Genomic DNA, 72,089 nt, shown 5'->3' on the forward strand with positions numbered 1-72,089 from the left:
TCAATGCCTGACCATATACTCATGCTGAAATATATCACCATTGCTAGAAAGATGATCATAGACATATGCATTACTTTGACAACCAACAATCTTCCTAGGAAAGTAAGTAAGGTCCTTTCTGGCTATCTAGCTTACCTTTAGTCTATTGTGGCAACCGGCCAGCTCTTTGTATCATTATAACTCCAACCCCAATATTGCAATCAAGATATCAAAATATTTACCTATGCTAAATTTGTTTAAAACTGAAGTCTTGAATCCACTTAGCTGGCCAATTGAAACCTCAGTAAACTAGCTTTGTCTTGGAAGTGCTTCCCATTAATCTTAATAGTCTACAAAACTCTTCATATACATTCAATATCCCTTTCATAGGTTGTGGTTCAACCTCCACAATGTTGGAATTATCATCCGTAAAGAGCTAATAAATAAATTGTTTATCTTTCGCTAGTTGTAGACCTCTAATGACTCCCTATTAATACCCTTTTGTCAAGATTCCTTAGTAGAGGATTAGTGATGATAACAAATAGAGAGGTGCTATCAGACACACTTATTGTACAAATGTTTTGACTTCAAAGGGGAGAGAGTAGATACCATTAACATAAACCACAACATAGGCATTGGAGAAGAGTGTTTTGGTCATGCCACAAAAGCCCAAACTAAATCCCATGGAATTCATGACCTCCAAAATAAATGACCAGCTTATTCTATCATATGCCTTTGGAAAATCCATGTTAATAAGGACAAAGTCTTTTGCATGGATAAGGCATGATCCAGAGAGAAAATTAAGTTCATGATTGAATCTTGGATTCTCCTCCCATGAATAAACCCATGTTGCTAGGGATGAATAACTCTTCCCAATAAAAACTTGATCCTATATGCCGAAACTTTGGCCATAATTACCCCACATTCAATAATGTCAAAGGCCTCCAATTATTTAGTTTGGACCTATCAAGAGTTTTTGGGATTAATTTTATAAGGACTTTATTGAGCTCCTTGGGGAACTCACCTATGATTCTAATCTTATTCAATAGTCTATAGAGATCTCCTAAGTATACAATCTAGATAGATTGAAACACATAAATAGGAATGCCATTTGTACCATGTGATTTTCCTCTTTTCATATTTTTAACGACATACACTAGCTCCTCAACTAAAAAGGCCTTGTCGAGGGACAATATATCTTTCAGTTTGATGTAGCCTCCTTCTACAAACGAGAATTCATCTAGTCTTTGTCTATAATAATTAGGTGGTTGCTCCATTTTAGTGCCAACATATGGTAGAGAGGCACTTTGTGCAAACTTTGGCAACATCCTACTCTTCCTTGAGCACCCTACCATTCTTATCTTCAATCATTAAAATTGTCTCCCTCATCTTCTTGATTTGCAATGCTTTTAAAAAGTAAGAATTGGAAGCATCATCTACTAGATATGAGTGACCCTTTAATTGTACCTTTCTAGCTTCAACTCAAAGGTTCAGCAAATCATCAATTCAATACTCCCCCTCCCCTAAATTGAGGATTTTATGTTCTTTGCCCTTGTTGGTGCATTGGATTTTTTTCTCCAATTGGTTGTTTGGCACTCTTTAGTGCTATCTTGCAATTGGCCAATCCATTTTCTTTTCTTTGTTCCTTTCTCTCTTTTCCTCCACCACCTATTAAGGACAATCTATAGTGTGATGTCCTCCATCTTTGCACACAAAATAAGTGTCAAGGAATGCAGAGAACTTGACATCCAATAGAAGCTCTAGAACATTAGAATCGAACAACTCCACATTTTCAGGTATTTGTTTCTTTCTATCCCATAACATGCAAACTTGTTTCGTTGCTTTGATGATAGCATTAGTTGTGGATGGGTTTGGCTAGTGGTGATTATGGAGTGGCAAGACAAGAAGCTGGATGGGTTAATGTTTATGACTACAATGATCATGGGTCAAGGGAGAGGATGTGGGCCACTCTAATCGAATGTAGCCTGGACAGGGTGCTGTTAGGGGGATACTACAACATGGTCGTGGACAAACAAGATGCCAGCACACTTGTTGCTCTCATGGAGAGGGGAAGCTGGGAGGAGTTGGCGGACTCCCTACAACTGGTTGACATATGAGAGTACTTGTGGATGGAGGAAAGACAACTGGTTGACATATGAGAGTACTTGTAGATGGAGGAAAGACTTAGAACCTACAATGCACTTAAACAGTCCATGCTACTGGGCCCATTTAGATAGATGGTATTTAACCCAAGGTGGGGAATGGCTCCCTGCATTTGTGGACCTCTTTATGGAGTACAGGAACGTCCTCTCCGATCACATGCCACTCAGAATCTCCTTCTGCTCAGCTAAGCCATGCAGGATAGCCGGGCCAAGACGCCGGTTTGTTGCCAATAGTAGGCACTTCATGCAGACCAGATTCGAATATATGATAAAGTGGTTCCATACAGATGCTGAAGGAGAAGACCGCAGAACAAGTGAGCCACGCTTGGGATCAATTCATTGATACCGTGCAGCAGTGTATTCAACTTCAAGGAATATGGATGACCTGAAAAGAAAAACAGAAGCTATAATGGGCGAAAAGGCTGATGTAGAAGGCTGCCAACAGGCAGGTTGGCACCCCCATGCCAGAGACACAGATTTATAGGATCAAAAAGGCGCAATTGATTAAGCATGCCTCTCTAGCCAAAGCCCAGGTCTCTATAAATGGCACACTATTGGAACCCTTTGTGGTAAGTAGAGGAGTGCGGCAAGGGTGCCTGGTAAGCCCGCTGCTATCTGACGTTGCTTCACACCCACTGTTCTGGATGTTGGAAAAGTCAGTGATTTAGGGACAGGTGGAGGGGTTCAAGTATAAGGGAAAGCAACTCCCAAGGCAGGGCTATGCAGATGACTTGTTTATGATGGTGGAGGCAAGCGAAGACAACCTGGAGAGAACCATGCAGGCACTCAATGTATACGAGAGAGCAACAAGGCTCAGAATCAACTTCCAAAAGTCACACTGATCTTCCAAAAGTCACAACTGATCAGTGTGACAGAAGACGATGTCATGGTTCATGGATGGCCAAGGAAGATAGTCAATAGAGGAACCATCTATAGGTATCTTGGATACCCAATGGGGGTCGACACAGGGCAGCAGAGCATGAAAATCAGCTGGGTTCTGGAGAAGGTGAGGAGCAAGCTAGACAGTTGGAGCTCCATGGCTTGGCCACTCCACGTTCGCTTGAAAATTCTCAAGCTCTTCGTCCTTCCCATGATAAGATTTTACCTCTAGTAGTACTACAATGGACTAGAACCAAATGCAAAGTATGGGATTCCATGGTGGCAAAATTCTTATGGGGCAAACAAGGTAAAAGTCGGTACATGGCACCAATTAGCATAGACTCAATGAAAGGAAGCATGGAAGATGGGGTCTAGCGCTGCCCTGGCTCGAGTTTGAAAGAAATGCGCTAAAGGGAAAACTCTTGAGGAAATGCTGGGAATAGGAGATCCGAGACACCCTGGCCGGAATTTCTACCTACCATTCTTGAACAAGAGAATATGTACTTATGTAGACAATGGAATATTGATGGTAGAGATATGATAACTTCACATGCACTACTAGTGGCCAGAGTCAAAGGGATAATAGCTGACATAATAGGGAGCTGGAATATAATTTTGATGAAGGGAAATCCGGATAACTTCACATGCACTACTAGTGGAATATTGATGGTAGAGACATGATAACTTCACATGCACTACTAGTGGCCAAAGTCAAAGGGATAATTGCTGACATAATAGCGAGCTGGAACATAATTTTGATGAAGGGAAATCCGGATGTGGAAAGACGAGAGCTCGATAAGGAGGCAAATATATTTTGGGCCTGGGAGCTCAAACCGCCTCTTGATCTAGAAGTGGGACGTCGTGCAAGGCTCTGACAGTTGAAGGGTTGAGTAGAGCTAAGCACTGGATCGAGGCGGATAACAGGGTTATCAATGGTGAAGAAGGGGCAACATGGAACCTATTCTTGAATAGCCTATTGATGTGTAGGAACAATGAAGTGGAGAGGGTATACGGGCTCTGGAAAGTCAAGCTGGACTCTAGCAGATTTGAGACATTCATGAGGAACCTTTGGGGACTTAGAACCCCACTTCAGGACAGAATCTTCGGATGGAGGATCATAATGGGCGCCATGATCACTGCGAGCAAGATGCACCAAAGAGGTTTCGGGGATGGTACATGCATGTGCGGAGGGGAGAAAGATATGCTACACCTATTCTGGAATGGCTGTAAGGCACAACAGATTTGGAATGAGGTACTCCCACACATCGGAGATGCCCTGGAGCTGGGTTTCGAGTTGCAAGCATGTATCTTCGGAGAAAGCAATAAGCTGGATAAGGAAGGAAGGGTAATGCTAAACCTGATTAGGATCTCTACTCTTAAGGCAATCTGGGATACCAGGAACAAAGCTATATTTGTGGGGACCACTGTTACAATTAATTGGCCAACGATAGCATCAAAAGTTTGGTGGCAAAATTGAGCGCGAGGATCTGTCTAGGTTCACCAAATGGCTGAACTAACAGGGCTTTTGTATGTGAAGTCTCTCTGTTACTCTATATCAATAGAAATTATCTTTTAGCGTCTAAAAAGTTCCAAAAGGTACTGGCCCCTGGGTGTGACGAGTTAACGATTCCCAAAAAGGTCAAAAGTTTTGTCTGTCGAAAAAGAAAAAAAACTCGAAGACATTGGGGTTTACCGACGTTTGTAGCTTTTAAATTTGCGCCGTTCATCTGTCAGCCCCGACAGGATTTTCCTGCATGGCGGAGGCGGAGCCCCTCCTCGGCGAGAATCCACACCGCTTCTGTATGTTTCCAATTCAATACCCTGCCATCTGGGAAATGTATAAGAAGGCGCAAGCAAGCTTCTGGACAGGTCCGCCCAAGTATTTCCTCTCATCAATTCTGAACAAATGCGGGTGTGCGCGTATCCAACAAAGAAAATAAAAAACAATGTTTTTGTGTTCTGCTATTGCTTGAACGTTGAATTAACAATAGCACGAGGCACCACTGGCAGACGCGCACACTTTGTTTCTGTTAGGTTGTTGATTACTTGTTTCATGGAAAACTCTTATTGTATATAGAGAGATGTCTTACTTGTTTCATGGAAAACTCTTATTGTATATAGAGAGATGTCTTACCTATTCTATAGACTAATGCAACAGCGAGACTGTTCTAGGACACATGATATACACAGACCACGTTGAACTGAGAAAGAATGGCTTGAATCATTGCCATAACACACAGTGAAGAATATCAACCTTGCTGCTTTGTTGGTGGTCCTGCTGATCTCTTGCTGCAGTTTGGAAGTGTTAAAATGTCCTGAATTTTGTTTGAGGATATAAGGTGAACAAGGGCTACACATTGGTGCCAGTAGAGCTTGACCAGCCATGTTGTTAGTATTGCCTGTTAGGGCATATGCTTTTACAATGGTACAATGGCATGGCGAATAGTTATCCAAAAATTACTCAGTTATGAGCTCATCTAGTTGAGCTTAAGATTATTGTTTGGCCTAAACTTTCTCTTTCTTTTTGAAGCTAAGTCGTTAAAAGGTGGGAATGAAAGGGTGATGCTCCAGCACACTAGTACGCACTTGTTATGGATCGAGTGTATAAGTTTTTGGATACATGGAACTTAAAAAACGGGGCTTCACCTATTTAGGTAGCATATATTCAAGTAGACACAAATTCATCGGACTTATCATCTCCTTTCTCCAATTCTATGAACAATTGATGGATGTATAGACCTTCCGTAAGTGATAAACTTTTCTAGCCCTTTTTAAACCATCATAAACGAGTCATAAAATTGGTATTGGGCCTTTGGCTCTGGCTCAGCTCACTAGCTCTCACATTGGCATTGGTTCTCTCATCATTGTCATGAGAGCCATATCAATCCATCATGTGTTGTAGGCAATGCTCAATAGAGGTACATCTTGCCACATCTATAAGACCACTCCTTTGTAAACTCTCCCAATCAGTATCCTTGTATTCACCTTTGTACCTAAATTGCGTCTATGGACTCTTCACAAGCGCCACAAATTGGAACCTCCAATTAGCGAACAGCTTAGGGTAGGTACAAACTCGAGTTGTGTGAGGACAGGCTGTTAGTGGATATAGTCAGTTCATTGTGAGTCTGTGCATGTCCTAGTGGGCTAGGCATAGTTTGTTTATCAGTGATGTAGTCACCTAATTTCTGGTCGCTTGGTCATTTATTGTTGGCTGACCTGATGTATTTATGGCTCCATCAGCTGGCCGAATTTTCCTGATTGTTGGCCTATTTATAGGCTTGGACTCTCTCCTCCAGTTTGTATTTGTTTCTGTAGTGTCTCATGTCTTGGTATATGGATTCCATTTCTCGAGCATCTCTTTTCTTCTAAGTTCTTTGTGTAGTGTTCTTCTTTCCTTTGCAATGTTTCTTTTTTCTCTTCTTTCTTGTGTTGTGCAGCCTATTACAGCAGATTTACATGCTTCCATCGCTGCACCCAGTTCTGACATGGTATCAGATGTCTGTGTTAGGTCATGTGGTGCAGATTTCTTTTGTGCCAGATCTGTGTTTTACACTGTCTGCTGCTGCTGATTGGACCTGTCCTGACTTGCTGCAACTTTTCTACAGCCTGGGTGACCATCTGTTGCAGTTTTTCGGCCTGTTTCCAACCTCTGATCCTTGTGTTTTCTGCACAGATGCTTGCATTTTGACTGTTTAACATCTGTAGGCAGGTGACGACCTGTTTTCTCCAGTTTTACTGCATTCATTGCTTAATCAGCTTCTGTTTTTATTTGCTAACCCTGTGTTTTCAGTGTTCAATTTGTTTGCAGGCTACATGATTGTCTTTTTAAGTTGATCTTCTTGTTTGTTGGTTGAGTCATCATTTTCTTGCTGTGTTTGATCAGATTGTGTCCTTTGCAGTTGTCTTGTCTCTTGATGAACTTTTGTGATTCATTGTTGAGCTTTAGAGAGGGTTCTTGTGTATTTGGTTGTCATGTTTTTCAAACACCACACTCTGTGTACTGTTGATCCATTCTCTACTTTCATTATTGCTTGAACTCTTGAAAATCTTGTGAGTGTGTATTCTTGGCACACCTTTATCCCTCACGATCCCTTGTCCCAACTCATCTTCTCTATGTATCCCTCATCATGGTTCCAAGGGCTTCTCCCTTTGATGCTCAGCATGTAGACATTCTTTACTCATTTATGAGTGTTCTTGTTGTGTTCAGATTAAGGTTTTGGTGAGGATGCTGTCTCCAAGTATTTTAGATGTTTGAGCTTCAAAGAGGGATAATATATGAAAGAAGAAGAAGAAGTCTCAGTCCTATTATTGTGACAAAAAGGGGGACATCACTAGAAGGATGGCATGATATTAACTGCTTTACAAAAGGAGAAGGTGCAGACAATGACAAAGGGTGATGAATCTATCGACGAGTCTTCATAATCTCTAGGTCTAGGTTTAGGCTCTACCAGTTCAAGTTCACATGAGGGGACACTTTAGTGGTTTGGCCAAAGGCGGGGAATCCGTAGTCATTTTTGCACTGCGGCATTGGTGATAGGATGGTCATGTGTACTACTTCAGAGGCATTGTTGATAGACATAAAAGAGCTGCTATGATTCTTTTTTATTTTTAAGTTGTTATTGACATCGGGTTCTTTCTGAGACACCTTTGGTGGTGGCTGGTACACTCATAGCTTGGGTATCCACGGTCTTAATTGGTGATCATTGTTGTATGGTTTATGATGACTCATCATTGTATATTGTATTGTACTAGCGAAATTAGTCTTCTTTCTGTGGATGGATGGTAATTCCTTGATTACAACCTAGTCATAGTAGCAACATTTATTATAAAATGGAGAAATCCAAATCAACTTATAATCTTGGACAATGGACATCCTGTTGGCCCCAAAACTGGTGCCCCTTTTGGTATTTCTCTAACTTAGTTGAAGAAGAAGTTGATGTACATGGGATTTTTCCAATCCCTTTTGGTATTCCAACCCCCCTTGTTGTCCAAAATGACCAGCAAGTCTTCAACTTGATTTGCCCCTTGATTCGGGCAATCAATTGGCCTTCACCTGCTTTGATGGAGATGGAAAATGCCATAAATTCATTGATTTTCTGGTCCCTCCACTTGAATTTGATTGAAAATAACTTCAGCCTTGTTGAATCCAAGTCTTGAAGCTTCCAATTTCTAGTACGCTTCCCAAAACTACTCCTAAGCCCTAATTTCTACTTTGTAGATTAGGGTTTACAGTAGAGAAACCTGAAATTTCTCAGCCTTTGGTGATCTCAATGCTGTAATCTTCGGAGCAAGGCTATAGAAAGGCTGGGAGATGAGAGAGAATGCTGAGGAGAGAGAAAATTCAGACTTTCTCTGTGAAGAATTGAAGAAAATCAGTCATATACTATTGTTGCCTTGTCTCAACAGCCTATAGATGTTGTTACTTGTTGTTGATTGTTCTTCTCCTGCCCTTGGTTGCCTCCAAAGTCCTCCAATGGTTGCAGATCAGACCAATAGCATCTTGTCCCTTTCTCTTGTAGGCTGAATATACTAAAAATGCCTCTTTTCAGCCTCTAAAGATGTTTTTCAATCTTATATGGGCATTTTTTAATCAAATGGTAGTATTTTCAAATGGTTTTTTAATCATTATCCATAATTAAATATTAATTGAAAGTCTTAAATTACTAAAAATTAATCTAATAATTATTTCGGTGTCTAGAAAAATAAATTGACTGGCCAATAATTAAATTGGCTAGGCAACTTCCATTCCTGAGTGCCTTTGCGCCATCTTTGACTATCAGATTGGCGTTAGGTATCGTTAAACACACTTCTCTAGTGTCAACAACTGACACTTATGGCCAAGTGAATGACCTAGGCCAACAACTGGCACCAAATACCACCAAGTACTTGTGCGGTATAACTTATAATAACTTTTGCATTTGATATCCCATGATTTTCTCGAGTGTCGGGCTTATAAATGTACTCTAACCTCAGCTACACCTCACATGTGCAACATGTTGGGTGTAAAGGCCCTTTATGCTCTCCCGTGTATCTCCCATGTATATATAACTTCACACATGTGAACTCACTCTAGTGCGTGTAAGTGTATCGTACCCTACGTATAAATATATTCTTTTATTCTTTGTGTGTACCACATTGATACACACCTATCGGTCGACTCTTACTCTCACTCTCACTGTTTAGTACCTCGATTAATATGCGTGCTCTCTCTACTTCCGCTAGCTCTCATCAAATTGGTATCAAAGTTACCTCCTACTTAAAGGTCCTAAGCGAACCTTTAACCGACTTCCACAAGTCTAATGCAATGCTCATGTTGAGCCTTTGCAAGACTTTTAGTGAGAACGTTTGCAGGGTTATCCTGTGATTTGATTTTAGTCAGTGTGACTAGACCATCATCCAGAACTTGTCTGATAAAATGATACTGAACATCAATATGTTTGATACGTGCATGAAATATGGCATTCTTAGCCAGGCATACAACACACTGGCTATCATCTCAAAGTACCGGTGTTTTGGTGGGTAGCCCAAAATCCTTGACCAAACGACCAAGCCAAACTGCTTCTTTGAAGCTTCAGTGGCTGAAATATATTCAGCCTCAGTGGTAGAGAGTGCTACTATCTTTTGCAATCTAAGCACCAAGAAATTGTCCCACCAGTCAAGGTAAAGATGTACCCTCCAGTAGACTAGCGAGTATCCAAGTCACCTGCCATGTTTGCATCACAATACCCTTGTAGATCTAACGTACCCTTTCCATAGCAAATACATTTTCTTTGTGTGCCCTTAAGGTACTGTAAGATACATTTCACTGCTTCCCAATGTGCTTTGCCAGGATTTGATATAAACTTGCTCATAACTTCCACTACATGAGCAATGTTAGATCTAGGGGTAACCATAGCATACATGAGTGAGCCACAAGCTAAAGTATAAGGAACACCCTTCATAGAGCTGATTGCCTTATCATCTTTTGGCCAATCTACCTTGCTAAGCTTAAGATATGGTGGTAAAGGTACACACCAAGAGGCTTAGCATCTGCCATAGAAAAACGATCAAGTACCTTGCTGATGTACCTTTCTTGTGAGAGAAATAAGAGCTGTGGCTCTCTATCTTGTGTCACATGCATGCCCAAAATGTGTTCAACAATACCCAAATCCTTCATGCAAAAGGCTGGATTCAATTGTCTTTTCAATGCATTAATCTGGCTTTTATGCTTACTAGCAATAAGCATATCATCCACATAAAGCATAAATATAATAAGGCTTCCATCATCAGCCTTTTGAATATATAAGTAGTGATCCGGACTACTTTTAAATCCATGTGAGAGCATGAAGGCATCAAAATTTTTATACCATTGTCTAGGAGCGTGTTTCAAACCATACAAGCTTCTCTTAAGCTTACATACCAAATGCTCCTTTCCTTATATAACAAAATCTTAAGGCTGTTTCATGTATAGCTCTTCTTCTAGATCACCATGCAGGAATGCAGTTCTAACATCCATTTGATCATGTTCAAGATCCATAGATGCTACAATGGCAAATAACACTCGAAGAGTAGTCATTTTGACAACAGGAGAAAACACTTCTTGAAAATCAATGCCCTCCTTTTGTGTATAGCCCTTAGCCACAAGTTTGGCTTTGTATTTGGGTTTGCCATCCACACATTTAATGTTATAGACCCATTTGTTAGGAATGGCTTTCCTATCCTTGGGCAATGTAACCAAATCCCAAGTATCATTCTGATAAAATGACTTTATTTCTTCTTGCATAGCTAGCTCCCACTTTTTCTTCAATTCACATGATAAAGCCTCTTTATACGTAAGAGGCTCACCTTTATCTGTGAGCAAAATGCAGTCCAAAGAAGGATCAAATCTTTGTATAGGTCTTTTGACACGTGTAGACCTTCTTACCCAATGATCTGTGTTATTAGGTAATGGATCCACATCCGAGGGAATGTCAATGACCTCATTGTTTGGTTGCTGAACTGCATGTTCAGGTTGCTGTACTACAATTTTAGGCTGCTGTAATTCATTCTCAGCATGCTGATTTTCGTGCCCTAGTTGATGTTCAACATCCCCTTTGTCATGCGGCTCAGAAGATGAAGAAGACTAGAGGAAAGCAGTCCGATACTAAATGAGCACGAGATTCATTTCACCTCCCAGCCTTGCCTAGTTCATTGTTGGCCACACTCATCGTGATCCGATTGCCAGCTGTCAAACCTTGGTGAGTCCTACTATTCTTGGACTCTCTTTAATTCTAGGCTCCCCTAAAACCCGTTCGGGCGCCCAAGACCCCGGACGGTCATGCCTCGTGCATGTTTCCCTTAATTTACCTTATAAATATAACATTTCCTTCCCCTTAGGAATCGGTTTCGTCCTCGAAAACGATACTTGGAAGGTCTAACTGTAAATTGGGAAACCTTTTCTTTAAAGTACTTACTCGCTCCCATGTTGAGCTTTCTTTTGAACAATCTTGCCACTTAACCAAACATTCTTGATAAATAGTATTCCTTGTTCGTCTATTACGAACATTTAATATTCTTTCTGGTTCATGTGGATTAGATTGGTCATTTAATAGCTCCTTAATATTATCATTTAAAACTAAATTATCCAAATTACCCAGCTTCTTCCTTAAGTTACTTACATGAAAAACTGGATGTATTTTACTACCAGCAGGTAGTTGGAGCTTGTAAGCCAGTTCTCCCACCTTTTTAAGTATTATGAAAGGACCACAATACCTGGGTGAAAGCTTTGGACATTGTTCCGTTTTCATGGTTTTAGTTTGTTCAGGCACCTTAAGATAAACCAATTCTCCTTCTTTAAAGGAGATGTCTCTTCGGTGAGGATCTGCATATGCTCTAGCTCGATGTTGAGCTTTTTTAATATTTTCTTTAGCCAATTTTAACATACTATTCATATCCTCCAAAAAATCCTCAGCTGCCTGAACCTTTTCCTTATGCAGTCCTACTGCAAAAGGAGCTCTGGGCTGAAACCCATACATTAACATAAATGGACTATATCCAGTGGAAGAGTGCTTGGCACTATTATATGCAAACTCTGCTATCGGTAGATACTCTTCCCAATTAGTTTGCCTTTTACTTACATATGCCCTAAGTATATCTTCAAGGATTTGGTTAACCCTTTCAGTTTGCCCATGAGTTTGCGGGTGATCCGCGTACTCATGCTAAGTTTAGTATCCAACTTCCTAAATACCGCACGCCAAAATTGACTATCAAATTTTCTATCCCGATCAGAAACTATATTTGCCGGAAGGCCATACAATCGGTATATGTTCTCTACGAACAATCTAGCCAATTCTGGTGTTTTAACATCAGTTGAAGTTGGAATGAATCTAGCCATTTTGGTTAACCTATCCACAATCACCCACACAGAGTCGTGCCCCCTGTGTGTTCTGGGTAAAGCAACAATAAAATCCATGGAGATACTTTCCCATTTTCCTGAAGGAATCTCTAGTGGATGGAGAAGTCCTCCCATTTTCAATCTTTCAGCTTTATTAACCTGGGATTTATTACATTTGACCACATAGTCAAGGACGTCCTTATTCATTCCAGGCCAATAGAACTGCCTTTTAATAAGTCTATAAGTCTTATTAACTCCTGGATGTCCCGCGCTAGGGGTATCATGACACTCAAAGAGTATCTGGCGCCTTATTTCTGTATCTTTCGGGACACATACCCTACCTTTGTAGAGTAAATAACCATTATCAATGGTAAAATTCTTCCACTTGAATCCGGTTTGAGCAACCCCTAATGCTCCATTTCCTTGTTGAACGTCCTCAGATATTCCTTCCTCAGTACAAGTACTTTCATTTGGATCCCCATTTTTTATTGCTTCCCATATGTTGGAATATGCCGGATCAACCTGGCATTTCCCTTTTAAAGATTCAAGCAAGTTGGAAGTGAACTGAGTAAAACTCAATTCATTAATGATGGGCATTCTGCTAAGTGCATCAACTATTATATTATACTTTCCTTTTCTATATCTTATCTCATAGTTGAACTCTTGGAGGAGTTCGGCCCATCTGGCTTTACGCCCGTGTAGATCCGGTTGATCATTAAGCCACTTAATGCTCTCATGATCCGATAAAATCAAAAGTTTGGCACCGTACAGATAGTGCCTCCATTTCTTCATTGCATGTACTATTGCATACAGCTCCCTCTCATAAACAGAATAATTCTGTTTTGCACGGTCTAATTTTTTGCTTTCAAAAGCAACTGGTCGACCTTCTTGTAATAAGACCGTGCCTATCGCCTTATCACTGACATCAGTTTCAACCACAAATGGTTTATTGGGATCCACTATTAATAATATTGGAGCTATAGCAATAGCTACCTTAATTTTTTGAAAACTTTCATTTTGGTCTGTTCCCCAATTAAAGCTCTGTTCCCCAATTAAAGCTCTTTCCTTTCCCTTTAAGTTGGTCTGTCATTGGAACAGCTATTTTGGCATAATCTCGAATGAATCTATGATAAAATCCAGATAAACCTAGGAAGATCTGCAGCTCTTCCAGGTTCCTTGGAGATGGCCATTCAATAATTGCCCTAACTTTTTCTGGATCCATCTTGATTCCCTCTTTCGAGATAATATGCCCCAAATATTTGACCTCTTGTGCAAAGAATTCACATTTAGTTTTCTTCGCATAAAGGGAATGTGTTCTTAACAGTTGGAATACTAATTGTAAATGTTCCAAATGTTCTTCTCTTGATTTACTAAAGATCAAGATATCATCCAAGAAGACTACTACAAAATGTCCTAGATAGGGCCGTAAAACACTATTCATCAGCTTCATAAAGGTAGCTGGTGCATTAGTGAGGCCAAAAGGCATCACCAAAAAATCGTAATGCCCGTATCTAGTACGAAATGCTGTCTTGGGAACATCTTGTGCCTTAATTCTTACTTGGTGATAGCCTGATCTTAAATCTATCTTTGTGAAGAATTTTGCCCCTTGTAATTGATCAAAAAGATCTTCCATTCTGGGCATAGGAAATTTATTCTTCACCGTTATTTTATTAAGTGCTCTATAGTCAACACAAAGTCGCATAGAACCATCTTTTTTCTTTACTAATAAAATTGGCGAAGCCCAAGGTGAATTACTGGGTTGAATAAACCCTTTATCAATGTAATCCTTAATTTGTCTTTCAACTTCTTGGTGCTGTGTTTCACTTAACTTATAAGGTGGTTTAGAAATAGGGTGAGTATCCTTATTTGTGTCAATTGGGTGATTTATATCACCCCTATCTGGTGGAAGGCCGCTTGGTAAATCAGAAGGAAACACATCTTTAAATTCATCTAACAAACTACTTAATTCATTATTTACATTCAACTCACAAACATAAGAAAATTGTTGCTTTATATTACAGAAAGTAAAAGTGTTTTGTACAGGAAGAGACCATAACATGTATACCTCACAAACTTCCTTCTTTATCAGCTTCTGAACCTCAGTAGAACACAGCAAAGGATTATCAGATACTTCATGCACCTTGAATAACAAAAGTCTTACCATCTCTTTCAAATTCCAGTGTATTATGATGGTAACTACGTTTTAAGGATGGTTCCAATCCCCATAGCCACTCCCTCCCTAGAGCAATATCAGCTCTTTCCATGTTCATAATTTGGAAATCAAGTTTATATTTATATCCTTGAATCTCAATTTTCAAATTGGATACCATTGTATTCCATATTTTATTATCTTGACCTTGCATCATACGAACAACATATTGATGCCCACTCTTTTGTTGGGGAAGTTGCAATTTTTTGATAAGTGCATAATTTATAAAATTATGTGTAGTAGAGTCATCAATCATGACTCTAACCCTCTTTCCAGCTATCAATCCATGCACTCTAACTAAATCATGTGGGCCAAAGGTAGGCTGCCACATAGAAGTTGACATACAACACTTGTGTTGTACATCCATGTGCAAGACCTTTAAAGATTTATACCTTTCACGCCCCGTTAATTCTAAGGTCTGTACTACATGGATTTGTTTTTCTTTTCCCTTGCCCTTGTCCTTATCCTTTCCTTTGTCTTCCCCCTTTTTCTTTTGAGGGAAATTCCAAGCAGCATGGTTAGGGGATAGGCAATTGAAACACAACTTTTCTTTTTTGGCCTTATCAAAGTCATCAGGACTTAACTTTGGCCTCACATATTGTTTCTTTTCAAAAGGTTATTTTTTACCCTTAAAAAATTGCATTTTTCTTTTAAATTTGCCCACAAATTTTGAGGTTTCCAATTCCTTAGACTTGGGCTCCGTATTAGTGAGACTAGTGAGTGTACCTGGACGCATACTATCTTCATTGATTAATGCAAATTTAATTGCCTCTTCTAGTGTCTTAGGTGAACTCCTTTTTACTTCCTTTTTACAGGCTTTATCTAGTCCCCTAATGAATCCTCGTCTTTTGAAATTCATCTATTCTTTCCAATTTGAGGATTATCTCACGATATTCCTCCGGATATGTCAGCAGGGGTCTTCCCTTTTGTCTGACATAATCCCAATCTTCCCAATTTCTTTCCATTTCATTTTCAGGAAGGAATTCTTTCAAAAAGACGGATTCAAATTGAGCCCAAGTTTCAGGTATTTTATTTGCCTCCTTTAAAGTTCGCCACCATTTATACGCTTTGGGCCCCAAAGTTAAACTAGCCTCCAGTGCTTGGAGATGTGGTGGAGTATTTTTAAGTTTATGTAAATCTTCCCATTTTTGGAGAAAATTAAAGATTGTATCTTTATTTCTATCTTTTTCCTCCCCGTGAAACTGAGGGGGTTTCATATCTTTTAGAACTGGATTATCCCTCAACTTGTGGTGGGGTTCCTTAGGATCTCGCATAGTCACATCTAAATCTTTCGATGAAGATGGGACATCCGAGGTTTCTATCTTATTTTTATCCCTTTCTAACAATAAAGTTAATTGAGATTTTATTTCAGTGAGTGTTTGAGTTAAAAATTCCATTTGAACCCCCTGAGCCTGCACACGAGCAGTAAGATCATCAAATTGTTCTCGTGTAGCAAAGAATTCTTCCCACTGTTCTTCTTGCATCTCCGATTCATGGGGATCTACCATAGGGTGGTCCCCAGAACTAGAACCTTCCATTACTCCCTCTTTCCCTTTTTCTGGCATTAATACACTGGAATTGGAAAGCAAAGATAAGAAATTTGCATACAAAGTAAAGTACTTCCCTGGTTTTAATGGCAGGGCTACTGTTGCTGGTTTTATTAATAAGCCCGAAGAGTAAGGAACAATTTTTGTCTTCTTGGACTAGACCAGTCATGCTGGAAATGAAGTTCTTCGGCAGAAAACGGGACTATCACGTAAACCACGAATCTTATATGTATGATGAATCTGACTGATTTCAGTCAGCTGGTGGCGATTTAAGTGCTGGCTTCAATCGGGAGGAGACGATGCTACTGCAAAACTGCTCCTTGAAGACAGCTATGTGACGTGTATGACCTGAATACTGTTTGGCGCTTTTCGTCACGACTACAGCAGTTGTCTCACGTTTCGCCTCACGCCTCTGACGCTTTTCGTCACGGCTACAACAGTCGTCTCATGCTTCGCCTCACGCCTTTCATCTGCCTGCTACGTGTCACACTTACGTGATGTGGCACAACCACGAGTTACAATTTCGTGTGGTGATTTTCAACGATTGACGGACGATGGGTGACGACCTTAAACGACTGATAGATAACGTGTCATGTCAGTCGAATCGTGTGGCCCTTGCACCAATGTCAGGCGAATCGTGTGGCCCTTGCGCCTGTAATCGCCAGAAAGAAAAACTTCACAAATAACTAGCAAGATGAGAACCCAACGGCTCCAACAAGATGCGATGGCGGCTCTGATACCAATGTCATGCGGCTCAGAAGATGAAGAAGACTAGAGGAAAGTAGTCCAATACTAAATGAGCACGAGATTCATTTCACCTCCCAGCCTTGCCTAGTTCATTGCTGGCCACACTCATCGTGATCCGATTGCCAGCCGTCAAACCTTGGTGAGTCCTACTATTCTTGGACTCTCTTTAATTCTAGGCTCCCCTAAACCCCGTTCGGGCGCCCAAGACCCCGGACGGTCATGCCTCGTGCATGTTTCCCTTAATTTACCTTATAAATATAACACCCTTGTTGCCCATTTCCATCTGGCTCAATAATGATTCACTGATTGCCATAATCAGCATCAAAAGGAGCTGAATTTTCAGTGGCTGGTGGCTGCTCAAGTAATTGATCATATTGAAATTTAACTTTCTTTTTGTCTGAGTCATTTATTTCTGGCCAACTTGATGTATATATGGCTTCATCAGCTGTTTGACTTTTCTTGATTGTTGGCCTATTTATAGGTTCGGTCTCTCTCCTTGAGTTTGTATCTCTATGCATACTTCCACAGCAGGTTTTGTTGGAGAGGGGGAGCCGGTGCCAGTGTCCACATAGCTAGTGGCTCACGTTGTTTCTATGAGAATACACAATAGAAGTGGAACACGAACATGGAGAGAAAAATGAGAGGAGAAAGCTAGCAGGAATGGAAGGGAAATTGCTGAAACCAGCCTTCCTCCTTGGAAAGGGGGATAAAACCTCATTAATTATTAATAATTACAAGTAAATAAATCACATAAACTGAAATACACACTTTATCACTTTAGTCTTGGACAATGGATAGTCTATTGGCTCCAAAAGTGGTGCCCCTCGTGGTATTTCTTTACCTTTGATTGCAAATTGATGGAGTACAATTGAGATTTTGTAATCTCCTCTACTAGTCTAAGTGTCTCTTGCTGTCATACATGACTAGCAAGCCTTCAAATCAATTCGCCCCTTCGTTTGCTTGGGGATTGGCCTTTACCCTTCTCCTTGCGAGACAAACTTAACCCCAAATGAATCTCCTTGAAATTCTTTAATTTCAGCTGTTGGATTTGAAGTCCTCGGCCCTCAATTTTGAATATCTTCTTGAGGCAGTTGTCAAATCCTAATTTTGGTTGTAAATTGGGGTTTACAATAGAGATTGATCATTGTTAAAAAAATAACAAAGAGACCAGAGAGACAGTAGGGTTTTTGGGGAGAAACACTGAGTGTGTATGGCAAACACAGAGAGAAGAGAAACTCAGAAACATAGAAAGAACATGATGATTCATCGAATCAAGCTATGAGAAGAAAAGCTGATATAGTGGAGTTGAAGCTTAGAAGATGATTGCACTGTCTTGTTTGAATTAGGCGGGAGTGCCTATGGCAATCTGCACAGTGAAGCGAGCAAAACACAATCCTTCAGGTAGTGGGCTATCAAAGTAATCGTTGGAAGGAGAAGTACAACTATTGAGGGAGCGAAGCGTAGACCTTTGATGATGTCAAAGATGTGAAAGATGATCACTAGCTGTCGAGGGAGCAAATTGCAATCCTTAGATGTGGGGGAGATGAGCTAGGCTGCAAAATGTCATATGAATGATGACGCATGAGACCTGGGAGCTGCAAATGTAGATGTTTGGAGTGATCGGCTGCAAAATGCAGATTTGGAACAACCCAGAAGTTAACAATTGTTGCTAAGGAAGGTTGTGAGGTGGTAGGAAGTTGTCGCAAAGTGATGTGTACTAATGCTAGGCAATGTGAAGGCCTCCAGATGCCCAGATGCAGATTTGAGCAAGTCGCTAGGTGTAAGGAGTTGACGCCAACTAATACAGAGCCTTCAGATGTAGCAAACGTAGGAAAAAGGATGATGCCAATTGATAGAGACTAATACCAAGGATGTGGGGAATCCTCCAGGTAGCCAAATGCAGATGGTAGGCTAGCCTAAGATGATGCCAGGATGAGAGAGGTGGTCACCGTGTTGGAGGAGAGAGATAGATGCCCACCATGAATCGCAATATTTGCTTAAAGTAGTGTGAGGGTAGTGGAGAGGCAAGAGGGAGAAGGGAAGAGTGTTGGAATGACAAAGGAAGAGGGGTAAAGAATGATTGAAGTGTATGTAGAATGAATGAAGTGAGAGTCTATTTATTTGCATAAGTTGTCGAGGGTGGCGCACCACTATGTGGGTGCCCATTGACAAAGTGGCCAAAATATGGAAACCAGTTCTTTTTGGGGTTGTCAGTGTGAAACCCTAAAATGGAGTGTGTGAACTCAAGAAGTGGTTTCTCAACACCCCCTCTCAGGTCCAAAAAGGGATGAAGAAAGAGGAGCAAAGAGAGATACGATGAAGAGGTAGAGGATCTTGGAGATCCAAGATTTCCACTTGAAAGGTAACCTGTAGTAAGGAATAGTAGATGGGATGAACTGTAGAACCCGACTCCACCTCGGAAGAGAAGCCATTAGCTCCGTAACTCCATGCTGGAAGGAATTCAAAAGCCTCGTCACCAAGTTGCGGTTGAACCTCCAAGGCCTTGATCTAAGTGGTACCTGAAGATCCTGTAAAAAATAATAAGTATGCTCTCATACCATGTCAAAAATAACATATATGCTCTGATACTATGTCAAAATAAGCAACAGTACAGAGAGACAATAAGGTTTGTGGGGAGTAACATAGAGTGTGTACGACAAATATTGAAAGAGGAGAGAAACTCAGAAACACAAGAACATAGTGATGATGCACTAAATTATGCTATGAGAAGAAAAGCAGAGCCGACTTTCAAAAGATAACTACATTGTCTTGTTTGAATTAGGCGGTAGCACTTGTGGGAAATTTCCACAATGAAGGGAGCGAAATACAATCCTTCGGGCAGTGGGCTATCGAAGTAATCACTCGAAGGTGAAAGATAGCTGTTGAGGGAGCAGACCATAGTCCTCTGATGCCGTTGAAGATATGGAAGATGATCACCACCTATTAAGGGAGTGAATCACAGTTCTTTGATGTTGGGGAGTGAGCTGGGTAGCAAAATGCAAATCCTTGAGAGTGCTGGAGCTATCAAACGCAGGGAGAGGAGCCAAGATGCTGACCTCAGGTGGATAATGATGGCGGTAGATGATGGAGGATGAGCTGGGCTGCAAAAACATAGGTCCCAACAGCCTCAGTGACAAACACATGATGCTAGGTGATGGAGGAGAAGCCAGGCTGCAAAAACGTATGTCCCAATAGTCCTTGGGATAGATGAGTGACACCAGGTGATGGAGGAGGAGCCAAACTGCAGAAATGCAGATCCTAGCAGCCCATGTGCAGCTCTGCTACCTGGCAGGTATGGCTGCTTCTTGGCAGATACTGCTCAACTCGGCTAGGACCTCTGCAACCTCCTTTGCGATCCAGTCCCTCCTGCCCCACTCCCTAGTCCAGATTTGTTCATTCTGTCTCGTCACCTGCTCCCTCCTATAGATCGAGTCTGGGATCCGATAGGATTGTGCGTCAAGGGCAAATGATGGAGGATCAAGTGTCAGGAGAACCGGACAGTAATCGAATAGCGTGGTGCCCGCCAACCACCCAATTTGGCCTCCGCGAGAGCATCCCCACTCTCCCACATAAAACCTGTCCAACCGCTCTAGCAAGGCACCACCTAGCCGCCTGTATCCCCAAGAGAAATCCAACGACCTCTCCCTCCTGTGGAAGGCAGGATCTCTCCAAGCATCGCGTGCTCCTATTGCGAGTAGGAAGATCTCCCATGCCTCCTGCTCCTCCCCAGTCATGCCCTGGTAGTTTCTGCCTCTGCCTTGCTGGTCCTCTAAAGCCTCCAGGTTGTTGAAGTCTCCTCCAACGATCCAAGAGTCCACCTTTGGGAGTCCATCCATGATCTCCACCTAGAACCTGCTACGTGCCCTCACCTTAGTAGGGGCATAGACATTGAGGACTCCAAGGCAAGAGTTCCCAATATCCAATTTGATTCATAGAACCCTCCCTGCCACTATCGTTCCGTGGTCTCGTACATAGGTGGTAAGACTCGGGCCAACAGAGGTGCATACGCCTTCGCTCCTGCTCTGGGCATCGATGGCGTGCTCCTAGTAAGTGTGCGAGCTGCCCGGGAGTACCTTCCCTACCCTCTAAGCTTGGGTGGGAGTGAGCTTGTGCTCTTGTAGAAGTAAGATGTCGATCCGATCGGCAAGGGCAGGTTGCAGCTCCTGCCAAACAATCAACTTCCTGCAACCACGTGCCCCACTATCGTGGAGGCTATTCACGTTCCAAGATGCAAGGTGTAAACTCATGGGGAAATCTGTGACTGACCGAACAAGCATTTGTTCGGCGTGGAAGCTGCAAACGAAGAAGAGGAGCTATGAGGCATGTGGATGTGCTTTGTTGCTGGCATGGATGGTAAACTCCATTCCCCCATGGTAGCCCTCGGACGTACCATGGGGGTGATGGATACGCTTGGTGGTACCACCAAGGCATCAATCAACCAAGTTGAGAGATGAGACTCCGTACACTGGTAGAAACGGGCCGCCTGTGCTAGGGGCTACTCAATTACATCTACTGGCGCTCTACATTGCGGGGGGCTCGAAAGATAGTGCTCAAATGAGGAACCTTGGTCCCTGCCCATCAGTTGATGTCCATCATGCAGCCCGGCTACTGCTAGGAGAAAAGTGTCAAACCCCCTTTTCCCATCCACTGGGAGATGTGGTCTGCCACCTGGCTCTTCACCTCCTCCTCTACCTGAGTGGTCGTCCATCCTCCTATATGAGAGGTTTGACAAAAGAAGGCATAATTTGGTCCATCCAGTGGTGCTAGTAGATGGACCTTGTCGCTCCTAGCCTTGCGTGTACCACGAAGATTCCCATCTCTAGGGATAGTGGGAAAACTCCGCGCTCCGCAACTCTCAAATAAGACCACGGCTCATTGCGAAAAAACTCCTGCAGTAGCAGCTGCGCCTGTCTCGGGTAAGTGTGGCGTGCAGTATGGGCAGATTGAAACCGGCCTGTTCACTGGGAAGGGCAGTAGTGTACAACCAAAATATATAAATGCTTTCACCCAATTAACAGTCGCCCACTTTACCTGAACTTAAAGACACAGAATCAAGAAGAAATACAGGAAGCTAGAATGCTCCTGTTGCCACACCGACACCCTGTTGGCCCCTAAGTTAGGCGCCCCTTGTGGTATTTCTTTATTTTTAAAAAGAGAGAGAGTACAATGGGCTGTCTTTCACCTATTCTTGGTGAAATTTGGCAGCATAACAGTACAATTACTGACCCAAAACAAGTTGACCAGGAGGGGAAACTCTGCCCAAGTCTGAAACTTCTGGTTGGAGTGCAGAATTGACCATTTCAGTCTGCTATAATCACTGGTTCAGACCTGTTCTGAAACCTGTTTTCAACTCATACTGTTCCCTGTATTGTTCAGCCCACTGTAATTACTGGTTCAGACCTGTTCTGAAACCTGTTTTCAGCTCATATTGTTCCCTGCACTGTCCTGCATCATTTGGGCCAAGTGCCCCTTGATTCTGACATCAATTGGGCTCTGAAATAACCTCTGAACAGTCCAGAATCGGAACTGATTTAGTGCTGTTTCAGACACTTGCTTGGTGAGGTTACCACCCTCACCTGTTCCTGCTTGTGGGCAGCAAACAACTGCTCCTGTTCCTGGAGAAAAGAGGCTCTTGCCTCATGCAAAAACAGCATATTCCACACAGCTGTACCTGAATTAGAAGAAAGGCCCTTGATTCTGCAGCATAACCATACTGTCAGGGAGAGAGAGAGAGAGTAGGAAGCAAGCTCAGCCCTCTGTGCATCATAGACAGGGTAGACCAGCTCTCAAGAGCTCTCCATCTGCAGCTGTTTTTCACAAATGAGCCCCTATCCATAAAAAAAAAACTGCACGCCAGCCCTCTTTAAAGAGGTAAGTGCACAACTTTGTGCCAAGTGGCAGCACTGGAAGATATTTTCCATTCCAGCCTTCCGGTCTAAAATTCTCCATCCTCGGTGCAGAATTTGACCTCGGCACAGACCAGAGAATTGATCCTCGTGCAAAAATAAAGATAATGACGCGAACAGATTCTGGGATCCAAAAATAGTAACTCCCTAAATTTTAGGAGTTGCTTCCATTGCATCCCCACTAGTCTTCTGACCATCTTTGCAGACTATGGCTACATTCAAATTTGCAATGTAGCTCAATTGAAAGTGAATTTCCACTGATGACCCCACATGGACTAATCTCTTGCAGATTTGTACATCTTCACTTTGAACTAGTCTCTTCCAGGCTAGTTCTTCAACACACTTGTCCATATACACTTTCACAAGTCTCTTCCAGGCTTGTCAATCTACAGCGCGATCAGTCTCTTCCAGACTTGTACTGGACCTTGACTGTCCAGTCTTGACTCATTAGACATTCCTGTCCGTTTCACATACTGGCCATGCAACTCAGACGTTTAGATTTCAAGAGGGATCCTTCCAAAAAGAAAAACCAAATAAAATATGTAATAAAGAAATCAACAAAAAGGTAATAGTTGTCACAATCTTGTGGCATACCTCCCTCTCGAAATCGCAAACGTCCTCGTTTGCATGAATGTCATACATACTTCCAACTAACCTAGTGAACTTACACTTGGCAGCACATGTACAACACATACATGCTATCAGTCAACATTGTGTACTGAACACAGTGTTAACACATGTATGTTCTAACTGTGAAACATGGCAGACTATCATCATGTGACTCCACATCACTGTTTCCAGATATAGTGGCCGGTAGACCACAATGATATCCCCATAGTGGCAGATTCTCATTTGATGACTCCACATCACCCTGACTAGGGATCTAGTGGCCGGTACATCAAAATGATATCCCCACTGAGTCAATTCACAAAATACATGCCTGATCGAGTAACCATTGTTACAACATGTATTGAATCCAGTAGAAGTAAAAACTGTATTCTTGCAAACAATACTTACTTCTTTAGCATTGAGAAAACCATATGGACACAATAAGTGTCAACCTGTACAAAATCTGTTTCTGTACATAATTTCTTTCTTAAGCAATTGTCACTTTGACAATCTATTTCAGCGAGATACAAGGGGTCAAGGTAGGTTGCAAGCGAAATGCTTCAAGGTAAAGTTTCAACACATTAGGTGACTCTGTAAGTTCACCTTCGTCCATCCACTTAGCATCTATAGCTGGATAGTTCTTGAACTTAACCAAATACCTTCTAGCAACCTTGCCTTTCACTTTCCTTTCCTTGTGTGCCAGTACCTGTTCTGGAACAAGAATTTCATCAAGTTCCTCAACTTCGGGCTGTTCCTCAGTTGGCATATCTTTTGGCACATCACCCACATAAGGTCTAAGAAGACTTACATGGAAAGCATTATGAATCTTCCAATTGTCAGGCAATTTCAGCCTATAGCTGACATCATTAATCTTCTCTGTTACTTGAAAAGGCCCATAATATCGCATACTAAGCTTAGTGAAAAGACTTTCCTTGCCTTTCCGCTTCTTTAAGCGTGCCTTTTCAAACCGCAACAGTACCCAATCCCCAAGTGAAAATATCAATTCCGGTGATGATCAACAGCTTTCTTTTGCTTTGCCTGAGTCCTTTCAAGGGCATGCTTAACTTTTTGATACATTTCATCCATACTCTGCACATACTGATTTAAGCAGATCCAAGACAGTAGAATTTGCCTCTTTTGACTGTCCATCAGTCTGTGGATGAGATGACGATGAGAACTTAAGCGTTGTGCCCATGTTCTCAAATATGCCTCTCCAGAATAGACTTGTCATCCGTGGATCACGGTCACTGACAATAGACTGTGGCATACCATGATACTTGAAGATATTGCACATAAACGAACGTGCCATCTGATCTGGTTTTATCTTCTTCCTGACAGGAATGAAATGAGCCTGTTTGCTAAACCTGCAAATAATAGTCCATATCCCATCATTTCCTGTCTGTGTCCTTGGAAGATCAAATATAAAATCCATAGCTATGCTTTCCCATGGCTTATCCGGAATAGGCAATGGCTGTAAAAGCTCTGGTGCTTTTTGCCTGTCAAACTTGACCTTTTGGCAAATCAAGCATTGCCGCACAAAAGCATCTACGTCTCTTCTCAAAGTAGGCCAATAAAAGAATGTCTCTACTGCTTTGACTATTGCATCAATACCACGATGCCCTGCATACGGTGGAGAATGACTCTCTGTCATAACTTTCCGTCCCAATGGCATAGTCACACATAGTCTACCATGCATCAACATGAAACCATCCTTGAGAAGATAATGCTCATGATGTTGTCCATTGATAAGTTGATCAAAGATCCTTGCAAAATCTTCATCATCAGCATACTGTTCATGATGATAAGGAATTGACACAGCTGAAATTTGTGGCTTCCTTGACAAAGCATTAGCCACAACATTCTTTTTGCCTTCCACATGCACAATCTGAAAATGGAACATTGACAAAAAGTTTGCCCAACGCATATGCTTTTCTGACAGCTTAGTCTGAGTCAAGAAATAACGCAATGTCTGATGATCTGTCTGGACAACAAAATCTACCCCAAGTAGGTAGTATTTCCAACAAGAAAGCGCATGAATCACAGCCAGCAATTCTTTCTCATAGACCTGCATAGTCTACTCTGGCCCTCGCAAGATTCTGCTTTCATAAGCCACTACCCGGCCATCTTGCATTAGTACTGCACCAATGCTATTGCCACAGGCATCACACTGGACAACAAATGACTTCCTAAGATCTGGCAGAATGATCACTGGACTAGAAGTCATCTTTTCTTTAAGAAGATTAAAAGCTGAAATCTCTTTCTGTGTCCACTGGAAAGAGACTCCTTTCTTCTGTAAAGCATGTAAGGTGAAGCAATCTCTGAAAATTGCGAATGAACCTCCTGTAATAAGAACACAAATCCAAGAAGCTTCTAACATCATGGACAGTCTTCAAATCTAAAATATGTTCTAATTGCTTCAACCTTAGCAGGATCCATTCTGACACCATCCTTTGACACTATGTGCCCCAGGAACTGGATTTCTTCCAAGAACTCACTCTTCTTGCTATTGATAAGCAACCTATTACTGCGAAGCTCTTCAAAGACTTCTTTCAAGTGTTCTCTATGCTCGTGTTCATTCTTTGAAAAAACAATCATGTCATCAAAGAATGTACCAACAAACTGCCTGTATGGACGAAAAATCCTGTCCATCATTTGATTAAACGTTGCAGGAGCATTAGTAAGTCCAAATGGCATTACCAAGAACTCATAGAGACCAAACGTGGTCCTAAATGCAGTCTTATGCACATCCTCTTGCTTAATCCTGATCTGATGGTATCCACTCTTCAAATCTATCCTGCTGAAAATTGACGCTCCTTCCAAACGGTCAAGGATGTCGTCAATTCTTGGAATGGGGAACCTGTTCTTGATGGTACTCTTGTTTAGCGCTCGATAATCTATGCACATGCGCCAAGAGCCATCCTTCTTCTGCACTAAGAGCACTGGTGAGCAAAAGGGAGATGAACTTGGCTGAATCAGCCCTTTTCCCAACAGCTCATTCACCTGGCTCAATATCTCTTTCTATTGGGCTGCACTAACCCTATACGGAGGTCTATTTGGTGGGCTACTGCCTGGCCCCAAATCTATTGCATGATCCTCAGACCTCTTTGGTGGCAACTGTGATGGTAATGAGTCGGAAAAACAATCACTGAACTGAGACAAGAAAGCAGACCTGTCTCTATCTAACATAGATAAATTTGACTCATCATTATCCTTGACATCACGTGCAAAAATCAAGTACGCAGAAAGATGATTCTTTATTATAGATGTAATGGCAGAAGCCGATACAACAGGTACAGACTCTCCTTTAAGCTTCACATCAAGCACATGAGTCTTTCCCCTATGTTCCAAAGTCAGTGTCTTGTTAAAGGCATCCAACACACCATGCTTTCTGAACATCCATGGCATTCCCAACAAGACATCACAGCCTTCAAGTGGGATGATATAAAATTCTTCTGCGTCAACATAAGACTGTACATGAAGACGCAGCTTTCCAAGAATGGGTGTCACAGACTCTGAGTGACCAGGACATGCCAACCCTGCCTCTGCTGTGTAGCCCATCTCATTTGCTCTGATGCCTAAAGTAGAAGCCAACTCTGGTGAGATAAAGTTTGCCTTAGCTCCAGGATCAAAGAAAATAAGTACATGTTGATCCCTAACTTTACCCCAAGCTCTGCAAAGCTCATTAGCATCCGAGTGTGGCTTGTCTCCTAGCATATCTGGCACTGAACCTGCTGAAGGTTTGGGCTTCTTTCCTTTACTGTCCTCTTTATCATCAACAGCTGATCTCTTATTCTTGTCCGGACAGTTAGACACAATATGACCAGTCTGCTCACAGATAAAGCACTTCCTCTCAGCCATTAAAGCCTTTCTCTCTTCAAGAGACTTGTGCACAAAAGGTTTCTTCTGGTCCTTTGACTGCTGTCCAAAGGACTTGGCTGGTTTCTTCTTGAACTGCCAAGGTTTACCTGTGCTTTGAGAATTCTGGTAAACTTGTTTACCAAATGGCTTCTTTGCTGAAAATTTTTCAGATTTATTCTGTTTAATGTTGCCCCCAAAACCACTTGAGTGTCCCAACAATAATGCATTTCCTGTAGTGGCATTCTCATTTAACTGAGTCAAAGTGGTGACCTTTGTCTTTGTACAATAATTCCGAAGTTCCTTGGGCAGCCCACAGCAATATTTCTCTATTTGCTCGGTCAATGGCACAACCCTATAAGAAGTGACTGGAAGCAAAGCCTCCCAAAACTTCTTGTTATAGTCTTCCAGATCCTTGCATTTAGATGCATCCAAATTGTGCCAAGCTGACATAACATCAATCTCAAATTCATTGGTCAACCAAGCAGAAGCAAATACTTGCTTAAAGTAAGTCCAAGTGGCAGGAGCCTGCCCTTGCATCAACAGTATACTCCACCACTGACTAGCATTGTCTTTAAGAAAAGTGGCAGCTTTCCGGACCTTAAATATCACCCAGAATAGGTGAAAGACAGCCCATTGTACTCTCTCTCTTTTTAAAAATAAAGAAATACCGCAAGGGGCGCCTAACTTAGGGGCCAACAGGGTGTCGGTGTGGCAACAGGAGCATTCTAGCTTCCTGTATTTCTTCTTGATTCTGTGTCTTTAAGTTCAGGTAAAGTGGGCGACTGTTAGTTGGGTGAAAGCATTTATATATTTTGGTTGTACACTACTGCCCTTCCCAGTGAAAAGGCCGGTTTCATGATTTCATTGCCGGGATTGAATCATTTTTTCCCTAAAGAGTGAGCCAGGGTTTGTTTGGGTGTAAGACACAGAATTGTGCATTATGGCTGATAGAAAGGAAGACACCAGAGAGGAAGCATCTTCATCACAGGAGATCCCTGTTGTTCATGAGGTGGGAGAGTCTTCTAGACCTCCACAGTTTGTTACTCCTCCTGTTATGGTTGAGCCACAAGTTCTTATGGCTTCTTCTATGGATGAAGGCACTTTCAAGACTCAGTTAGTTGCTGCTGTGAGTATGTTTACTCAAGTGATGCAGAATCCGAGGTTTTTGGCATTTTTGCAGCCCTCCCTTCCTTCACAGCAAGTTGGGCAATTTGCAAAGATTTCGGATCCAGTAGAGGTCCAGGATAAGGGTAAGCATGCTGTAGATTCAGTGGAAACACCAAGGCAGCTTGCGGTATCAATGGAGACTCCAAGATTGGTTCAGCCTGCCATTTTACAGCAGCCAAATGTTGGCCTAAATGGACAGGGAAACAGTTTTCAGGCTTTACCACAGGTTTTCCCACCGACCTCTGTACATCCTGGGTACTTTGGAGGTGGATCTGTATTTCAGAGTATGGCTGGTTATGCACCTGGAAACCAGATTTATGTACGAGGAACAGTGTTTGGGGGTACACAGGGTTTTATGCCAAACCCCATGTATGGTACTATAGGCATGCAGCCTGGATTTCAGGGAGTTCAGGGCAGTTTTGGCATGCCACAGGGCACTTTTGGTATGGCTGGTTATCAAAATCAGTAAGCAAGTATTGTGTCTACAAGCCTGTAGTCAGTGGTGGTCAGGCAACTCCTATGCCACCTGTTAGTGTTCCTATGTTGCAGGCATATCCTATGGACCCTTTGATGGCTCATGAGAAGCCAAAGCCATACAAGGAAGGTGGTGCAGCCGTGCAGTTTGACATCTTTCGAGGATTTGAAGATAGGACTAAGGCTCTCTCTTTCTTACAGTAGTTTGATGCCGCATTTGTAGGAGGGAACTTTATAGAACCAAGCCTCAAAAGCATCAAATGACAAGAAGCATATGCTTTTTCCAAATAAATGACATTCAATCTTGTTATTATAGTAGTGAAATTTTTGAGAAAATTGAGCCAAAAGTGTGCTCAAATCTGCCCAATATCATCTCACATCACATAAATGCCATATCATCCACCAATGTATCATTATTAAATGGGCATTAGTAGAGCAATATGGGAGCTATAACCTCTGAATAGATATTGTTTTAGATATGTGACAGTAGGTATGCTATTCATACACAATAAGAATAGAGATTGGAAGCTCCAAAGGATACCCAAGATGCACAATGTCAGTGCTAGGGATCTAGGGAAAGAAGGCAAAAGTGACCTCGAGAAACAAGTTGACCAGGAGGGGAAACTCTGCCCAAGTCTGAAACTTCTGGTTGGAGTGCAGAATTGACCATTTCAGTCTGCTGTAATTACTGGTTCAGACCTGTTCTGAAACCTGTTTTCAACTCATACTGTTCCCTGTACTGTTCAGTCCACTGTAATTACTGGTTCAGACCTGTTCTGAAACCTGTTTTCAGCTCATATTGTTCCCTGCACTGTCCTGCATCATCTGGGCCAAGTGCCCCTTGATTCTGACATCAATTGGGCTCAGAATTAACCCCTGAACAGTCCAGAATCAGAACTGATTTAGTGCTGTTTCAGACACTTGCTTGGTGAGGTTACCACCCTCACCTGTTCCTGCTTGTGGGCAGCAAACAACTGCTCCTGTTCCTGGAGAAAAGAGGCTCTTGCCTCATGCAAAAACAACATATTCCACACAGCTGTACCTGAATTAGAAGAAAGGCCCTTGATTCTGCAGCATAACCATACTGTCAGGGAGAGAGAGAGAGAGTAGGAAGCAAGCTCAGCCCTCTGTGCATCATAGACAGGGTAGACCAGCTCTCAAGAGCTCTCCATCTGCAGCTGTTTTTCACAAATGAGCCCCTATCCATAAAAAAAAAACTGCACGCCAGCCCTCTTTAAAGAGGTAAGTGCACAACTTTGTGCCAAGTGGCAGCACTGGAAGATATTTCCCATTCCAGCCTTCCGGTCTAAAATTCTCCATCCTCGGTGCAGAATTTGACCTCGGTACAGACCAGAGGATTGATCCTCGTGCAAAAACAAAGATAATGACGCGAACAGATTCTGGGATCCAAAAATAGTAACTCCCTAAATTTTAGGAGTTGCTTCCATTGCATCTCCACTAGTCTTCTGACCATCTTTGCAGACTATGGCTACATTCAAATTTGCAATGTAGCTCAACTGAAAGTGAATTTCCACTGATGACCCCACATGGACTAATCTCTTGCAGATTTGTACATCTTCACTTTGAACTAGTCTCTTCCAGGCTAGTTCTTCAACACACTTGTCCATATACACTTTCACAAGTCTCTTCTAGGCTTGTCAATCTACAGTGCCATCAGTCTCTTCCAGACTTGTACCGGACCTTAACTGTCAAGTCTTGACTCATTAGACATTCCTGTCCGTTTCACATACTTGCCATGCAACTCAGGCGTTTAGATTTCAAGAGGGATCCTTCCAAAAAGAAAAACCAAATAAAATATGTAATAAATAAATCAACAAAAAGGTAATAGTTGTCACAGTCTTGTGACACAGATGAACTGGTGGCTATGTGAGGGAGGGAGGAGGGTGCGGTCTCCCTCTCTGTCGTCTCTGTACTCGTGTGAAACCGTCCACATCTACCTGTGGGCTTGTCGGCGGAGCCGCCCTCGCACCGAAGCGCGTGCACTCTGTTGCCTGGTGCCCAAAGTCATGGCAGCGCAGACATTGCCTTGGCTGCCTAGTCACAATGACTTGTTGCCTAAAGGAGTGTCCGCTTGCCTCAATCTCTAGGAACTGTGGGATATTCTTGGCCTCTTTCATTGCCACTCGTACCTTTGGGACTCTTGCGGCTGTCACTACGTCTGTGAAAGACGCGGGAAGGACAGAGCCGAAGAGTTGTCCAAAGTCTTCCACCAAGTAGCGATACTTTAATGCGAGGCCGAGGAAAAGAAGGGTGATCGGGCACCGAAGAAACCTATTGTGGAGTGCAAATGCCTCCACAATGAAGTCACTGTACCAAGGGACCATGTATTTGACCCCCTTCATGGACGCATATGGTGAACTGGCAAGTAACTCACGTGCTATGTCTGCTGAACTGAGCCGAACCATACAGATCCCTTGGCCCATTAGGACCACCTCCACGATCTGCGTTGTGCCGATGCGTAATGTGGAGTGAAGCCAGTCTTGAAGCTGGGCCGTGGCTAGGGAATGTCCTACTACATGACCATAAATCGCTGTTTCCTTTAGCTCCAACTTTTTAGCTCGGATGGCTAAGAGTTGCTCCTCAGAGAGGACGATGCATAAGGCCATGCTAGGCTGCTACTTACTGCTCCATGAGATGGCTCCCTATCCAAGGGAGAAAGTAAAACGTGTAGTGGAGTGACTTGATTGCACATCACCTGCCCACTTTGAGTCACTCCATCCAGCAAGAGTGGACCTCTCTCCATACATGATTGCGCAGGATAGAATCCCTTGTAAGTAGGGCAACACATGCAAAGTAGCTCTCTAGTGAGCATGTGTAGGAGTCTTCATAAAATAAGACAGCAATATCACCACAAAAGAGATGTTTAGCCGTGTATGTACGAGCTAGATCAAGGATCCAACAACAATACACTTGTAGTGGGTAGCATTAGGAAGGGTTTTCTAGTGGCAATAACCAACTTGGACTTGAGGTCCATGGTATAAGAAATAGATTGACATTTGGCCATACCAAACTCCAAAAGAAGCTTTGAAATGTATTTGTGGGAGATAAAAATGCCTTGTGCCATTTGATAGATCTCCAAACTAAGGAAGAAGTGAAGGATCCCAAGGTCTGTCGTGTCGAACTCCTACCGCAAGATGTCTCATCCTTGTGATAATCAAGTCATCCATCGACAAGATGACTAAGACACAAGGTCACCCATAAGCTTATAATAAAGATTGGGGTCAAGATCTGATTGATGGAAGCCACTTTGTAAGAAGAATTGATCAATCGTTTGTTACCAAGCCCTAGGAGCTTACTTCAGGCCGCAGAGGGCCTTTCGCAATCTATAAAAGTGATCCTTCCTCCCTTACATAAGAAAATTAGGAGGTGGTGAAACATAAGTCTCCTCCTCTAGTATGCATTTAAGAAGGCAGACTTTGTTAGAAGTGGATGCAGCAATGAAAGCATGAAAGGATGTTGAAATAGACTGCTAAACACAAGATAAAAGAGAGAGAAAAGAGAAAACACAAGAACATTGCAAAAGAGAACTTAGAGATGTGCTCAGGAAATGGAATCCATATACCAAACACGAGACAGTTGCCTACAACAGCGAGTCGCTGGTTGTGTGGGCACTAGCACAGACTCCTCTCTAACAGGCCATGCATTGAATGTGCTAGTGATTAATAATGAGATTGTGGAGGAGGAGCCGGAGTATATAGGCCAATAATATGAGCTAACTTGACTAATGCAAGAACTGCATCAGGTCCGCCAGCAATAAATGCATAAACTACCATCAAAATGACCACTAAAAAATACCTAAATGACTTAGAAAAGTTTGCAAATTCACACATGAGCTGATTGGATTGCTAATAGACTTCATGTGAAACTGAAAGACAAGTGAGCGGTGATGGGCTGCAGAGCCTGTTGGGCCTAGATCCTAGCTGATCTACGTGGACCTAAAGGAGTTGTAGGAAAGTGAGTTACTTCTGCATTCTCCGTGAGCCATCATACCACTATGGAATGGTGATAGGCTCATCCTGCTGCGATGGAGATCAAGAAGCCTCTAGTGCTTGCAATGTACTTGTTTGGGATAGGGATTCCCCTCATCAGCGGGTGAAGATATATTCCTCTCATTAGAAGAAGAGGGGTCCTCCTTAGACAGCTCAAGTCCCCCAAAAATTACTTGACAGGATGGGGAAGGATTAGAAATACTCGTTGAAGAAGGAATAGGAGGAGCTGTCAAGGGTGTAAGAGGAGCTGAAGGGGAAGAATCAAAGATGAAAGGATGCTAATAGGTAACCTGAGAGAAAGGGGAGGGATTGATGGTTTTTTTGGGGGGGTCAGTGGATGATGAAGAATCACCTGCATTAGAAACACCATCAATTGGGTCATTAGAGGCCGCAGCCTCATCAAGGATCAGATCTCTACTCACATCGATCTTTTATGTCTTTAGGTTGTAGAGCTGGTAGCCCTTCAATGGTCATGTTGTAGCCCATGAAGATGAGCTTGTTTGACTTCAAGTGAAGTTCATTGTCTTGTTCTTCTTGTCCACATGGACTTGGCAAACTAGTCAAAAGACAACACGAATGTAACACAATGATAAATGCATATGACAATCCTCTCTTAGACACATTGAGTGAGCATGCTCAGAACACACCTAACAATGATCAAACCGTTCATGGCTTGAAACACAGAATCAATCACAAGTGCATGAATGCTAGGCAAAAGGGTACACATGACAAATAAAATGCAAAGGTCAATGCTTGTATTGGCAAACATGTTTGAGTGATGAGTCTGATATCAAATGAACAATTCCCAATATATATCAAAGTTGGATGAAAATGCAATTGACAACACAAGGTCAGTGTGTCATAGATCAGCATGATGGAGATGCATGGAATGTAAGTGGTCAATCAAACACATTGTAGCTAGTACAAATGGCACAAGACATAGTAGTCAAGAGTCACTCAACAGCACATCACCATATATGCGAGTCAACCATGAGCCGTCAACAAGGCTTCAATAGCAACATAGGGTCAATGCTTGCCATGTGAGGTAGCAAGTTACTATGTAGGGTCAAAAGCCTTTGCCTCCAATTGACTACCTCGAATGCAAAAGTTTCATGTAGATAGGAGACACCTTAGTTCATAAGGAACAGTGACATGCAAGCAAGCTCCAGCAACTTAAGCTTTGATACGATGTGAGAATGTCATAAGCATGGAGACAACAAAAAACCAGAGTGATACCATAGCAGAGCTTCACAAGCTCTCCAGCTCTCCTCCCTAGCTTTCCAAGGATTGTGAGACAACACAAAGATTGGGAGAGGGAGCGCTCTTATATATAGCCCCAAGTCACATGAGTGGGGCACCCATAATATGACCTAATGAATCTCTCATCAAGGCATAAATAAAAGCCCATGATATTGTTGCTGTCGTTGCGTTAGCTGCATGCATTTCTTGTATTTACACTACTCCATTTTTGTTTTTTTCCTTTAGAGAGAGTTCTTCTGTGTTGCTTTAGTGTTTTGACACTAAACTTTTTGAAGTGTGGCCTTCTTTCTTATTTGTCCATGTGTATAGTAGTCATTCTTAACCTATGAATTGTTTATGTGTTGAACTTTGTGTTGTTTCTTGGGCTCTTGATTGTAGAATGACTTTAGGTATCACTCTGTTACTTCATTCCTATCCTCAGTCTTCTCCTTATGGTACCCTTAGTATAAGCTCCAAGGTCTTGATTATCAGGCTTGGTGCGTTGTGATGAAAGCTTGGATTTTGTAGAAGAGAGTATGGTATAGCGTCTCTAGTTCAGATCCTTCACCTCATCAACCATCACCTTTTACATGATGCTTTTGATGAAGATTGCTTTCTAGAGGGTGTCTTGCTTTGTGAACACAATGCTGCTCTTGCATATGCCATGCTTTTTCATTGTATCTCCATGTAAGTCCTATTGATAGCTGTGGGACATCTCGATAGGTGTCGGGGCCACTCTCTATCGTCAATTGGAAACTACTCACTAGCAAATCTATGTAGGATTTCCTTCTACTAGCAACGACTATCCAAGATTATCTTCAAAACATGTTAGTTGCTCTTTTAGAAGCTTATTTTGGGGGAGTTTTTCTCTACAAGCTCCGTATTGAGTATTATGGTGTGGCAAATGCCTCAAGGCCTCACCTCATCTTAGCCGGTCACCTTTTAGCATATGACATCCATGTTGTTGGAGTAGGAGTTTGCTTTAAGGTTAGAGGGGAGACTCCCATCTTGTGTTGGAATGGCTATTTGATAACACTAAGCTGGAGAGGGGAGATGAGAAGAAGGGTAATAGCTACTTCTATAGTAAAGAAAATACATCTTTTGAAGGAGTACCTAAAGGATTGCAAGAAACTAGTGGCTTTGAAGGATGAGGCAAAGGGCAGGGTGGTTTGGACTCTTCATCTTGTTTCATTGTGACTTCGCTTTTTTGGCAGCTAAGGTTGTAGTGATCACGGAATTTGTCTTCTAGCCCTAGTGTTTTGACACCCCTCAAGTAATTGTGGGCCAAAGAGGGAAAGTGAAAGGATGGTATTGGGGCATCCATGCTTCATTTGTGTAGCACACGTGTGTCAGAAGTGGATGCAACAATGGAAGTTTAGAAAACTTTTGTAATAGACTGTGTAACACAAGAGTGAAGAGAAAAGGAAAACAATGCAAAGTAAAGAAATCGGAAAGAAATAGATACTCGGGAATTGGAATCCATATACCAAGACATGGGAGAAAATAGAAATAACGTGAGTCACTGGTTGCATGGGCACTGACATTGACTTTCTCTCTTCATTGGTCCTTGCTATGGAAGTATGCAGGGTGATACAATGAATGACACAAGAGGAGGGAGTGCTTGAATAAATAGGCTAGAAATATGCCATCGATATGATCAAGTCGGCCAACAATAAATGCCTAAATCACCATGAAAATGACAAGTATAAAATGCTTAAAATATATAATTGTGCCTAGCCCAATGGAACATGCACAGACTCATACATAAACTGACATATTTGCTAACATCCTCTCTTAGATCATGGGCGATTTGGTATAATACAGTATACAATGATAATAAGCCAACATGATTCATAGTGCATCCAACAACGTCCATTAGATAGAACCATGGATAGCCAAACAATGGGTGTGCAAGCCACTACCAAGGTGCCTCTGAGAGAAGTCGATGTCAATGTCAATCATACCAGCTTCTGAAAGCAGAGAAGAATCATAGTAGCTCTCTATGTCTATCAATAATGCCTTTGAAATAGCACATGTGACCATCCACTACCATTGCCGTAGCGCATAAATGACCATGGATTCCTCGCCTTTAGCCAATTTGCCTAAGTGTAACCTCAAGTGAACTCAGACTAGGAGCCATGTCTACTCTCTGTCTAATAGCTCATCATGAACCTGGATGTTAATCCTAGCTCGAGTATTTGAATACCTGCTAAACTTCAGTTGATGCGTCAAGGAAACCCCTCTTTGGATCTTGTGCATCTATATACCTGTATAGATGAGGCACAACTGCCCCACCTTATGACCCTCTCACACTCCCTCTTTGGCATTGGAGAGTTGTGAGGGATGTACTGTATCACTTGTACTAGCTAGCTAGAAGGGAGGTCCCTACAGCCATTGTAGGGGCCTTATGGCAAGAGCCTAAACTTGGATCTGTAGATGAGGAAGACTTGCTGAGGGACTTGTTACCCGTTGTCATCATCTGCGCTTGCTCCTTTTGTAAAGTTGCTAATGTCCTATAGTCCTTCTAGAGATGTCCCTTCCTGCCACAATAATAGCACTGAAACTTCTTCTTCTTTCGTATGTCACCTCTTTGAAACTGGAACATTTGGAGCATCAAGAGATAGCATCCGTGCCAAAACCTGAATCTCAATGCAGCAAGTGTCCAACATAACACCTGTAGATGAGGAAACAATGGCTGCATGTTGAGCATCAGTATGAGAAGATGGAGGAGCCATGATAAGGGAGATACAAAGAAGGCAAGAGAGCTTGAGGGATAGATGTGTGCCAAAAAATACAGACTCACAAGAGTTTCAAGAGTTCAAACAGTAAAGAAAGCACATAGAGAATGGATCTACAATACACAGAGTGTGGTGTAGAGAAAACACGGCAACTGGATACACAAAACCCTCTCTAAAGGTGAGTAGTGAATCATAGAGGTTGATCAGAAAGAAAAAATCAGGAACAATTGAACCAAACGCAGCCAGGCAAAGATCAAACAAAAACTTGGCATCGGCAAGGCCTGGAAATATTGTTGCCCAGCATTGAGGGTGAGAAACCTGGAAATGCAGACAGCCGAAGCAAAAACGCAGAAAAGTAGTGAATGCAGCTGTACAGCAGGTTAAACAGGTCATTCCAGCCCTGAAACAAGGCAGGAACAGTAAATGTAGATGGCAGGCTGCAAAATGCAGTTTGAGAAGGGCAGAAACAGGCCGTTTTGGCTTAGGAGATGGTCGCCCAGGCTGTAGACACAGTCACAGAAGTCCAAAAAATCCAATCAGCATCAGAAAACTCAAAACACAGATCTGCAGTTGAAGAAATCAGCACCAGCACACTTCAGATGGCTGATCACTAGACAAGCAAAGCCCAACCTGAAATCTGATAGCATGTCAGAATTGGATGCAGCAATGTAATTGAGAAAACTGCTGTAATAGACTGTGTAACACAAGAGTGAAGAGAAAAGAACACTAGAAAGAAAAGAACTCAGAAAGAAATAGATGCTTGGGAAAGGGAATCCATATTCCAAGACATGAGAGAATATAGAAACAACATAAGAAATCGGCTGTAGGGGCATTGGCACTGGCTCCCTCTCTCCATTGGTCCCTGCCATGGAAGTATAACATGCGTGAATATCTAACATGCATTGACTTACACATGAACTGACATATTTGCTAACAGCGTGTGCACGCATGCACATACATAGATGTATATGTATGCATGTATGTGAATATATATGTATGGTATACACATGTGCGTGTGTTTGTACATGTATGTATGTATGTATGTATGTATACACACGTGTGTATGTACATATCTATATGTACATATGTTTACATACATACATATCTTGGTACAATGCGAGGGGCCCCCAACCAATTGCTCTCTCTCCAGTCGCAGATGGTTTAGGCATCATACCTTCATTAAAAGAAGGGGTAGACCCTGCTTTTGATTCAGCTTCTGCCTCAGCATCTTTTGATTTTGCAAAAGGAGGATTATGTATGTGTATATTTATGTGTGCGCGTGTGCGTGCATGCATGCGTACATATATGTATGTATATATATTTATATATGTATACGTTGCAGTGGTTTCCAAAATTATCTGTTGGTTCTGAAATCGCGTAGTTCCATGATGGGAGTGGTCAAGCTGCCTATGCTACCAGTTGGTTCTCACGTGGGGAATCCCTTTGGCAGGATGGCTGGACTTGATCTGAAAGATGGTGTTGAGCAAAACATGCTATGAGTTTGGTGGTCACTCGTTTCTGGCATGTGGGTGGTCCATTTAGGTATGTGTAACCTGATTCATTGTTGGATCTGCTGGCTGACCTGCCCTTTTCATGAGATTACTTGGGCTATTCATAGCCACCCTCCTCTCATTCATCTTGTCTTGTCCTGGAGAGTGCAGCACTGCTGCTGGTCGCACTACGAGTTGTGTACCAGTGGTACTGTACTTTGTTCTCATGCTTATGTAATGCACTCCATTGCTGGTTCTTGATCATCTCTGAGTTCTCATTTCACTTTTCAGTGTATTCAGTGTTGATGTGGCTATGTTTTATGCTCTTCATTGCGCACTCTCACAGGATGATCATAGATCCTGTTTGTGTCCTACTTGGAAGGACTAAGTTTTTGTTGGTTACAGATAAACAAATAGGTCTATTGATTTAACCTGTGACCTAGTATATGATTGGAAGATGAGTTTTCATTTTGAACAAGTACTATGAGGAGCTTCTGTGTGCCCAAGCTTTCAATCTTTTCCTTAGTCAGTAAGATGGAACTGGCTTATTAGATATGTCTCATGGCCTATTCTCTTTTTGTCTTATCTTTGGCAGCTGAAGAAGTCGATTTATCAGGTGACCTAGTCCACTGGAATGCACTGAATGCTGGTGAGAGACACTTTATCAGTGTTGTTCTAGCCTTCTTTGCAGCTTCAGATGGAATTGTACTTGAAAACCTGTCCATCCGCTTTATGAACGAGGTCCAAATACCTGAGGTATATTATTTGTAGCATTATTAGCATTTAAGCTGTTTAAACCTACTTTTTAATCTGAATGTTCTGATTTAGCTGCAATTACACAGGCTCGAGCATTTTATGGCTTCCAGATAGCAATGGAAAACATCCACTCAGGTGAGCTATCCTAGTTTGTACCAAATTCAAGGCCTAGTGACTGAATTTTTAACTTAACATCACCAACAACATTTGTTCCAGAAATGTACAGTCTGCTTTTGGAGACATATATGAAAGACCCAGAAGAGAAAGATAAGCTTTTCAATGCCATAAATATGTATGCTTGTGTGGCCAGTAAGGCAGACTGGGCGCTGAGATGGATCAGAAGGTTAGATTTGAACTTGGATGAAGTTTTACAAACCTTCACCATTAAAGCGTGTTCTAATCTTCTTTAATGACTATCAGCTCTAGTAGCTTTGCAGAGAGGCTTGTCGCATTTGCATGTGTGGAGGGGATTTTTTTCTCTGGAAGGTACTACTTACCATGTTCATGTATTTCTTTTTCCGTCAGTTTATGCCTAATATGGAACAGGGTTGAGGAAATTTAGTAGCTTATTTGACGGTGAGGAAAGAAACAGTGATAATAATTTAGTGTTTTAATTTTTGGCTCTTGTAGCTTCTGTGCTATCTTCTGGCTGAAGAAAAGAGCACTCATGCCTGGTCTAACATTCTCGAATGAGCTTATATCAAGAGATGAGGGTCTACATTGTGATTTTGCATGTCAGTTGTACAGGCAAGTTTTTAGATCTTTTTGTTATGCCTTTTGCTGGTGTGTCAAAGTTCTGATAGATAGTTGTTCTATTCAGATTGTTGGCCAATACACTTTCTGAAGAAAGAGTGAAAGAAATCATGTGTGACGCTGTTGTGATTGAAAAGGAGTTTGTATGTGAGGCTCTGCCTTGCGATTTGATTGGCATGAATGCCACTCTTATGAGCCAGTATATCGACTTCATTGCAGATCGATTGATGGTAATGTGTTCTTTCCTGTGAGTGGTCCGAAGTTTTCATTTATCAGTAGAGGCTTCCAGCTGTAGAAGAAATATGTCTGTAGTGCTGATGTTCATTTATTAGCTGAAACCTGGAGCTTTGAGACAGTTACATCTGAATGGTGTAGGTGGAGCTTGGCTACAACAAAGTCTTCAATGCAGAGAATCCATTTGATTGGATGGAGCTTATTTCTCTTCAGTAAGCTACTGAGGGCGTAAGTCCTAGATCTATTATTGGCTTGAAGTTAAAAAGATTGATCATAGTTTTACGTGTGCAGGGGGAAAGCCAATTTTTTTGAAAGGAGGGTAGGTGAATATCAGAAGGCATCTGTAATAGCAGGGCTACGAAGTGGAGATGGGAACCATGTATTCAGATTAGATGAAGATTTCTGATGCAACCAAGATGCTGTCTGATGGAATTTGGCAATGGCATTTCTGCAATTCTTTTTGGTCTAGTTGGATTGGGTTTACGGGCACAAGTGAAACAGGGATCTTTTTTTTCAAGAGCTTCTGTACTTAGCATGTGGCATGGTGGATTTCTACCATTAAGATGTTGAGACAGCGAGTATTAGCTTGTAAAAGCTTAGGCTATTCATTAATTCATTTCTTGAGATCAGCATGAGCATGCTGCTCAGGAATGTGTAGCATAATAGCAATTACACATTCATTTGTAATTTCTGAGTCTCATAAAAGATATCCAATGCATTGTTAGGCTGCTATGTGGCTTGTTTGCAAGTAGTTGAAAATGTGTCCTATGTGGGTAGTGTGGAAACCCAACACTGTTCATCTTTGTATCAGCCAAAATTTGAAAGCCCAAAGTGCTAGTGTTTCGGGCTCATAGGAAAAAAGCCCATAACAGCCAGCTCTCCCTCTTTATTTGGTTTGCAAAAACTCATAGCATGGTAAAATATCCCAAGGGAGTCTTACGTGATACCCCCCCAAATAAAAAAATAAAAGAAATCTTTTCACGGGACTTCAAGTCATAACCTATCATGAGGCACAAAATGGCACAGCAGAAAGGCAAACAAGATATATCAATAAGGAATCCTTTGTATTCATGATATTGAAAGATACACCATTGAGGCATATCTTAGGGCTACACCCTCCTGATGCCACACATGTGAGGGTTCACCCCTGAGTATAGGGAATCACATGTAGAGTGGAAACTAAGTGGAGCTCAGAGTTACTACTCCTTATATAGGTGTTTCTAGCTTCAACGCCATGGTATAGCTATAAAGCCCATATCCTTGCACTCACCATTGCATAATGTATTACTGTTCTCAGCAATCTAAGGATGGTTTTCTCGACTCATTCTGGGTTCTTAACACAACTCATGCTATCAAGTTGGTCAGTGTTGGTCGGTCTAGGACTTGTGACTCATTAGTGAGATCTTAACATAGCATTTTCTATCAAGCTGGTTAGTGTTTGTCGCACTACGACTTGGGTGTCTTAATATAGCTTATTCTATCAAGTTGGCCAAGGTGTACCTATCTAGACTTAGTTCTTTTTATTCCTTTGCATTTCAGTCCATTCTTGACTCAATTACCTTTGAGGAGTGGAGGCTTCATTAGTGTTAACTTTATGAGGCTTGGTGCTTATGGCTTTGTATGCTAAGCTTTGTAGGCACGATTCCAAGTTGCGTTGTGTGGTGGTGCGGTTGTAGGCATGTTGTGCCATGCCTTAAGGGAGGCAGTCCATTGAGTTGCTCCTTGTACCGTTCCTCCTTTTTTTTTTGCCTTGGGCCTTGGGGACTTGAGTCTCTTGGTTCATTTGCCAAGATGCTTTGCTCGTATCTCTTAAGTCAAGAACTTGGATCGTTTTCATTAGTCTTTTTGTCGAATCTTTCTTGCATGTCTTCTCGCACGGAAGGTGCGTCTTGGTGCATGGCACCTCTTTGGCTTTTTTAGCCTCATTCGGAGTTGAAGTTCTTAGGGGGAAATGGACTAAGTTGTCATACTTAGATTGGATTTTGGGTTGCGAAAGTAGAGGTATCTTTGAAGTTCTTGAGATGACGCCTATATGTGGAGTGCTTGGTATGTCACGGATCCATAGGATCGGGATGATAACTCCTTGCATTGCTTGCGGTTTGAATGTTGAGATCTCAATCTTTACTAGCATTGAGTAGATCCCAATGGGTTCCACAGTCCAAAGACATTTACCTTAAGAGTGAGTTGGAGAGTTTTCCAAGACTCCATTAGCAAGGTTTCCTTCCGTGGCACTAAGTTACTTTGATCGGACCATATTGTGAGTACTTCCTCATGCTCTCTTTTCTTTGAGGTTTTGTTCTCAGACTCATTCTGTCCGAGCTCAGAAGGGTTTGTCTCTTTGTGCTCAAAGGCGTAGCCAATGACTTCATTGCTGAACTGCACTTGGTTCCTACTTTGATCCAAGTTGGTTGGGATGGGATGTGGCCTTGGATTAAAAGCTTGGTTTGCTTCATCTTTAGCCACAAGTTTAGCTTGGCGAGTTTTGGAGGCATTTTCATTCTCATCTCTCATATTGGCTCTAGTGATCTGTCTTTGTTTCTTAGTGTTTGGTTTTGCTATATTTTTTGTCTCATTCTCATTTTTCTCATTCTCTATCTTTCCTTTTTCTTTTTGGCTGTTAACCTCAATTCAAGATGGCAAAAAAATGAAGCAAAACGCGAAAAAAGAACAGAAAAAGAGCAAAGGTACAAAGGCGGCTCCTAAAAGCTAAGCAGAGGCAAAAGTACAATTTTAAATAGAAGCGCCTCAAAAAACTCTAAAAACTCTTGTAAAAGAGCGCTAGGCTCCCTCGTGTGCCATTTGTAAAGGAATAGATAGGTATAGGCTTAAGGCATGAGGCAAGAAAAGGGAAATAGGAAAAATGACCTTGCCACAAAGGTCGGTCATTTAAAAAGGGATGGGCGTCCATGGAAATCTAGGGCTTGTATATAAAGTTCAAAAAGTGAAAGGAAGTTCATTCTTTGGTGTGTGGCTAACAAGAGACCTCTCTTCTTCTCTTATTATTTTCTCTTTGTTTGTGTGTGCTCTTGAGAGAGGGAGTGTGAGAATGTGAGGGAGTGAGTGTGTGGGAGTGAGGGATCAAGAGGGTGAAGCTCTTCACCATCTCCTCTTCTTTTATTCTCTTCTCTTCTCTTTTCTCGCACGCGTACGACTATGGTGGATGGAGCTTGATGGAGGAGGCTTGAGGATACTTCAGTTAGCATCTAGGATCGTGGAGCTACCGGTGTGTGCGGAGGAGGCAACTCATTTCGGCATCAAGGTAAGCTCACTACATTCGTAGGTTCGAAGGTGCGTCGGCTATGTGAGAGGTAGTCATTAGAGCTCGCTTGGAACGCTTGAAATAATAAGCGGTCCATGGGTCTTGGCGGTTGAGCGAGAGCTCCCACATTTTGGTTCCGTTGCCGGGACCAATGAATTCAAGCTTGAGCACTTGCATGCCTCATATCAAGCATCGAAGTAAGGAATTCATCCCTGAACCAGAGCTTGAGATAGGTAGGAAGTTGGGGCTTTTGATTTTCGATACAAGTAAGTATTTTGGTGGTTTAATGATTGGGAAAGAAGCGGAGATCATTTCAGTTATTTGTTTTTGATTCTTGTTGCATTTAGTGTAGGTTAGGATTAAGAAATCAGATTGGAGAAGCATAGGGTTTACTGCTGTAAAACAGGGTAAAAAATGCACAAATTGGGGTAAATGGAGAAAAAGAGTGGTTGGAATGATTAATGTCGGGAAGGGAGTGATTGGGGATAGCAAGACCTTGCTCGGGAAGGGGTTTAAGAGCTAGGAGACTATAGAAGAGCTCATTTTTCACCCTAGCAGAGAGAGAGAGAGAGAGAGAGAGAGAGAGAGAGAGAGAGAGAGAGAGAGAGAGAGAGAGAGAGAGAGAGAGAGAGAGAGAGAGTTTTTATCATTGATTCGGTTCGATCTTGCCATTGGGGAGTTCATCGCATGATTCAGGTATATTAGAACCTTCATGCTATGTATTTGTTGTGATTTGAAAGTCGGCGTGCTTGGTGATTGTGTGGATCGTTGTATTCAACAAGATCATCCTCGGCGCAGTCGTCGCCACGCGTGACTTGGCTCGTCCGAGTGGCTTGGTTTTGGGTTGAGTCCCAAAATCGGACAATTTGGCCCTTGGATAACTCAGACCACTCGACTTGGACACATATCGCTCTGCCCGTTCGAGTCAATCATTTGGACCACTCGGACTAGTCGGCCTCAGCCAACTTGACTCGGTCCTTTTCGACTTGGCCCACTAATGTGACTTGACCCTCGGTCCACTTGGCCCTCGGCCACATTTGTTCGACAGTCCGAGTTGTAAGTTCGGCCGGTGTTCCTATTCAGCCCATGGCCCATTCGAGTCTACCACTCAGCCCCTGCAATTCGGACGAGCTGGGCCGAGCCAGACTTTTGCAAATTTTGTGGAAGTTTGCACTAGATCCAGCTAGATCTCAACGGCGCCAACCTTTGTGAGCCATCTTGGCGCCTATAACTCAATTCTGGTGCAAGGAATATGCAAATTCTCAAGACGCGACTGCTTAGCAGCTTGAGTAGGTTGTCGAGAGAGTCAGTGTCTTAATGGCAGCTAGTGGAGACCTAGACCCCAAACGAACCTAAACCGAGTAAGACGACGCAGCAAGAAACCCTAAAACCTACCAAGGCGGCTGGAAATTGATCGAACAAGCCCATCAAGTGTAAGACAAGACGAGAGTGTGTACGCCGCTTAGACACTTGCTCTTCGCACTTACCTTGACTTCCAGCACTTAAAGTACACCTAAAAATATATGAAAGTCTGATTGAGCACAAGTGCACGGAAAAGAACACACTCACTGAGTGGAGGTAACTTGAGGATTGTATGCAATAATTAAGGAACTCGCTAAGGTAAAAGAACGTGAAGGAACCCACCAATAGGAGGAGATTCCAAGACATAGATGGGCAAGTGGAGCCCAGCGTAGGACTAAGCAAATAGCAACAGAGACGTGGATCTACCTGATCTTCTTAACCTTATCGACAGCTTGGTGGAGCAAGAGAACACAACTATGTCGGAGAAAAGCTCAGACTGCAGGGAGAATGAGGAAGTTGACTTAGGAGTTTTTCTAGAAGTGATTGAGCAGTTGGTGAGTAGCTACGACTCTCACGCTCGGTATGAGCACCGTGGTAGAGCGGCATAAGCTATCATAGCTGACCTAGAGGAGGAAAGGAAACTAGCCCACAAAGCACTGCAAGGCATAGTGGAATATAACTGAGACCAGCAGACTAGGAGCCTGAGGCAGAACACAGAGATGCGAGAGATACAGGAGTGCTGAACCTAGCAGGTAGAAATCGAACTGACCATGAGAGAGCGCTAGAAGGAGACTTGACGTTAAGTGAGCTTCTCATGAAGTAATTGCTAGACAACACAACAACAGAGCAGAACGCTGCAAAATTAGCCACGTCACTACTAGCCGGGTTAGGGGTGAACCAAGGCTCCAAGAGCTAGCCTAAGATACCGGTTGTCGCTAAGTAGTTCGATAAGTACCAGCCCCAAGACCGTATAGCTTTATAGAGTAGTTCGAGTAGGTTTGCGAGGCCAACAGTCTCACCGACTTGACTCAACGCTCTCAAGCATTCGCACTTTGCTTAGGCGACGAGGGTCGGACTTGATACACAAGTCTAGACGCCGCAAAGCGAGTGAATCTCAATGGATTGAAAAACCTCTTCATTAAGAGATTTTTCGAGCCCGGATACTTTGACAACCTGCTAGAACAACTTATGAATATCAAGCAGAAGGAAAAAGAGGACATCCGCGACTATGTGACCCACGTAAGGAGTCTCTTCAAGAGAATCCCGATGGGTGAATGACCGACCGAAAGAGCAGTGTCGACGGTATTCATCAATGGAATACGAAATGAGGAGCTTTATAAAGCCTTGGGGGGCAACTCGTGCTTGCAGCAAGACGTGCTAGCTAGGGTGTTCGAAGAGGCCATTCGAGTCGACGACTAATTGAAGGAGAGGAGCTCTAGGAACTCGAACTAAGAAGAGACCAAATCAAGAAGTTCGGAGAGAGCTTCGGGATCCAGCGAGTGATTAGGCGCAAGTACCCAAGATAAGGAAAAGGCTGTAGACACCAACCAGGAATTGACTGACATGAAAATGGAAATAGCCAAGATGCAGGAAATGCTAAGACGACCAACGCGACCACATGCCCAATGCGTGTACTGTGGCGAGAACCATCTGCCGGCTGAGTGTCAAGACCCTAGTTCACGACCTTGTGCTAATTGCGGTAGGTTTGGTCACGATGGTGCGCATTGTAGACTGCCTAGAAGACTTTCATACTTACAACCATACGGTTAACCTTACCTAGTGAACAGGCCGCAACAATTCTTCTGAAGGGGAGCGCCATTGGCCCTTCCCACGCCAAACGATGCTAAGTCGGCTGTTCCTAGAATGGATATAAATCCTACTGGAATACCTAGACCACTTGGTCCCTATGTGATACATCCACTGAGCGATGCTTCAATCCACTACGTGGAAGAGCCAAATGAGGAAGAGCCTTACGTATACCCTTACGTCTCGCATGACGATGAGGGCAACGCAGTCCTTATGGACTATCGACCAATGCTGGTGATGGCATTAGGTAGGGGACGAGGTAGAGGCCTAGGAGGGCAAATCCAAGATCCAATCATGTGTTGGACTTGCGGTCACCCGGGACACATCTCATCACGCTGTCCTGAAAGGGAGCAACAAAATAGAGACAAGGCTAACCTAAGGTGTTCTGAGTGTGGAATCACTCATCTCTTCGTTGACTGTCCAAAGCCGAAACCATCCTTGAGCTTAGCTAACGTGCCATCCGTCCCATTGGGGTTGTTCGGTGTCGAGAATCTGGATGGGGAGGCTATACCTATTCCATTACATGTCATGACCCATGCACAAATGAAGCATGCCGGCATATCACTGCCAGGTCTTAGCAATCTTGACGCAGCCTCGATAAGGAAGAAGAGCTATAGGCGAAGGAAAAAGAGACCCAAAGCTAAAGTCATGCTTAAAACTGAGAGTGCCACAATGCTACCTGCTGGAAAGAAAGTCACTCACGCTGAGGCAAAGACATCAGCTCCAAAGACGGTTAAAAAGGAAAGTGCTAGGGTAGGGGAGTACCCCAACCCAAAGCGCCAACTAGAGGCCATCGAGAAGGTGAAGGAGTGGGTAAAGGAGGCTTAAGAATACCTGAAAGATGCTGAGCCCATCTTAGAGGATGAGATTGAGGATCTCTCCAGCATCAGCACGCCACTCTCACCCCCTCCACTGAAATTGAGAGATGCAACTGTGCCACAAGAAGTACTGCTTAGGCAAAGCCTTAACTCTGTGGGCCAGCAACCTAGTCAGGACCACTGGCTAGGACAAATCAGAACAAGAGAAAGACAAGCAGCCAATGACCTCCTTACCACTCCAGTGACCACGCCGGTGACGTTAAGCTTGGGAGATCTGCTTGGGCAGCATCTGATTCTATGGTGGGACTTGAAGCAGTGGGTTGAAGGGTCACAAGAGCAAGCTGCTACAGGCCTACAAGAAGATGATGTAGAGACGCAAATACGAAGTTTGAGGTTGCACTCCATGCCTAAATCCTTGCACGTTAATGCTTTTTGGGAAGGCACCAAGATGCACGCGGTCTTACCAGTCTTAGCCCTAGGCGACACAAGGAAAGGGATTGTAGACAGAGGGGCGGGAGTTAGATTACTGAGCCATGCAGTGCTCCAGACTAGGGGCAACCCACCTGTCGAGACTGCTAGGTTCAATGTCACATTAGCTAACGGAATGAAAGTGAAGCCATTTGGGGTACTGAAAAACTGCCCAGTAAAAATTGTTGGATTCCAATTTTCAGTCGACTTTATAGTTATGAAGGGAGTGGACTACGATGTCCTATTGGGCGACCTTGGATGTGTAATGCCAGAGTGATCGAAGATTGGGGGAATGGTCTCATCTTACTAAGCAATATAACAGATCCAAGTGTAGTGACTCATAACATACCCATGATGCCAGACGCAATGCCGGCCAAGCAATGACCGTACCCCATGAATCCAAAAAACGCTCATGCGGTCAAGGAAGAGATTGACAAGCTGATGAGAGCGGGGTTCATCTACAAAATTGAGCACACAGACTAGGTATCACCCATAGTCATTGTAATAAAGAAGAACGGAAAGATTAGGATGTGCGTCAATTACAAGAAGGTGAATGTTGCAACTGAGAGGGATAACTACCCATTGCCGTACACCGAGCACATGCTTAAGAGAGTGGTGGACAAAGAGGTCTATAGTTTTCTGGATGGCTTCTCTGGATACAATCACGTGTATGTGCATCCTAACGATAGACATAAGACTGCATTCGCCATTGAGTGGGGTGTCTTCGTCTACATAGTCATGCCCTTCGGGTTGACGAACACTTCAATCACCTTTCAATGCCTTATGCGCACTATATTTAAAGACATGCTCAAGAAAGAGTTAGAGGTCTTCATAGACGACTTGTGTGTTCACTTGACCTGGAGAGAACATTTAGACAGACTCTCTGAGTGATCTTTGAACGGTGTCGCCTATATCCCCTCTCTTTGAATCCCTTAAAGTGCTAGTTTTGGGTAAAGTGCGGATGTATCCTAGGGCATGTGGTGTCGAAAAATAGCATTGCTATGGACTTTTCGAAAGTCAGGGTCATTGTTGATCTTCCACCCCCAACTAACTTTAAGGGAGTGCAATGCTTCTTAGGCCATACGGGGTATTATCGGCGGTTTGTGCTGAATTATGCATTGATTGCTAGACCTTTGTACAAGCTATTGATTATATTCGAATGGACTGAAGAATGCCAATACACATATGAGGAACTAAAAAAAGTTATGACCACAACACTGATTCTAGGAGCCCCAGATTGGACCATTACCTTCCACGTGCATATTGATGCTTCGAAATTCGTTGTAGGGGCAGTGTTGTGCCAACCTGGCAAACACAATCTCGACTATTTAGTGAGATTTGCTAGCAGACAACTCACTGAGAGCGAGATTAACTACTCGACAACAGAAAGAGAAGGTGTGGCCATGGTATTTGCTGTGAAGAAATTTCGGCATTATTTGTTAGCCACTCCTTTCACCTTCTTTGTGGATTATCAAGCCTTGCTATATTTAGTAAATAAACCTTGTGCTACATGCTACATAGCTTGATGGCTCCTACTTTTGAAATTCGATTTCTCCGTGGTTGTACGAAAAGGGAAACAACACTATATGGCCGACTATATGTCACGCATCCCTATGGGAGAGACCGTTGGATGAGGCATCGTGGATGATTTGCTAGACGTGCACTTGTTTAGCCTGTCTAGCAAGAGATTTATTTCGAGCCGACTTGACGCCATATTGGGCAGATGACATAGTTCAAGTGCTTGAGCATGGATTACCAGAACGGCCAATAGAGAAAGCCCCCGACTTAGACGGCTCATCCTCAAGATCCAACCCTATCAGTTGATAGCAGGTCAGCTGTATAGACTAGGGCAAGACGGACTGTTGCGCACATGCGTATGCGAGTACGAGATGCATAGGGTGCTCTTCGAAGCACACAGTGGGCTTGTTGGAGGATACTTTAGCGGAGAAACAATAGCCCACAAGGTGCTGCAATCTCAACTATGGTGGTCCACACTCTTTCACAATGGGGCATAATTCGTTAAGTAGTGTGATGAGTGCCAACGGACAAAGGTCCCGATTCACAAGGATCAAATGGAGCTTACCTCGATAATTGCACGACAACCCTTCGAGAAGTGGAGAATTGACTTTGTAGGACCTATTAGTCCTGGGGCACAATACTCTCAAGCCAAGTATATCATTGTAGCCATTGACTATCTGACGAAATGAGCAGAGGTAAGAGCTACGAGAAAGAATGATGCGAGAACGACTGCTAAGTTCCTATGGAAGCAGGTAATCTCACGATTTGGCTGTCCCATCGAACTAGTTAGCGACCAAGGCACGCACTTCATTAATGAAGTGATCACGCATCTTCTATCCACCTTTCTAATTATCCATCAGAAATCCTTGCCATACTACCCTCAGGCAAATGGCCAGGCGAAATCCACCAATAAAATTCTAGTAAACGTCATGACCAAGGTAGTCTTTGCTTCGCGTAGTGACTGGGATAACAAGCTGATAGCAGCCTTGTGGGCTTACTGCACAGCCTACAAAATGGCTGTAGGCAAGACACCTTTTAGGTTGATCTATGGAACTAAAGCAATTCTACCTGTAGAGTTCTTCGTTCCTAGCTGGAGAATCGCACTTCATGAAAGATGGGAAGGGAAGGAAGTATGGACAAAACGTCTAATTGAACTCGAACGCCTCTCGAAACTCGCCTCCTAGCTACCCATGCGCTCATATGCGAGAAAGCATGACACAAAAGTTGGTTTGACAAGCATGTCAAGCAGGGCGACTTTGAACAAGGCGACTTAGTGCTCTTGTACTCCGTTAAGGGACATACACAGAAAATGAAGTTTAAAGATATAGGGTCCTTTAAGGTTCATGTCATTAGTCGAATCGGTAATGTCGAACTCGAGACTTTGGAAGGCGAGGGCATAGGCTTCTTCAATGGAAGTTGCATCAAGAAGTATTATCCCCCCACTCATCCCTTGCACGAACCACCAATGTTAGAACCGCTGGTCAAAGTATGTGTAGCCACAATCATAGAGATTGACGATGAAAATGAGGAAACCGTAGAGCCTGCCTATGTTCGCATCACAATCACTGTCAAGCAAACATGCATTGTCAACACCTTGATTGATGAGGGAGCTGACTTCAATGTCTTAACCCACGATCATTGGACCCATATTGGCAAACCATAACTACAACCCACTACCACCAAACTGAGCCCATATAGGGGTTGATCATACACACTCTTAGGGAAATGTAGGGCTGCAGTTTCTATCGAGTCTGAGAGCATACCAATGACATTTTATATGTTGCTGAACACTGAAAATGCAGGTATCGAATCGCTACTGGGTCGAACCTTTAAAAAGCAAGCTCATTGCAATGTCGATTATGAGTCATAGCGTATCCACTTAGCCATTGGCAATGTCTGCATAGTGGCGGCTTTCAGCAAGGGTTGCGTGACTCCCACCAGACTCGCAACGCCACCGGTAGACACACATTTTAGCTAAGTCCAAGGAGGGTTGTGATTTGTTACACCCTCCCAAGCCTCTATACCAGCAACATGCTAAAACCAAGGTCAATGTCCATGAACCCCAGTTAAGGTGGGTGCCTAAACATCAAAACCTACTGTCAAAAAGCAATCGGCCATTGGTTCTGATGCCTTTTGTTTAGCTTCTATTTTGTTCTAATTTTCTTCTGTATGAAGTATGGATTGATGATTGATGAATGTTGAAATCTTTTGAAAGCTTATTGAATAGTTTTTGATAGTTTGGAATGGTTTTACTATGAATTATGAGATTCTGCTGTTTTCTGTTGACCTTCTGTAACCCTTTGTAGACCTTCTGTAGAGCTTGTCTCTGCTTTGTTTCTGTTCTGTTCTGTTCTGTAGAATGTATGTGTGACTTTGAAAAATATTTTTAACTTTTAAAAATGATGAATTTAAGTTCAAATGAGCTAAAACAAATGAAAGAAGCAGCTACTGAAGACTGAAGTGACAGAGACAGTAGTGAGCTATGAAGAGATACTGTAGTGGCTTTGGTACTCTTTCATACCTCTCATGCCTCTTAGGAGATGCATCCACGACCTAAGAATGATTATTATGAGTGACTATTGAGTTGTAGAAATGAGATGATGTACTATTGATTGAGAGAGAGAGTCAGAGATAGTCAATTCTGTCAAAAACAATATGTCTATCTATGAGAGATTGAGAGAGAACTATGAAGACAATGAAGATGAATAATATGTGATTATTTTTATTTAAAAATGGTATATTTTTTTGTGTTTCTTGTTCTATTGATGGATTCTATGAAGATGTTGAAGATTATGATTGATTCTATTAAATCCGTGAGAGATATCTACTATGATGCTGCGTGAAGATTTATTCTTTTTTCTGTTGTGGTTATTTAAAGGATGAAATAAAAGCTTGTTGATGTTACAAGATAGTTTTTCTTGCATTAGAAACTTATTTCAATTGGTGTTCCTTTTGGGGCTCCATGTTTTTGGTGCGTAGCTGGGGAAACTTGCCATCAACAAGCATTAGAAGGAGGTTGAAAATGAAAGAAATGACATTGTCAAGAAGAGAAGAATTCAATGGATGTTTGCAAAGTTCCTTCTTCTACTGAAGAGTTGGAGATTCTCATTATGAAAGCCACTTTCTACAATAAGTTCATCCCATAATGGCGGAAACATATTACCATCATGATGCAAGCTCTATGTGGTGGACTATTTTCTCTTCCTATTGAAGCAGCAGAAACTTGCATCTTGGTGGCAAATTGCTTGGAAACAAACTGAAGGGTAGAAACAGAGAGAATGACCATCTATGAAAGATTTAATATTCATTGAGAAGTTTTCAGACATCATCAAGTTAGAGATCGTGAAGAAGCTTTAGGAGTCGTGGTCAATGGAGATTCACGAAAACAAGAAAGAAAGGAGTTGGAATTTGTTCATGGATACTCAACAACAAGATACATGGGATGCTTGGTGTTCTGACAATCTTCTGTTTGTCCAATTAGCAACCCACTGGAAGTTGGTAGACAGAGTATTCTTTACAACATACACTATTGAAACCATCAGAAGCTCGCATTATTATAATGATGGCATAACGACGATCCTAAGAAGAATGATTTTTGATACTTTCAGAACGGAATATCTCCCTCTTTGTAGTGGTTTGAAAGCTGAATTCAGAGATGTTGAAAAGAAGGAAGTAGAAGAGATGTTGGCCAGAGAATCCTCTAGAGACTGAAGCCCTCTTTGATTCTATTCTGTTGAGTATAGATTAACTATTTGGAGCCAACCCCCTGATGAATGACACAATCAAGAGGCAAGTGCTAGAACGAGTGTAGAGATACGTGAGAAGAGAGAAGCAAGAATCGAGGCTAAGAACGAGCTTGCAAACAGAAGCCTCCTTTTACGCCCTAAAAGCACTCTTTACAAAAGTCTCCATGGTGACTGGAGGTCCCCTTCCTAGTCAGATTCGTCTTGGAAATATTGATGAGACAGGTTAGCAAATGTAGTCCCATTGCTAATTTTTAAGGGAGAGTACAATGAAGACCCTGATCTTCATGTAGCAGAATTTATGGTAACATGTGTGGCTAACAATGTCAGAACCCTTGAGCATTCGTTAGCGATATTCCTCGCCACTTTCAAGGGTGCGGGGTTTTAATGGTATGAAAGACAGGCAGCAGGAACTTTTGGCATATGGGATGACTTGAAGTTGGCCTTCCTCACTAAATTCAGGTGTGAAGGTTTTGAAGAGCGGATATGAGAGTTCATGAACTTAAGTCAATCCTCTGGAGAAAGAGTAGAAGCTTATGTCTCGCGAATGGAATCTATCTTGAAGAGATGGACTAACCATCATTTGGATGAAGGTATCTAGAAATGAGTGTTCCTCAGAGGCCTACAACCAAAAGTTTGCAAGTTCGTGGAATTAAGAATACCAATCAATTTGCAAGCTGTAGTGGAAGGTGTAAGATTGTATGACGAAGTTGAAGCAAGGTTGTCAATGACTCAAAGAAGAGGAGTCTTACCTCCTTCCATGCCAAGAATGGTATACCCACCAAATGTAGTCCTAGGGAGAGTTCTCTATCCCTATTTCCAAATGCAAACAATACTGCAGTACAATGCACCTAATTCACAGTGGCCACAGACAACAATGCCTCAAATGATGGTTCAACGACAACAACAGTGGTCTCAAACAGTTTCTCCAATGGTGACTTAACAACAATGGAACCCTACCAATTGGAATCAAAAACCCGAAGTATCAACAGAAGCTCTGAATCAGAACCAGAATAGAGGACCCTCTGGATCAACCCAACCAGTGTATACAGTAATAACAAAAGCTTCTCAAAACCCTACTACAAGTACTCCAGGAGGTAAAAATCTGAAGGACTACTTATTCAACTCAGTCGCAAGTATCAAGAAAGAGCTTATGGATGTAATTATAGAGCAGTTACAGACACTGAAGGTAAATACCACCAATATATCCACTCCTGCGGGGTGTGGGAGAGATGTGATGCATTCTAATACATGGTGCGAAAAGTGCTATCAAGCGGAATATTTAGCCATTAAATGTACCCGAAAACCAACGATTCCTGGAGTCTTCTATTCATACTGTTTGAGGAAGAACCATACAAAGGATATCTGCTCTCTGAAAGAGATGCATGAACGAAGATAGAAAGATGAAAACGCAAGATTCAACTTGCTAGAATCCAAAATGACAACGCAGGATATTGGACTGAAGCTTAGGGAGTCTGGTCCTAATTTTGGTCCAAGGAGGTTTCTCTGTTAAAGTTACAGAGGACGATGGTTTGGCGGTGGTCAGAGATCCGAGGTGGAATATTATAGATGTGGAGAAAAGGGTCATACCTCATCGAATTGTCCAAATCCTAGAAAATCTATGGATTATAAGCCCTTATGCAACCGATGCAAAGGATAAGGCCACACTACAAAAGATTGTCTAAGTCCAGTCCCTGTGAAATCTACTTCTGATACCCAACAGAAGATCCAAGAACCTGCTTCCAATTTAGTGAAATTGAAAGTGATTGCAATAATGCGAGCAAAGAAAGATGAATCCATAGTTCCAAAAGAGAACGTTCCTTGTGTCAAGACGGTGAAGTTCAACCTCCCTCCGGAAAAATAGAACAATGTAATCCAAAATAAGGAAGTACAGAGCACCACAAAGCCACAAAGAGCTACAGAGACAATTGCAGAGGCAGGACCGAGTTCCAGGAAATAGAGGATACAGAAGTATATTCTTATGAAGAAGTGCAAATGTTGCCACTCTTGGAGAAAAAAGGAAAGATAAAAGTGGATGTGGCTCCATTTCCTAGTCGATTGGAAAAGCCTATGGATCCTATCAAAGAGTATGATTTGGTCAAAGACCTAGACACCTTTAAACCAAACCTAACATTCCGACAATTACTGATGCTGTCTCCTAGTTGTCGAAAGAGATTTAAAAGCATCTTGATAAGAAGATGTGGCCTAAGGATTGCTCCCCCAACAACAACAAAGTCCAACAGAGCCTTAGAACCTGTGAAGGAAGTGGATGTGGCCAACGCCTTCCTAGATCTTGGAATCTCAGAGATTAGTGTATGGATAGAAGGATGCTTTATTTCAGATGCATTGATTGATGGAGACTCATCAGTAAACATAATGACGGATGTGTTAATGAAGGATCTAGGTTTGCAAGGAATTCAACCTACACAGTGACTTATCAGATTGGTAGATCAAAGCAGAATTAAACCGTTGGGCACCTTCCCATATGTAAAAACAACCTTGGTAGGAAGAGACTATTGGATGATATATTTGGTGGTGTTGAAATTGTATGGATCGCAAAAAGGCAATGAATCCACATCCATCGAAGTCATAATAGACTCCTCCAATGAAGCAATAGATGATATATCAGGAGACGAAGAGGCTGTTAAATAGATCTTTCCCAAGAAAACAGAGGCACAGTCCTTAACAGTGGGCACTGTAAGTCAACTACCGAGAGAAGCAAAGTCTTTGTCCATGGGAGAATATCTCCTGCATAAACTCAAATTGGCTTATGAAATCACCTTTGACAGCGAAATAGAAGCATGGATATACTGTTCTCCCTGTTACATGGCAGTAGAGAAAGAGCCAGAGACAGAGGCAGAAGCAGAAGCAGACATAGAGGCGGAGGACTTGTTCTTCTCCTATAGAGTCTCTACAGAAGCAGAGACATAGCCTCTAGAGGAAGAGTATGAAAATGATGAGGAAGAAAACAAAGCAGGTTATGAAAGTGCAGATGAAGAAGTTCCTCTGGTAGTAGTGGATGATCTTGTTGATGTCCCTATAGAGACCTCAGAGGCCAAAGATCTCGGGGTGTTGGATGGAATGACCTTGGTTCCATTTGGGTTGATCAATGGACCACAAAGTATCAAGAATCTGCATAAGCAATGGATTAAAGGTATAAAAATCAAGTTTACCAGTGGCTCTTGTCGCTTTGACCATTTATTCTGGAGAAAAGATGATGATGTCCCTTGTCAACAGAAGCCAGAGCCACCAGAGCCACGGCTTATAGAAGGTCCGTGCTATGTGACATTCCTAGACGCATCCTCTAAAGATGAATTCCTAAGTCGTCCAGAAGAAATCACCACTCACACAGAAACAAACAAAGCTTTGATACCCTTCTAGGAATCTCACGAGACAAATGAGTCAATCGTTCAGAAGGACACTAGTTATAGTGGAATATCAGACGATTACACTACTCCCTTCTTGAAGGAGTTAGACCTCTATCCAGAAGCAATCCGTGGGACATTTATCTGCGAAGTGGAAGATGAAAGCCAAGTGATATTCTTGAATACTGATAGTACTGAACATCACCAGAAAGTGGGTTTTAATCTTCCAAAAGAACTAGTGGTCTTGCGAGACTTACTAAAGGAAAACTTAGACGTGTTTGGTTGGTCGTATAAAGATCTAAAGGGGATTGATCGCACAGTATGCCAACATCACATTGACCTAGAGCTCGATGCCAAACCTGTAAGGCAAAGACAACGGCGTATGAATCTCAATTATTCTGCTTTGGTGAAGGTTGAATTATTGAAGCTCCTTGAAGTAGAGTTCATTTATCCCATGGCTAACAGTGAATGGGTTTCGCCCATTTTGGTTGTACCCAAGAAAATAAGAAAACTTCGAATATGTGTGGACTTTTTGAAAGTTGAACTCGAAGACGAAGAAGGATCATTTTCCTATCCCTTTCACAGACCAACTGTTGGACACAGTGGCAGGCCAGGAGCTCTATTCCCTCTTGGATGGATTCAACGGATATAACCAAGTCCAAATCACAGAGGAAGACCAATCCAAAACAACCTTCACCATAGAATGGAGAATCTATGCTTATAGAGTGATGCCATTTGGGCTCTGTAATGCTATTGCCACCTTCCGAGTAATGATGGTTGCCTTCTAAAACCATCTCCATGTTTTCATTGAGGTGTATCTCGATGACTTTTGTGTCTATAGTCTAATCTGTGAGCATTGGGGACACCTAGAGTAATGTTTTGACTAATTTCGAGAGTATGGAATCTCTTTCAACCCTGACAAATGTGTATTTGGCATCTCATTAGTTCTTCTGGGCCATATTGTCTCCGCACAAGGGATTGTGATAGACCCGACGAAGATTGCCGCCTTGACAACACCAACAAACCTCAAGCAATTGAGAGGATTTCTTGGCCATGTGGACTACTATAGAAGATTTATTGCACATTTTGCAACTAAGGCAGCCCCTCTGTACAAGATCCTAAGGAAAGATGTCGATTTCCTTTGGACTGATAATTGTGAAGAAGCCTTTGATACCCTAAAACAGTGCCTCATCCAAGCACCTATCTTGCAGCCTCCTGACTGGACGAAGGAGTTTCATGTGCACATAGATGCATTAGTTGAAGGGCTAGGTGCTGTCTTATGTCAAAAAGGCCCCTCTAAATTAGATCAACCAATCTATTATGTAAGTCGGAAAGTAACTGACCGAGAGTGGAACTATAGTGACAGAGCTTGAGTGCTTAACAATGGTGTTTACACTGGAGAAGTTTCGACACTATCTACTATCAACGCATTTCAAGTTCTACATGGATCATGAAGCCCTGTCCTTCGTGATGAATAAAGTAGATATCAAAGGATGATTGATGAGATGGTTGCTCCTGTTTTAGGAGTTCGATTTTGAAGTGATCACTAAGCCCGGCCATTTTCATATCCTAGCTGATCATCTGTCACGGATCTCTCAAACTGCAGAAGAGGAATAGGATGATCCAGACCTTCCTGATGCTTCATTGTTTCTAGTCAAAACGGTTACTTCCTGGTATATAGACATAGCTAACCTCCTAGCAACTCAACAGTATCCTCCTGGCATCTCAAGCCGTGAGAAGAAGAAGCTTCTATTAGAATTATCCCCCTACACCTTGTTAGGCGGTGCACTGTACAAGAAAGGTAAAGATGAAGTGTTGCGAAGATGTGTTGCGGGAGACGAGATTGGGATGATTTTTAGGGCTTGCCATGACAAGCCATGTGGTGGAAACTTTGCACGAGAAGTAACAGCCAGAAAGGCTCTGCTTGCAAGATATTGGTGGTCGACCCTCCATAAGGATGTCTATGACTACTGCAAGAGATGCGATGCTTGTCAGCAAATGGAGAAACCCACCAAAACAAGTGCCATGCCACTGCAACCTATTCTTCCCCTAAAGCCGTTCGAGAAGTGGGGGATTGATTTCATGGGTCCGATTGATTCGCCCACCAAACAAAAGCAGAACAGATACATCCTGGTATGTACTGATTATGTCACAAAGTGGTGTGAAGCTAAAGCTCTGAAGTGGGACGATGGTAACAACGTAGCCCTGTTCATGTACAAGAATATTATCATCTATTTTGGCAATCCCCTCGAGCTGGTAAGTGAAAGAGGTACTCATTTCCTTAACAAGATCATGGAAGAATTGACGGAACTATATAAGATCCGCCATTGCAAGTCCACTCCCTATTACCCCAGATGGCCAAGCCGAAGTCACCAATCACATCCTCTACTCAATCTTGATAAGGACGATTGCCACACATCGTCGTGATTGGGATGATCAACTTTTAGAGGCCCTTTGGGCATATAGAACCTCTTATAAGGCAGCTACAGGATAAACTCATTTCCAGTTGTGGTGTATGATACAGAAGTTATCTTCCCTGTTGAGTTGGAGTTGCCATCTTTGCGAGTAGTAGTTAAAGAATGCCTCAGAGATGATGAGTCCTCCAGCGTCACTTGCTGCATTTGGAATGTTTAGATGAGATTCGGCGGATGGCCCTGCAGTGCATGGAAACCACTCAAGCGCGATACAAGGCTTATTATGATAGCTTCATCAAGCACAAGGAGTTCAAAGAAGGTGATCTTGTCCTGGTCTATGATTCTCGATTTGGTAAGTTTCCTGGCAAGCTTCAATAATGTTGGATGGGTTCCTATAAGGTACTTGTTGCTAATCCCAATGGCTCTGGCAGGCCGTTGATGCCTTTGATGATCCCTTTATGATCAATGGCTATCGTTTGAAGAAGTACTTTCCTCCTTGGAGATCCTAACAATCATAGTCGATGCACCCTTTTCCTTGGGGGTATTACACTGTCCTTTTCCTTGTGCTTCTAATAGCCCTTATGATCTTCCTCATGAGACGGTCTTGTTTTGCTAACCCCTCCCAGACATCTCCCATCCTTACTCTATTCTCCTCTCGTCTGATCCAACAGTGGTAATGTGGATGGTTCTGCTACATGGTATTTCTACCATTCTTTTTAATAAAAGAAAAAGAAGAAGAAGAAGAAGAAGAATAAAAAAAATTATTATGGGAGAAAAGGAAGCGATTCCTTGTCATAACAGGCCTTGTTCCAAGAAAAGGTGGCAAACACCCTTGGGCGGGAAGCTGGCTGTGAAAAAGGTGGTAACACCCAGCAGTCCAAAAAGTTGATCCATTAGTTGACATCTCCAGGACCCAGTTTCGAAGCCGCCTCCCTTGGTGCACTATGTCTTGCGCCTCTCTACCATGGTCTTCTAGCAGACGACATGTTCTATATCCGATTTATAGTGTCGATTTGTTGGCTATCTCTCTCGGTATGCCTCTTCATCAGCAAACAAAGCGATCTTCATCGACAAACCCCTAAGTGATATGAGTTTTTATCCTAATCGGATGGGGATGTGAGTATGGTCTGTCCTCTGTATCTTTCAACAGAGCGTGAGACAGAGAGTGAATTGAGAGGTGTGATGTGCGAATGGAGTGTTGCATGCACGGGGTGGGCCTCTCAATGCACAAAGCATGATCTGTTTTTGTGCACTGCATTATAAGGCTCCCTGGCCTTTCTTCTTGCATCGTATGCCGGTACAGGACGGGATGCATAGTTGCACCATAAAATGGGCACAAGGCATACAACCTTTGCACAAGTGAATGTGAGGATTACATCAATGGGTTTTAGGAATGGGCTGCCCTCTGTATCTTTCAATAGAGCGTGAGATAGAGGGTGGGCTAAGTGTGATTGGTGTTTCTCCTCAATCAATTCTGAGAGGTGAGATTGAGGAACGCTACGACAATTGGAGTGAGGTATGTTTCCGTTTCCCTCTGCACACACGGGATGGGTCTCTGCCACTATCATAAGCCATGCCATCCTATTTTGTACATTGTATGATAAGGCTCCCTGACCTTCCTGCTTGCACTTATGTGAGATGGGTGGAACACACGAATGCACCATCAATTGTGCACACTGGCATACTCCCTCCCAATCACTTTTCCCTTGTTCAGTTCTACACCGGCCGTGAGTTATGGGATTTCAGGCTTATTCATTGAGCAATGTGCATCATGGGGTGAGCGACTGTTCTATCATCCTCTTAAGTGCTAGTGAGCTGAGAGTTCTATTCTTCGTCATCAACACTTGAATCGACGGACTTTATCAACAAAGCTACCTCCCTGGGTGCCGCTGCATGGTCCCTGCCATGCTGGACATAATCTATGGCACACCCTGGTCCCTGCTGCTGCCCGACGACGGCTTCAATCTTTGTGCATCGATGGTTCTTTTCAACCATATGCGAAATGGACCAAGTTTTCTTAACTCTACCTTTTTGTTTACAAGTGTATGTTATGTCTTAAGTGTGGGGACGCGAGCGTCCAGTCAGTTGACAAGTCCACGACCGTGTCAATCAATCTACCTAACCAGTAAGGTCTTAAGTGTGGAGACATGTCCCTGTGCGTCTGATGTGCATACCCCCTGCATATGTCATTACCCAATCATGCGTGTCTACCACGTACTAGTTCTATCTTGATGGGATCCCTTTCTCACCCACCCACCCTTGTACCCCCTGTTATCGAGACCGTTTTCCTTGTGGTTGCTTTTATTTGCGTCTTTTTTTTTCTTTTCTATGTGAATATATCCTACGTTCACCAATCTTCCAATCCAACCTTATAGCCGTGTCCGTCCCTTCGACTGATACACTTTTCCTTTCTACATCCCCATGTTCCGACTTACCATTTTTGTGTTATTAATTTTTAAAGTTTTTCTTATACAATTAGATATATTTCCATGCGAACATTTCCTTATCGCTTCGGAATAGTGATCTAACATACCAGTCATGTCCTATATTTTTTATTGGATATTTTTTCTTTTAATCACCTATCATTTTGACGTACGGTTTGTCTGTAATTAATTTTTGTGTGGTTTCGTGCATTTCACATACGTGTTTTATATTTTTTCATGTGAACATGTTCTATTATCCTCAGAATTCAATTGTGACTGGATAGCCTTGTCCAATCACCCTTTCTACACAATTTTTCTTTTTCCTCCGTCCTGTTTCGATCTCTCAATTTTTTGTTATTAATTTTTATTGGTGTTATCGAGCTCCATTTTCTTGTTTTTTCCATGTGAATGCCTCCTAACCCCATTCGCACTAGAATTTGAAGTGACAACCGTGAAGATTCTATATATCTTGACATTTTTTCTTTTTTCCGCCCTCCCTTTCGGTGCATGGATCATTCGCTATTTATTTTCGAATCCTGTTTCGGATACGATTTTTGGGTTTTTCCCATGCAAACAGGGTATCTTTTGCTCGGCACTATGTTTTGATGTGATAGGCTTGTCGGGCACAATTTTTTGCACATTGTTCCTTCTTTCCTCACTTCTTCCGACCAATGGATTTTTCGATGTTAATTTTCGTATGCGTTTTTTGGGTCAATTTTTACATTTTTCGCATGCGAATCCCTCTTTCCTCTGGATATGCATTTTATCATGCTTGCCATGTGAATCCCCTTGCCGTAGACATTTTTCCTTTTTACTCTCATTCGTTTCGGTGATTAGATCTTTTTATATTAATTTATGTATACCGTTTTGGGGTTGAGTTTTTGGTTTTTTCCATGTGAACGGGTCTTATCTCTATCAAAATTGTGTTCTGACATGATAGGAATGTCCGGTATGACTTATCTCACAATTTTTCTTTTTCGAGCGTTTCATTTCGGTGAATGGATTTTTTGATATTAATTGTCGTATGCGTTTTCAAGCTTGATTTTTTACATTTTTTTCCATGTGAATGCCTTGATTTGATCCTGGACACCCCATAGTACTTTTTCACAGTCTCCCCCTCATCTTTCGGCCCAGTTTTCCTTTTTACCGTATTGCGTTCTGACTCACGGTTTGTCTGTTATTCAATTTTCTGTGTTTTGTCGTGTCCTTGCGCACCTCGCCTTGCACGTGAATGCACATGTTTTTATTTTTACTCGCCTCGTGACGCCCCCGTAGCATCCATGCCTTCCCCGTCGCCGCGTCAGCCCCCGTTGGCTACCTCTATTTTTTCTTTTCTTTATTTATAGGTCTTTAAAAAAAAACAAACAACACCAACCAAAAAAATAAATAAAAGAAAAAAGAAAAAAAACCAAAACAAAAAAACAACAAACCCAACACATAGAAACAACCACCACACAAAACAAAAAACAAAACAAAAAATACAAAAGAAAAATAAATAAAAAATTACAAAAAACCATTAAAAAAACACAAAAACAAAGAAACTACAAAAAAAAAGAAAACGAAAAAAAAACACCACCACAACAAAACAAAACAACCCCCACAAATCAATTTAAAAAAAATAAAAATCAAACCCCCTCCCCCTATCCTTCTTCTCTCTCTTCTTCTTTCTCTCTCCCTCTTTCTCTCTCCTCGCTATCTTTTTTGCTCTTCTCATTTTTCTGCTTCTTCTTCTTTCCCCTCCTCCTCCTCCTCCTCCTCCCCTTCTTCCTCCTACTCCTTTCTCCTCTCTCTTCTTCTCGTTCTTCTTATTATTATTTTTTTCTTCTTCTTCCTTCCCCTCCTCCACCTCCTTCTTCTCCTCCCCTTCCTCCTGGCTCGTCGCTGTGCCCTTGGCTGCCTTGTCCGCCCTCCATCACACCTTCGCCGCCGGCCACCCTCCTTTATGCCCTCTCTTCTGCCTCGTCATCTGCCACCTTCACCCCTCCTTTCGGCCCTGCCCAGACACCCCCCACATGCCATCATGCTCCCCTCCTCTCCCCCCTATTTCCTCCCCACCCGCCCGTGGTCTCCCCCCACCCCCCCTAATTTGGCCCCTTCCCTCCTAATTTGGCCCCCGCCCATCCATTTGGCACCCCCCTTTATTTTGGGCTTCGTCCCTATTTTTAACCCCCCCGCCCCCCCCCCCCCCCCCCCCCCCGCCCCCCCCCCCCCCAAATTACCCACCATGCCCATCTCCCCCATTATCCCTAACCCCCTCCCCTACACCTTCTTCCCTCCAACTAGACCTAGCCCCTACCCAACTAACCTTAACCCCCCTTCCCTTTCCTTTAACCCCCCTACCCTTTTCCTTAGCCCCCCTTCCCACCACCCCAATCCCCCCCTTTCCACCCCTCTTGAGCCCATCTTCCCACCCCCTACCCCCCGAAGACGCTCCCTTTTTGGCTCTCGTTCCCTCGCCCGACCCTCACCACGCCGCCCCTTGCAACCCCTTGCAGTCACCCCCGGCATCGACAATTACTCCACCCCACTTGCGAGTGTTCGTAAGGGTATTCGCGTGCGTTGCGGGTGTATTGCGTGTTCGTGTTTGTGTTCGTATTCACATCTGTGCGTTGCTTCGCGAGTCTTCACGCACGAGGACGCACATCTGGTCTTATTCTGCGGTGATGTGCCGTTTGAGCACACGCTGCTGTTCATACGCAGCCCGGGTACCTTCATTTATTTAAAAAAACCCATTAATACTCGAAAAGAAAAAACAAATACCTAAAATCTTAAAAAAAATGTTAATTAAAAATAGAAAAATAGTTAAAATATTCTTTATCAAATTGAAAAATTTTATGGTTTATCTTGTTGGTTATAATACCGAGAATTAATTGCAGAAAAAAATTCATAGAAATTTTATTTTAAATTTTAAAAATAGGCTAAAAAATTACTAAAAAATACAGATCCATTGTTGAAGCCTGATGGTTCAATTCTCACTCAGGGTTGATTGTTGAAAGGTAGTTATTAAATTTTTTTAAAAAAATTATAATAAATCAAACATTAAAAAAATAATAAAAATGATTGGAACATCCAAATACTAATCCGAATTAACTAAACTAAATATGACCCAACTAACCTCACCTTCATATTTTAAAAAAATGGTTTTTTTTTTTACAGTAGTGCCTTTTGCTTTTTTGTTGGACTCATTGCATCTTGGGATCCATTTGTGTATCCTTAGTCTCTTGCATACACACCTCTGTCAAGTATTTATATTTATTTATTTATTTATTTATTTTGGTAATATCTTAACCAAGATTAATGATTAAAAAAATTTAAATCATCCACTTTTTCATGCGCAGTTGTGTCAAACACATATTTTTTTAAATAAATAAAATAAACTAGTCATTTACTTAGCACACGCTTGTGCGCTACAGACACATCTAAGTTTATTAAAAATGAACTCGTCGTCACGAATGTATGTACTACACAAAAAGTGCTAAACACACACTTAATTTTTAATTAATGAACATGCATTTAGAGACCTGAGTTTAGATATCAGAGTTCGGGATCCATTAAAAGTACCGTTGCACATTAATAAATTGTAACTAACAATTTAAAAATAAACCACCGTTTTCTTATTAAGGTTTACAACCTGATAAAATTTTATCAATTTTTAATAATTTATTAAAACAAACCCTTCACTAAAATCATTCTCCTTATCATTGCACTTTTTTTTCTTTTCAATAAATGCGCTTCGTGGGATGGGCACATGTAGTCTTTTTTGAGCTGTCATTGCTTACAGAAGTTCTGGTTATGTCTTGAGAGGGTTATTGAGATATTATGGTTTGATTGTACGATACGATTACAGGTGTGGTCTGTAAATTTTTTTTTCTACCTGATACGGGGTCTCGGGTGTATGTTTGTTGCATAGTATAAAGCTTTCGGTCGCATATGTGTAGAGGTCATGCTGAATTCTTTCTAGGATGTAGATTATTTGGGGTTGTCAGTCACCTAGTTACGTTTGTGTGTACTTATTCTGGTCGATTTTTTTTAATTGATATTTTGTTGTTTTGCAGTCATTCCTTGTGATTGTCTGTGTGTGGTGTGTGTGTAATCTATTTGAATGGCGCCTCAAGCTCCTCCTCTAGTCTCCGTTCCTGATCAAGCTAGCAGTCACCTCCCAGTTTTTCTCACAACACTGAATCCTTTCTGAGTACATCGTGAGGGTACTCTGGAGATTCCCATCCCTTCAGTGCAACGCTTGGTAACTGGAGATACAACTATGTCAAGATATTCAGCGTTCTAATGAGCTCTCAGTGACTGCATGTATCTAACAGCTTTATTCCTCTTGTCATGATGAAGTACAACAGACCAAAGAGGAGTTGACAAAGACAAATGCAAAGCTAGCTTCTGCTCATGAATGCTTTTTTTATCTTTGTACCAAAATGGAGCAACAGACTAAGATAATTGATGCTCAGAAAATGAAAATTTTTAGTTTACACACTCAGTTGGCTGACACTAACACTCAAGTGGTTAATGTAACTGAGGAACGAGATAGATTGTTGAAGGAATCTCACGAGCTTCAGGCTTTGCTAGCCGCCCAGACAGAGAAGCTTAAAATAGCAAATACCACCTTAGACTAGAGCCAAAACCAAATTCAGCACCTTAACGAGCAACTGGTTTAGTCACGTTCTTCTTCACAGAGCCCTATTGTGCAACTAATTCATTCTTTAACCCCTGCGGACTTAGTAGTTCTCCAGAGATAGGCCACATTATATCTGTTGTTTCAAGCTAAAGTGGAAAGATTACATGATGTTATGCATACAAACATTTGGGGGCCTACACATAATGTATCTCTTGGAGGCAATTTATACTTTGTCACATTCATTGATGATTGTTCTAGAAAGCTGTGGGTATATTCTATGAAGGAAAAGAGTGAAGCGTTTGAGCACTTTAGAACTTTCAAGGTTGCAATTGAAAGAGAAACAGGCTTGAAAGTAAAGTGATTGAGGTCAGATGGAGGGGGAGAGTACCTCTCGAATGATTTCAGTGATTTTCTGAGGTCTCATGGGATAAAGAGACAGTTCACATGTAGGTATACCCCACAGCAAAATGGGGTTGCAGAAAGGAAAAATAGGCATATTGCAGAAGTTGCACGTGCCTTGATGGCTGAAAAGAATATGCCTAAGCATTTTTGGTCTGAGGCTATTCATACTGCTGTTTATATTATGAACAGAACTCCCACAGCTGCAGTTCATGGGATGACTCCTGAAGAATGCTTTACTGGCAAGAAGCCTGATGTATTACACTTGAAGGTATTTGGCTGTGTTGCATATGTTCATGTGTGAGATGAGCTATGGAAGAAGCTTGATCCAAAGGTAGAAAAATGTGTCTTTATTGGATACTCTTTAGAGCAGAAAGGGTATCGTTGTTATAACCCTGTCACATGTAAGTTCAGAGTGAGCAAGGATGTCATCTTTGATGAAATGAGCAATTGGTATGCATCTAGTGGTGATACATTGGATGATGATGATGATCATGACACTCATGTGCAGGCTGAAAAGCAAGAATCATGGACTCTTAGTGGACCAGAGACATCATCTAGTAGTCCTTGGTCTGGGAGAGTAAGGAGTAGCTCTACATCTTCAGGTGCATCTAGTAGCACTACAGGTAAAGACAAAGGAAATAATAAAGTGTCAGATGGCATTGATGCAGTTCTTGATGGAGACTCCAGTGGCTCAGAGAGCTTGGATGATGAGCTTGGCATTCCTTCTGTCAAGACACCAGGTGTACAGAGAGCTCATAGTAATGTAAAGGCTCCATTGAGTGATCCGGTGGTACGCAGATCTAGCAGGGTCAGATAACCTATTAAAAGATTTGGTTTTGAAGGTTATGTAGCTCACCATTATGCTTATATGGTGAAACTAGTTGAGAATGTTGAGCCCACTTGTTTTGAGGATGCTGTTGGTCATACTCATTGGGATGCAGCAATGGATGAGGAGATGGCTGCATTAGAGGCCAATAAGCCTTGGGATCTAGTATTCGAAGGGCAAGAAAGCTATTGTATATAAGTGGGTTTATAAGATTAAGCACAATGCAGATGGTTCTATTAGTAGGTACAAAGCTAGGCTAGTTGCAAAAGGCTATGCCTAGACATATGGCATAGATTATGATGAAACCCTTAGTCTAGTTTGATGGGACCTGAAACATGCCGGCATTGGCTCATGCACTAGCCGGACCTCTATCATGCGCTCAACAACCCCACGGCCTCGCGGCCAGGAGCGTGGATGATACATACATCATCTTCCTAAACATCTTGCATTTGTATCACGTCTCGTAGTCCAACTCTAACCCAATTAACACTCCTCAGAGGGAGTCCCTAGCACATTGCCAAATAGCACGAAGTACAAACATAGGAGGTCCTCCCACGGCTGACTGCGGCTACCTCACTGCGACTCTCCTACACCTTGGGGATTGGCCCCTCGATGCATCGCTAAACATATATAACACAATATCGCACACATTTTCACTCAAGGTACCAATTGATCATATCCAGGAATGTACCATACCTCACTTTCTTTCCCCTAGGACCCACCGCCTAGCCTACAGCTTGGACAACCTTACTCACTCAACGTTGGTCACGTTCCTCTAGAAAGCAATTGCCATGCATCCAGGAGGTATTGTCTGATACCTTTTAAATTTCTTTATGGTTCATGCAAATTGTGAATGGCCATGTGCTCAAACAATTCAGAAAAATCAGCATTGGTGCACATGTGGAAAACATTTCTTTCAATGATTTTGACTATCGCTCGTATGCGGCGTTGCATGAACCTAGCACCGAGAAACCCTTGTACTACTAGGTTCTTAATTTTTAATTATCGACCAACCTAAATGGTATGCATAAAACCAGCAAACTTTTCATCATTTCATTCAGCATTTAAACACCTTTTATACACTCTACCCCCTCAGCCGTTTAGGTTGTGCATGGTGCATAGGTTTAGGGTTCATTTTCCATATTTTTATTGTATAAAAAGCCATAAAAACTCACTAGAACATAAAGGTAGGGCTGAACTGAGGCTAAACCTCATACTTCAGACCCCCCATACATCCACAACCATGAATCTTATTTTTCCTTAATTTTCGGCACTCAAAATCAATTTTTTCCTTATTTTTATCCATTTTCTCCATTTTTCTTGTATTTTTTTCAATATTAAATGGCTGAAAATTCAAAATGAGTTGTGGGCTATGGCCCTTAGGTTCATTTGTAGCAAAAACACAAATTTAGTTGGTGTGTCTTATTGTATTTTCCATTGATATATCAAAAACACCCAATTTTTCTATATTTCGCGTGTTTTACGGGTTTTACACTATTAATTTCATCCACAACACTCATGATTTTCTGATTTTCTGAGCATAAACAATTAGAAGACATTGCAAACAACATTATAATGCATAATCATCCCATGGGAACAAGTATTCATGAAGCAAATTGCATAAAACATCAATTTCTTTTGTAAAAATGAGATTACCGTTCTTTGCGGGTTGTGGGTTTTTATTTGCCATATCTCGGGACTAATTTCCAGCCACCATTAATGCTCATGACAGTCCACAATCAGCAATCTTCCTTCCTCTTGCACCACGGAGCAGTCCGGTCTTCATTGGACAAGCATCCGTCATCCATTCTTCTTCTTCTTCTTCTTCACCACATGAATCTGCCTTTAGGGGAGAGAGAGGGAGGAGAGAGAAAGACTGAAATCAGAGATCTTCATAGAGACCGCCATTGGAGGAGCGAAGCACGGCGATAGAGTCAGCATCCAGGGGGGATTGAAGCCCCATGATCAATTGGCATGGTTGCTCACAGGCATGAGATGGCATGATCAACATCATGGCGTGAAAATTGGCGCCCTCCTTCTCACGCCCTCCTCCACGATTTCCTCTCTTTTATGCATGAAAAGTTTCATGCTACATTTAAATTTTGGGCTCCCAAGTGTCACTTGCCCATTTTGGCCAAATTTTGTCCACCCCTTCGTATCTTGACCGGTTTCTTGGCCATTTCTCCGTCCGGACTCCAAATTGAGCTCTGAAAAATCCTGGGCGTCCGGCTCGGCATCTCGCATTGGCCGGTAACTCTTGTCAACCCACACGACAGTCTGAAAAATTATGAAAAATCAACAAGTGTCACTCGGGTGCCTTTAAAGCACTTTGGTGCTTAAAATCGTCCTAGATCGAGCCGCCACCTTCGACGTTGAATATTTTTCCCTTGATATTCGTAATTTTTAGCTATTTTTAAGTACTTCTCAGCATCAAAATTCCACTCTCATTGGTGACCACGGGATAGGGCGACTCAGCCCGTCGAATCCCACACCAAATTTGCACATAAGCAACCAAAGGAAGCATCAAGCTGATACAAAATAGATAGATACTAAACATAGCACAACGCTTTCCCTGCCCCCTAACAGAACCAAGGCATGACATCCACAAGGAGTAGGCCTAGCATAATCTAATAGAAGATCCGTAGTCACTAACCAACTGCTCCACCACGGCCAAATTGAAAAGAACTGTGAAAGAAGTTGCCCTAAGTGGTGGTCTGAACTACCGATCTAACTAAGGACAACACGACTAGGAGCTCCTACTAGGTGAGGACTCCTATAGCTTGATCAAGAAGTATTTTCTTGTAGTACATTTCTTCTCTTAGGGGTTTATTTTATTGATATACTCGGGCATGTAAAAAGGAGGGAGCTGAGCGTAGTGGCCGAAGGAGAACAGGGCATCGGCCTTAAGACCTGTCTCGGCACCCAAAAACCTACCAAGCCCTCGCAAGGTGACACTTATTCCTTTTTTGACGCGCACTTTTATTTTCGCTCCAACCTTCCTTAATTTCATGTTTTCTAGCAAGATGCCACCCTTAGGAAGACAAGGCATCGGCCCCGGGTTTGACTCATCCCCAGGAACCTACCAGGCCTTCGCAAGGCGATGATCAATTGCTCATAAATTTTTCTTTCTTTTCTTTTCTACTTTTAGAGGGGTTAAAACCCCTTTTTACACACCTTTGGATATATTTATTGTCTTTAAGATATTCTGATGCCAGGAGGCATATTCCACGATGGATTCCGTGAGGTTTTACGGTGGATTCCGTAAACTTAGATGACCGGGGCTCATACGCAAAGAGGATTCTTTGTGCGAGAAGTTGATGGGGACGCCTGTCCTTTTCGGGCGTTTCATTAATTTAGTGTGTACATGGGTGATTCCATAGCGGGTGATTCCGCAAAATGCATATTAAATTAATAAACGTTTATGAGTTTAGAGTGCGCACTCGTAATAAATTAAGGTTAGGATTTATTTCTAACCAGTTGATTTATTTATGTAGTTGAAGACTGCTAGGTATTCACTTTTGTCGATTTAATTGTGTTATTTTACTAACGATTGTGAATGCTTCAGTTGATGTGTAGAGATAGCAGCAGTGGCGGAGGAAAGCATTGGAGTCTAGCGGGTTTTCGACCTTTGGACTATATTTTGATAGGCGCCACGCCTATATTTTGTTATGTCTATAGAGACATCGATTATTTATTATTATTTTGTATGCGCTTATGCGCCTGGATATGTTATTTCTATTTGGACATTGAGATTGGGCGTGCCAGACACTATGGGCACCGCCCATTAGCTTTAGTTTCATATTTTTGGTAGAAAGCAAACTCAAAAGCTAAAAGCTTGTCATATTTTTGTAATTGGGCTATTTTTGAGCATAAAGATTGGAAATATACATTAAATACATGCTTTGTGAAGCGCTCACACAAGGCATGGGGGAGATTGAACCCAATTTGTCTCTTGTCTCATGTCGTGCTTGCTTTTACATGGGTTTTTGTGCTAAAAAGTAGAGTACTTTGTTCTTGGGGACCTTCCGGGATTCACCACGTGAGCTATCTGCGTCCGATCTGCGCACCATATTCAAGGTTTTTTTTCCCCTTTATCATCTTTATTTTTCTTCTGCAGGCTTCCCTAACTGCCTCACAACTAACAAGAACTCCTAGAACGGCTGCCTAGCAGGCTAGCAGAACAGGGTCACTAGGACTTCCGTCTAAAACAGGTCTTTCAATGCTTGACAATGTCTTTACAGGAGGCAACGACTACTCAGACCTCCCTCAAGCATACTTAACCTAAACCTGGGACTTCATGCCTTGGACGCCGGTCCCCAATAAGAAACGAAAAACCCCTTAACAAGTGCACAGACATATATAGTATAAAAACCACGGTACTCATAAAGGAGAGATATCACCTGGATAGGGCCACAAGAAGCTTCCACGCAACAAAAGGCTCCTTCCAAGCTCTTCTTCGAACCTGTCAAGCACAAAACTCAAACAAGAAACCATTAACCGCACCTGCACTAAACAGACAAGTGGCCCTCTTGGCCTAATGAAATAAAACACTTCACCACAAAACTTGATCGGCCCTCTTGGCCTAACAAGATCAAATAGAATAGCACCTACACATCCCTCCCTGGAAGGATCCAGATATACAATAATAGGTTCCTTTCCAAAGAGGAAAAACAGGCTCGTAGCCCTAAATTAAATGCATAAGGTTATGACCCATCCCTCCTGCATAAATAGCAAGAGGCGTACACATAATATGCTGTCTAATCAACCTATGGGTCCCAAATAATAACGGTAGATTGGTCTCGGCTACTCTTTGCATAACCCATATCAACCATCATCTGCCATATATTGCATGTTCTGATAACATCCCCCACAAGCGACCGGGTCCTGTTTCATCATTGATAACAATATTCAAACTAGGAACACAATTAAATAAGAGGTCTTCTTCATAAGCAAGATTTGCTAATGAATCCGCAAACTGATTCCAGTAACGTGGAATCAGCTGAAAAGATACT

General features: G+C 42.3%; 1 protein-coding gene and 2 pseudogenes across 1 annotated transcript; 1 reads left to right on the forward strand and 2 right to left on the reverse strand.

The window, feature by feature from the left end:
- The first annotated feature begins 3,860 nt into the window (after window positions 1-3,860).
- LOC148022448 (ribonucleoside-diphosphate reductase small chain-like) lies at window positions 3,861-40,834 on the forward strand. The gene is made up of 9 exons (XM_087695068.1): window positions 3,861-4,889; window positions 38,962-39,122; window positions 39,209-39,257; window positions 39,339-39,465; window positions 39,543-39,608; window positions 39,753-39,869; window positions 39,943-40,105; window positions 40,251-40,321; window positions 40,401-40,834. Exons 1-9 carry the CDS (start codon window positions 4,775-4,777, stop codon window positions 40,513-40,515), a joined length of 984 nt encoding a protein of 327 aa, XP_087551194.1. The 5' UTR covers window positions 3,861-4,774; the 3' UTR covers window positions 40,516-40,834.
- LOC148022449 (uncharacterized) lies at window positions 23,902-24,476 on the reverse strand (annotated as a pseudogene).
- LOC148022450 (uncharacterized) lies at window positions 24,539-26,963 on the reverse strand (annotated as a pseudogene).
- Window positions 40,835-72,089: the final 31,255 nt, after the last annotated feature.

Source organism: Lygodium microphyllum, chromosome 16 (assembly GCF_053477565.2).
Source record: "Lygodium microphyllum isolate KBCC chromosome 16, Lygodium_microphyllum_v1.1.10, whole genome shotgun sequence".
Lineage (NCBI taxonomy): Eukaryota > Viridiplantae > Streptophyta > Polypodiopsida > Schizaeales > Lygodiaceae > Lygodium > Lygodium microphyllum.

Coding starts and splice junctions, on each gene's coding strand:
- LOC148022448 (XM_087695068.1), top strand. CDS start 4,775: ATGGCGGAGGCGGAGCCCCTCCTCGGCGAGAATCCACACCGCTTCTGT. Junction 4,890..38,961: donor GCAAGCAAGCTTCTGGACAG/GTCCGCCCAAGT, acceptor TATCTTTGGCAG/CTGAAGAAGTCGATTTATCA. Junction 39,258..39,338: donor AATGGAAAACATCCACTCAG/GTGAGCTATCCT, acceptor CATTTGTTCCAG/AAATGTACAGTCTGCTTTTG.